Raw genomic sequence first — 60,948 nt, forward strand, 5'->3', positions numbered from 1 at the left:
AGCGTTGTTTGTATGGATTCTTGTGAAGCTTAGGAATCCAATACATAGACACGGTAGATCACAATCATCGTGGATCGAAACAGAGCATAAGCGATTTTTTTAAACTGAAATCTAACAGAGTATTTCAAAATTCCGCTGAAAAATTATGTGTCCGCTACCCTTCCGTTCCAAAAGTAACAAGCTCTGCCTACTCTCTATTACGATTCAAAATGTCAACAAAAAAGATCTCTCGTGGAAAATGATCAAAACTTTAATAAAAACGTAATGTTTGCAGCAAATATGGTATTTGCATACAGAAAAATGATTCCGAAATCGAACTAGGTAGGTGTGACATGCACAATTTCAACTTGAAAGTAGTTGCAAGTGGTTGAAGGGCCGTACTCCGTGGTACCGCTGAATCTTCTACTTTTTGTACGGTACATCGTTCTGACCCCTACCCGACATATCAATATCCAAATAAATAAAAAGATTAAGGTTGCAGGGTCAGAGGAAATTCGGACTACTTTGTTGACAAACAGTAGTGGAAACAATCATCGTCTTTTTTACATTGACCTTTGATTAAAACTGGAAACCAAAATTAGAATTAGCCACCAGTCAGTATAATGATGAGGTAGGTCCAGGAACATGAGTTTCAAAACTTGTTTTGTAAAGGGAGTGTAGTAAAATGAGAGGTTTATATCAGAGTTTAGTTCGAATGTGATGAAAAGGTTTATGTATGAAAGGAAGAAGACCATCTATGTGGACATCATGCATCTAAGGTGATGTCAAGTGGCGATAGCCATGACTCCTTATCCGTTTTGGAATTATTGTCAGACAAATTCATCACATTTATGTTGTTGTTATATTGGATTGAAAGGTTTCCCAAATTTTTGATATTGTGATTGCACTCGTAAGGTATTGCAGTACCTAGTCTACATATCCAGTATTTCTCTCATTCCCTTCAATAGCTTTTACTTAGGACAGAAAAGTTTTTTTTGGATGGTATATGTTTTTTTAAGAATATAAAGAATAGCAAGGTTTGATTAATCTTGTTGATTAAAATGTTCATATACTGTCTAGAATCCGTCTAAAAACGGAAGGAAAATAAAATTTAAGTGCATGCTTACGTGAATTTGCAGGTTGCAACATCGACAAAGTTAAGATAAAAAAATATTCGATATGTCACTTCATGGTGTTTGACTAATAGAAATCTAAAAATATACAGATACATAAGTTAGCCGTGTTTTTGACATATGTAAAAGTAGATTCGAAACGTTATCACAACAGAATGATTCAAATACGCCAGTAAAATTGCATCATATGTTTACATGTGTTTTAAAACATGGAAACATATGTTTAATAACAGTATGGTACAAACAAGTATTTTTGCTTTTAAAAATACATTACTAACCATCACATATCGTGATCAGTGTATCAATGTAACTGCGTCATCACGTTTTCTAGAAGACCATTCATTAATTCCAACTACCCTTTAAGACGCAAGATTTAAAACTTCCTTTCAGAATAATCTGAATTATGAAATTCTAAAAAATTAATGTGAACTGTTGTCAGCATTCCTATCATGCAGTGAACAGCGAAACATACAATGGCAGATGCCATGCACTTCAAGAGAGCCTGATAATGCTGCTACATCAGCGTCTGTCAAACAGACTGAGACTAAAACAGTTAAACCTTTGAGAATCCTAATCAGGATCAGAGGTGTTGCTGTTATCACTGACTATATACACATAGAATTTCTGACGCACATCCTGCAGCAGCGCTAACATTAAAAAACTTAGAAATAAGATCATCAGCGTCAACAATTGTATCAGAGACAATATCAATGCCATTGAACAACGAATTTCTCATTCTCATCAACCACAAAGGCAAACTACAGTCATTGCAAAAAGTTTGGTGTTTGAGTATATAACTCAGATATATAAATGTTCAATAAATGATATCAGCAAATTGAAAGACTTCTGTTCCCAGCATAAGCATTTTAGTAGAAAAAAACACTTAGAAATTTTTTTGCAAGACGAATCGCTCCATCAAGTTGTGGCAGGAATGTTTTCCAATTATTTTGATTTCTCATAAGAAAACACCTAAGAGCGTGTATTAAAGTATAGTTGTAACATTCAATTTGTCCTTTCGACAAAGGATGGTAGGGGTTGGTTCTGCTTTTAGTAATTTCTAACAACTCACATATCTTGTGCACGACAACTCTATCCATGTTTTCTCTTGGTTAAGTTAGTATGAAATTATACCTGACAGCCTAATTTTGAGAAAAAGTCATTGACAAACACTTTTAGCGACAATTTCAGCCGTCTGAATTAGAATAGGATAACACTCAAGCTACTAAGTAAATTGATCGATTACCATCATTACATACTTTTTACCAGTAGATGAAATGGGTAGCGGGCCAAAGATGTCCATGCAAACCCTTTACATTGGATAACCTGCATGGTAAAGTTCCAAAGTTTGGATCTCGATGTTTTTGGTGATATTTTAGTTTTAATGTAGGCGGATCAGGATTTAGTAAACACTTTGACGGATGGTTAGGAGTACACACTAATATACAACTTGCTCAAATATGTTCCATTTTTGTAACTTTTGGTTGTCTCTTGTGCAAAACTTACATCCTATATTGGTAATTCTTCAAAGGGCATGTCCGATTTGTACAAAGACAAAACTCGATGAAATCTGGAATTCTGGACAGACCATCTGCTTGAAATGTTTTTTTTACCTGGTCAATATTGAATAACTATAATATTGAGCTAAATCCTCAATCTGGTGTGGCAGCTTCCCTTCAATATTCTTGAAATTAAGGAGCCATTTCAAGTTGTAATGGTATGTTCTTAAAATAAATTGTCTTTCTAAAAGATAGTGTCGAATTTGCCTTGTAAAACGTACTTTAGCCAGCAATTCTTTGTGGGTTGTACAGTATTTTCCTTGAGCTGGAGTAACTGTACAATTTACAAAACAAATAGTTATGTTACTTTAGTCTTGAACTTGGCTCTACTCTGAACCTATGCATATATGTTTTTTTGGGAAGCATCTGTATCTGGTACAAAAGTACCATCTGTAGAGGGATTATTTAGCATTACAGCATTGATAAGAGCTTCTTTCAGGTCTGAAAATGCATGATCCTATTCTTACTGCCACAAAAAGTCTGCCTACTGACTAGTTAAACGACAAAGTGGTTCAGCTAGCTCAGAAAAATCCTTGATATGGTCCCTATGGTAAATGATATATCAAATATATGACTCTAATTCTTTAAGGTTGGAACTGACCATTTTTTAAGCGCTTCTATACTTTCTTGATTGATGGATATCCCGTTGTCATTTACTATATTCCCTAAGAATTTGACTCCGGTCTGCATTAGCAAATATTGATTTGGTGTAAGCTCTAAGATGCATTCTTTAAATCTGGCAAAGACTTTGGTAAGATTGGAAATAAAACGATTAACAGAAGAACCTTAAATCACAATATCATCAAGGCATACGGGTCAATCTATGAAAAAATACTTAATTAACTATACAATATGAAGCAAGAATATTGCATAAACGAAATCGCATTTGAGTTGAAAATACCATGCTTAGTAACGAAAGCTGTTTTATGTGTGTCCTTTTTATTTAGTTCAACCTGCTAATATCCGGAAGCCATATCTAGAACTGAAATGAATACACTGCTTCTTAAGGTATCTATGCAGCTCTTAGTGTTGGCTATGGGATAGACATCTTTGACTATTAAGTCATTTAGTTTACGATAGTCAATACAATATCTCAGTTTACCATCTGGAAGAGGAAGGAATGTACATTCATAAGATGGTTCAATAAAGCCATGGCACAATTGTTGATGAAGATGTTTTTTGTCTTTCGCTTCAAGACTTATCGATGTTCTTTTCATTCTTTGAACATTATGATAGGCGTCATTTGTGTCAATCTTTTGCATTATGCTACCATTGAATAAACCTATGTCAAAATCATCTTTGGAGAAAATGTCTTGATATTCTGACAATAATCGAGCTAAATGTTGGCCTGTACAGACATTAACTTATTTAAAAATCTTGAAAACAAATTCTTTTTAAACGTGGGGTTAAAGCTACTTGAAGTTTTCGGTATCTTTTGGCTTTGTGTCACTTCCTTCTATCTTTCTTATGTATAGATCGTCATTAGAATCAGCAATGTCGGCTTCCATAACTTTAAATTTGTTGTAGGGTTTCTTATTCATAAGGAAACCTGTTTCTTGTCTCCACATAAGGTGATAGGTAGTAGAAGCATGCTCGTGTTATTAGTTGGTTGAACTTTTACACATACAAAAGGTGGACTATCAAACACCAGATTGAATATTTGATTGGAAATAGGTGACACCACAACTCGGTAAGCACCTGTTACTCAATATCTTTGGCCATTTTATCATGATGACCAGTTGAAAGAAGTACAGGGGCTTTTTATCACCTTTCAAGTTGATCGAATAAACAGAGAGGTCATAATCAATAATCGTTTGCAGGCGTTGGAGAATGTCTATGCTGACGTCAGGCTTGGAGTTTCCCCCTGATCACACTTGGCAAATTTTTCCTTCCAAATCTTTTCCCCATTTGTTTACATCTTGCAGCATAGTTTTTCCCTACGACATTGTTTGAGATTGTCTTACCTTTAATTGTCGGTCCACTGATATTTATTGGATATATGTTGGAACTGTGCAAAGCCGGGAGTCTCTAAAAGTTGCACGTGTTATACTTCTGCTGTTGGAATATCTTTTCTGGTCAGTTTGCGTTGGTTTAGGAGGTACCCGTGACCTTGTTTTACATCATATTTTAGTTCGCATATTTTCTCTATTCTTTTAAGTTATAATATTTTTGCATAATGGTTTGATTAAACTCTTTTTCTCTAATTTAGATACTTTATAGTTTTTTCTATAGCTTCCTTGTATTTTCTAGTTGTCGAATTTGTTCATTATGTTAATGCAGAACAAAAAAAAATAAAACCAAATGACAAAAACAAAAGTGTACTCTTGACGGGTGCAAAGTGAAACTGTATATTCCTTTTCTCTTCATAACAAAAATCAGGAGAGATGGATATATGGGTAATTAACGAATCAGACCCATTTGTATGAGATGAAAAAGGGGTTCGCAAGTTGTGAAACAAATGTCGTTTATGACATTTATATATGGAAATGGGTTTAGATATGACAGTAATAAAAAGAAAATAATCCGAAAATAAATAAATCAACATGCCATAAATACTCACGGACAAAAGAAAACTATTTTTCTCCCGCGCAATACTGTCCAAAAGAATGACCGGGCAGTGGAAACAGTGGATATCGTGCGTATTCTTCCACCACTGTAAAGACATAAGTATATTGTACTAAGTTAAATCTAGTCAGTGGTGAGTTCCTGGCTTGGTTTCCACTGCAGATCGTCGAGGACACATCAGAGCATGGGAAAGTCTTGACAGCTTGGTTGTTGTACTAGAACTGCCTGATATATCAGTGATAGTCGTCACTTACGGTATTCTAAGATAGATGCGTTCAATGTTTATTCGTTAATATTCACATACATCCTGACCTATACTTAGAAATCGATGCTAAAGGAAAACTTTTGATCAAACTTTATGACAAACGTGATGACTTTTCATTCAAAATTGTCAAATTTCCTTTCATCTGTAGCAACATCCCTTCAGCACCTGCGTATGGAGTGTTCATATCACAACTCATATGTTATGCCAGAGCTTGCCGAGACTACGCAGACTTTTTGTATTGTGCTAGAATTCTTACAAATAGGCTTCTGGAGCAGAGTTATGTTGCTACGAGATTGAAGTCATCACTACAAAAGTTTTATGGCCGTCATCATGAACTCGTGGATCGTTAAGGTGTATCCATCTGCCATGCTCCCAGTTTTAGTGGAGTCCGAGTTGCTCATTTTCTTTTGTTACTTTGTATGTATGATTTTAGTTACTTTATGTTCTTTGTTGTGTATGTCTGTTTTCCATGTTTGGTCTTTGTCCCTGGCTTACATTCTTTTGATTACCACTATAACTTTAGTTTCCTTGATTACTCATTCACTACATTTTTAAATCAATTTTAAAGGTTTTAAATAACTTTACTACTGTTTTAATAAGAATTATTTTATTTACCGTAATGTTCTTATAGTGCTTACTTTAATTGAAGAATCTTTAAAGAGTCATGTCTTCTTTCTTTGATTATTTTGGACTTGTTTGCCGTAAAGAGTAAAGACATAAGTAAAACGAATTTCGCGTATTGGTATAAAAAATCATCTTCAAATATATTTCGCCCAGTTTTACCTAAAAGTTATTGATATATATTTTAATATATTAATTTTAGTTTAATTTTAAGATGAATTATTCAGTTTTTATCAAATTAAGGATAGTTTTCTCTATTAATGTCATCGTCTTCATAGAGGAGGATTCAATTGGATTTCTTCAAAAGCAAAATCAGGATTAATCATAAAAACTTTATGATTTTCTCCTCATCTTTTGTGTAGGTGTCGACTCTATACTAATTTATTTTCATAACGATAAAATTTCGTGTTTTACTATTAAGCTAACATACTACATGTAATACATGTAGATGCGTCTATGCATCAAACTTTTGTGAGTATAATTTTGGGTGCATTGATTACTACCGACAGCTGAAAATTCGTTAGTCTTCTTATTTAAAAAAGGAAACTTAATAACCTTTTATATTTGAACTTGAAAATATAAAGAAAACTAGTATGTCAATTTAAAGGTCTTTCTCTCGAAAACTTTCTTTTTGTAATATACACGTTAAGACATTTGGCTTGATAAATAACATGCTAACCTTCTATCACAGTTTGTTTTTTGCACCTTTTCAAATGCGATTGTCAAGATTTTCATAGTGAGGTTTGTAATAAACTTGATGACCTTTCATTTGATATACAACAACCCTAATTCAAAGGTCTCATGTCTGTACAACTTCTTGTTCTCAAAATATGAATTTTCAAAACTTTAGTATGATAATTCAATGGATGTAACAAAATACATAATTATGTTTATTATTCTGCTTATGTACATGATGCTGTTTTCAGATTGAGCATATCTATTACGTTTTATTAAGATATGAGCGTTTGAAAGAAATTGTTTTAAATGGACATTACTTTTCAAGATAATAATGAAATCCTTGGTAGGGTCATTTCCTAATAGAACATGATAAAATCTACATGTTTACCTAGTATGATCACAATATCCTAAACAAATTATTGGGGGAACATGTTGAAAAACACCAATAAAGGGAAGATAACTTCAAAAACGGATGATGAAATTCACAACAGGATCATCCTACAAATCTTTCAAATGAGGTCAATCGATTGTCCAATTTTGGTAATGATATCTTAAAAAATTATGAAACAGGGTCATGTCAAAGTAAATGTTAGAATGCTGGTATGTTAAGGAATTTTCAAGTACATCTGGTTGACGTCTGATCACGCATACAATATGTGACGTTTTAAGTTTGGAGATTTTTTTCGGGAAGTAACCAAAATCTTGGTAAATAACACATCAGAATATTTTAAGGGTTAAATGAAGTCCTCAGTTCTTTTAATATATGAAATTAACGAATGAATAAACCCACATCTTAATAAAGAAACACAACATAACAAAACTGGTAGCATTTTTTGTATCGATTTTGACGTCACAGGGAAGCTTGAAACAACAGAGCACCTGTAGTAAACAAATGAGACGTCATGCTTGAATTTTCCGAGACATTACACTTCAATCATCGATTTATTCCGAAGTTATACATGTTAGCAGTAAAACAATTCTCCAAGTCTGGCTAAGTTGTACTTTAAATTCTCTTTGGTTTGGTAAAAGACGGTTGTAACTCTTTGCGGGTTCATTCATCACTGATCTACTAACATACATCGAGCAACTGTCATGAGTTTCAAAAATCTTCATCTGCCGAAATGTGTATGAAAAGATAAATATATTACAACCCGATCGCAAATTTGTAAATTGATACTATAAATGTCTGTTTATATAATCTTCTTTAAATAGTTTTAATCAACTTGTAAAGTACTTCTTTTATACAGGCTATCTAACCAGGGATGCAAATATTGTTTCCCTTTCAATATTTTCAATGACGTGTGAAATTGATTATTTAATTCATTTTAATCCGTGTGGCCGTACGTTGACTGACCAGTAATTTAATTGCATGACAGATATGCTAGTTTGAATTTTACTGTCTTTACATAGATATTTCCCAACTCCAAGCTTCAAACCCATACCAGACAGCAGGACAACTTTATATAATATATCATTTTGGTGACAGTATGGAATCTCAAGTTAGAATATTAGCCAACTTAAACGGTTTTCAACTGAGAGTGACAAGAAATTTGAATTTTTTATTTGTGAATAAATATACATTCCCTGGAACTTAGATGCATGATTCAATTTTGATTTCAAGAACTGTATGGAAAGTCCATTGAAATTGGATGTAATAGTGAAAGTAGTTATATGTGTTCAATGGAAAGTGCATTTGAAAAAAGTTTTGTGTCAAATTCTGTTTTAACTGCATTCCAATGGCTGGATGGAGGTGTAAATGGAATCATATCCTAAGGACAGGTACAGTGATCAATGTGATTAACATAACTTTCTATAATTCAATTATTAATTGTGCTACATGAAACACTTCATATTGTTGTGTATACATAATTATTTTGAAAATAAAATGTTAAAAAGAACATAATTCATATCATAAATATTTTGCAGGGAATTTTGTTTACAGTACATGTTCAAAATGTGTTCAGTCATAAAATCAGATCATACCTTTCCTTTTGCAATCTTAATCTGAACAAAAGTTGAAAACTGAAAATTTGAAGAAGCATGATCCTGTAAATCATACATGTGTTAACTATGAACATTAAAACAGACCTTGAAGTATGTTCATAGCCATATTATATAAGAGAAAATCATTGAACTATTGCATGAATATACATGTACATGTATAAACACTCAGCCTTAGCAACTCTTTGAAATAAGTAATTGTGTAGTTGTGTACAGACATATATAAAGCTAAATAAAGCTAGTTATGTACCCCCTTTAAATAACTGTTATAAACATGTATTCATTGAATGATGATACTGCATTTGGTACTATGGTGAAGTGTATTTATGTCTCTGTCTGTGTGTGTAAGGGGGTATGCCAAAATCAGAATCAAATTACACTTTCAATTAGTATAACTATTTTATTAATGTATGGAGCAAAAGCACCACAATGTTGTTACTTCTTAGTTGACAAATTGTTCTTCAACTTCAAATATCTATGATGATACCTCTTGTTCCTTATAAAACAAATACTTAAGAGAGTTCAAATTGTACATGTACACCCATGCAATGTCTTAAACACATCACATTGACAACAAATGCCAAGCCGCTACATACTTTCGTTATTTTAAAAAAAAACTTCTGTATTCACTTATGCAGATTTTGGAGAATGTCAAGTCATAACAAATTTTGAATGAAAGGAAATATTGCCAAGAAATTGTTGGATATGGAATATTTTCTAAGATAACGTAAAAAAGGGGGTAACCAGCAGAAAAAGGAGACATCTTAAACACAGATTATCGACTTTTTCGGCAAATTATATTATAAATAACTACAATAGTCATTGAAAAATGTTTTTATTTGTCAAAATATAAGAAACTCAAAGTGTAGTCCGCTATCGCAACTAAATCGGTTCTTCACACGTATCCGTCACATGTCAACGTGTCTGATGTCGCCGTTGCGCTTGTTTCAATGTCGCCGCTATGTAAAAAATTATATGGTTTACAAAAGCAAACGTGCAGTGGCATGCGCTATGTCGATTTACTTGATTTATAAGTCATTTTAAAGAACATATATTATTTTACATGAACACTGCTGCGGGAGGTTATCTATCGGTAGCGTTTTGTTTTAATATTCGTTGAAATACAAGAAAACGCTAAAAAATATCTCATCACAAACCAGTTACAAGCCATTTTTCAACATTCATGTAGATTTGTCACATTTCCCGCAGCACTTTTTGAAAAATATACATATTCATTGACCTACTATTAAAATTTTGATGTACAATTTTGTCATCTTCCCGCTGCACTTTTGACATTTATGTGGTCCGAACAAGGCATGATTAACCGAATATGTGACTCGTTTTGATTGCACATTTTGACATTTTATTGATCTTTTTGTGTTAGGGAAGTTTTATTTTATGAACTTGTATACTAAAATATGAACATAGACGAAATTTCACATATTAAGATAAGTTTAAAAGTAGCTCGTTTTCGTAGATGAAAATATGACAATTTATGATATTTCTCCTTAACACACCCGCGAAGAAAAAAAAACAAAAAAATACGAGAAACATAAGATTTTTCTCATGTAGGAAAAAAAACCTGATTAATATAAGAAAACAGCTATCAAAATCGTGGTACATGTGTAGAGCGTGCGTCAAACTAGGATTAAATATTGTGCAAGTATGTTAGCAATGTGGAACATCTAAACAAAGATAAACGATTTAGTTTGAAAAAAAAACAAAAGAGGGTTAAATAACCTAGTTTCAATCACATACAAATGATTAACATGACCTAATAGTAGTATATTTATGCAGATATTATGATAGGTCTAGAATCAAATGCATTTACTGGACCTTGGTAGCAATAGTCATGCAATGCAATATGTGAAGGGTTTAATGTCCATGCCTTATTTTGCCTTGACATGAAAGATCTTTTTTTTAAGAACTTTCGTAAAGAATTGGGGATTTATATGAGGATAAGAAAAAATATCGTATTCGACAGGTTGCTTTCTGTATTTCATTTACATTCTAAACTGCTAGTGCAGGCTGAATTTTGGTAAAAAAAAATTATATAAGAACAACCTAAACAATTATTTCTTCAAAAACAGAACAGCTGATTAACTGAAATAGTCAAGAGTACATGCTGATCATTATATTACGCATACAGTCTTATGATAAAAATTATATTGACTAACTTCAAATCATGCACCAAGAAGTTGACGTCAAATTTGTACCTGAACACAGAAATTGTAGTATGAGGATGGTGCATTACAAAACAGTGTATGGTGATCTGCAAGTCCTTTGACTGTACATTGTAATTTCACCTACCAAATATGATAGATTCATGAAATAAAAAAAATATTGCTAGGACAGTTCTTGCTCTAAAATTAAAATTATGTTGAGATTCACGTTGTTAAAATGACTCGTTTCGCAGACATTAAAAGTGACCACTGATATGGCTGACCAGGTAAAATCTTTTGAAATTTAACATTAAAGTAGTGCATTTGTATAAATTGGCTAACAAATGGTTTCGGACCAAAATGAATAGACAAAAAAATAGTAATATAATCTTTACTTAAAATCCCACGACGTTAATCCCTGGTATATCTATATTTTAATGTTACTTAGCCTGTTAAATAAGAAAAAAATATTTTTGACAAACTCCCCATATCCATTCTTCTCTTTACACGTAAATTTGCTTATAGACATTTTTGTTTCTGTTGAAATATACCTGAATATTTCTACTAAATTGTACTTTTCCTGTATAATTTCTTTTGATATCCGCAAATAAAATGTATTAGATACATGAAATAGGTCTCGATAACATATTCTCTTGCAAGACAAAAAGTCGACCTAGATAAAATTCGTATGCATATAACATCTGGTGACCTTAGATCTGCACATGTGCTGTAAGGGTCAATTTTTAAAACAATCTGACTGCACAGAGAAAGTGGTTAATTCAAGGCAAGGAAGACCCGTTTCTTTAACGAACTCAGACCGTAAAAGAAAAATGTTCGAATATAACGCAAGGGTCCTTTTGTAAATAAGTATAATGATAAAATATGGCACAAATGTGGTCAGTGATTGTCATTATTTATCTGAAAACTAATGTAGAAATAGATTAAATAAAATGAAAACAAGTGCTTACTTATGTATCCGTTCTTGCTATTTTTAATCAAGGTGAAAGTATTTCAACCCAGGTAAATGTCCTATCGGCAATTTTCAGAATTAAAGCCGCAAAATAATTAGAGCAATCGATCTTTGATTTAAAAAAAAATGTCGTTTTCACAATATTGTGTCGGTATTATCGACATATCTTGCTTCAATAGCATTACAACAAACTTATTTCATTGAATCAGCAAAATTCAGCTCAATCAAAACTGAGGAAATTTTGGCAGCTAAAGCAGCTTTAATGTAAAGAAAAAGCAGTAGAGAGAAAATTATTGTATATATATATGTGTGTGTGTGTGTGTGTGTGTGTGTGTGTGTGTTGCATATAGTTAAAAATCATTTTGTAGTACTACCTATCCTATTGTGTTTAATGTGTTCAAGCTGACGAAGCGTCATTTTCACAGTATCTTAAGGTTTTACTTACAAGAATAATCTTTCTCACTGATGCATGGTTCTTCCGTTTTTGTTCGATCTTCAAAAAGGAAAGCAAAAGATGAGTTGTGTCTGGCAAATATAGATACTATTTGTATTCAATGTTCAATTGGAAAAATAATTCAATTATTTGGTTAATTTTAATTTTATCACAATTTTAAATCAAAATCGCATTCTATTCGTATTGTTTGTACTTGATTCTTGCAAATTTAGTTCATAAATATTGCCATACCTGTGGTGCCTTTGGTTTGGATACATCCATGTTTCTGCAAAAAAAAAAATCTTTCAACGCTGCATTTGCTATTTCTCAAAAGCTTAATAAAGATAAATGTTTTTTTTTTCCAGAAACATCAAACAAAGAATTAATAAGTTAATTGACTTCTATAGTAGGTTTGCTAAACTATTTGAATGTTAATGGGATTTTATGCATTTAAGGCTCTGTTTAACCGATTCTTAGCGTTGTGAAAAACATGCTATTACTTTGAAACTTGTTTACTTTTTACTTTTATTTGTGCAAAGTGACATGTTGCATGAACGTCGAAAAAGTGCGACTTATATGTACAACCTTGGTAAATTGGGTTAGTAAAAAGGGCATTATTTTATAATCGGGATTAAGATTACTTGCATTCTAAAGTTAAGCGAGTACACTCACAATATAAACATTTTACAATTTAATCTCTCTCAAATAAATCTGTAAAAATGTGATTATGATACTTTCTTGAGGATCCATAAATGCATTACATTTTGTCAGCACGCCCTGTTTAATAAAGGCGTCACATCTGCAAAATAAATTTGACGAGGCCAGTGTTAAAAATGGTTTACATTAACATAAAATGCTATATAAAAAACTTTTAACTTTTGAACTTAATAAGACACGCTGCTTAATAAATCCATGCACTAGGGAACACATGATTAAATTATATATCGTTGTAAATTTTGCTTGTATGCTTATAAAATACTGTTTCAGGATAGGATGCGACGTCATAAGATACTTGTTTACTTTGAAGATTAAGTTCTCCTCTGCAATTTAAAAATCGATTTTTACTGCATTTTGGTTAGTTTTTCGTTTGTTTATGGTTATTTTTCTTGTGGAGGAGGTGATTGCTATTTGCAATATTTGCTACTTAAATATTTACTCCGGTTATAATTAATGGACATAAATGGTAAACGCGTTTTTTAGTAGTTGTGCAAAAATTGGAAGCCCTTTCCTTATTTGATTCAAAAAAAGGAACTCAATCAAATGTATACGGAAGTTTACATTAATAGATTTGGAACACTTTAGGGCTACAAACTATACAGCGTGTTTTTAGTTTTATGCAAATATTTGACCCATTTTTCTGAATATAATCACATAATTTAAATCGTAAGGGGCTTACATTAAATAATAAAAACAATATCCTTAAGTTTCTAATTAAAGTGGTGAAAGCTGCAGGGTCGAGATGATTTTTGCCAGGGGAGGTTATTCCTTCGATACGTTCAAAACATTCTTAAGTCTTAAGATTAAAAAAAATGATATAACAATAACCATTACTAAAACCCAATGGAAGTAGTGACATTTACAAATAAATTTTATTTAAGTAGTAGTCTTTGGAAGAATTATGCATCACTTTCTGTTTAATTTGAACATTTCACAGTGGTGAAAGCACTTGCGACATACTGTGCAAATATGGAATATAAGCCCACTTTTCTAAAGTTGAAGGTTTTGTGTCTGCTAGAGGATCGAGATGATTTTTGCCAGGGGAGGTTATTCCTTCGATACGTTCAAAACATTCTTAAGTCTTAAGATAAAAAAATGATATAACAATAACCATTACTAATATCTATTTATGTCCATTCAAAAATATCGAATTGACTTCCTGGTTATAACATAAAAAGTAGTTTCAAATAAATTTTAACGACAGCTTTATTTTTTTAATATGATTTCAGCTCCACATTTGACATGAATGTAAACAAAATTCAATTATAATTTTGAATTCAGATGATATTTTTATTTTCAAAATGCAACTAAACGACATTTGTTTAACCTCTAAAATTAGTCACAACACCTTCTTTGTAAAATACCGAATTTCTTACCAAGATTTATCGGGAATATTTTGATTATCAGTGGTCAAGTTGGTATGAATATGAGCTTGCATTTAGGGAATGTTATATTCACTTTCCCTTTTCATTACACCTAGAAATAATTCCTTTTTCTTAAAAATAATACACACTCTACATATCTTCTAAAATTGGAATGGTTTTTTTTCATGTTTTTTTTTTCATTGATTTTTACATATTATGTAAAAATAAAAAAAAATATTCATGGTTGCTTCATGGGACTTTAAATTCTACAGTATATTTTAAATAATTTATATCTCCCACGATTAAGGGATATATGAAAAGTCACATGTCAATATATGTTTAATTTAAACATTTGGAACAAAATACAAATAAATGTGGCTTTCCAACCATGTATCTCATTTTCCATTATTCTTATCTGGGAGTACTATAGTCGGCGTCACATAAATAACATACTGTTAAAATTTGAATAAAAATATTTTCTACGACTTTATTGACACCTACCGTCGTTTAAATTGTCTTAAATGACTTGCTCATTCGTTTAGCCAAACGGCTTCTCCCTAAACATTGAATCGTTAAATTCCGGTCAGATTTTAATTCTAGGTGGCAATATTTACATTGTAAAAAGTCGGCCATGTTTACAGTGATCGGGTTGCTAGGAGATGTTGTTTACGTTAAAATGGTTTGTCCAAAAACCGAAGAACCCAGAATGCAATTCGGCGTTATTTCGGATATCTCGGATTTATTTTACGCGAACAACGTATAATACCGAGAAGTTGATCAAGCAGACGATTGTCACCGGAGTTCGACGGGAACTTACGCACTTCGTTTGTAAACAAATCGTCCCGTAAAAACCAACATGGCGGATATTAGTATGGGATTTTCCCGTAAGGATTTGTTACGCATGATTTAAGCTAATAAGCGACTTGTTTTTGAGAAGCTGTTTGGCTAAACGAATGAGCAAGTCATTTAAGACAATTTAAACGACGGTTGGTGTCAATAAAGTCGTAGAAAATATTTTTATTCAAATTTTAACAGTATGTTATTTATGTGACGCCGACTATAGTACTCCCAGATAAGAATAATGGAAAATGAGATACATGGTTGGAAAGCCACATTTATGTGACGCCGAGTATAGTAAATCTTACTTCAAATTCAACACATCGTCTAAAATCAGAATGATTTTTTCTTTGTTTTTGTTTAACTGCTTCATAAATATTATGTAAAAAACTAAAACTCAATGGAAGTAGTGATATTTACAAATAAATTTTATTTAAGTAGCAGTCTTTGGAAAAATTATGCATATTCTATAATAATGTAATACACAACCAAAAACCATACACATTTTTATTTTTTATTTATAGTTGCTTTATAGGAATTGGATTTCTACAATACGTTTTCAATAATTTATATCTCCATTGACAAAGAGTTATATGAAAAGTCACATGTCACTTTATGTTTAATTTAAATATTTGGAACAAAATACAAATATATGCGGCTTTTAAAAGTATGTGTCTCATTTCGCATGATTCTCATTTCAAATTTTCTTCCACTTTTGATAGTAACTAGTCTGCAAATAGTATTGATAACAATAAGGTAAAAGCCAAATGTCGTCTTAAAAGATATTATGCATTTTATTTTATTTTGTATACTGATTACCTCTAAGGCGTTACATTGGAGAATTTATCAGGGGCTTAAAGAGCTTTATTCCCCCACCCACCCTGCCTGTGCATCGTTCTTTGTTCGTTTATTTCCACACATTTTACCAAAAAAAACACTATTCATCTCACTCTGCTGGGCAATACTAGTAAGTAATGTTTAGAGCCCTAACATTAATTCTTCTCTCGGGTCCCGTTAAAGAATAAACACGATCATATAACAGAAATCTAAATGTTGGTACCCAAACTGACCAGGTTCATTCATTATGCATTTTGAACTTTAATATTTAAAAACAGTAGAGATATACAATTTTATATGTACTAATCATGAAATAAGAAATTAAATTCTGCCGAACTAGACACTATAATTTTGATATAAACTGTAACTTAATTGGTAATAATTATAGAATTAAAAGATAAAATGAACATATTCTAAAAATTAGTATACAACTTTACATGGAGTTAACTGAAATTACGATTTACATGGTATTGCTTAAAATGTGATGAAACACAATTCTTTTTAAGGTAAACTATCCCTCTGACTGTGATTCAGTTGCATTTGATTGATTGCTGCAGAGGTGACACCTGCCTACTGATACAAATAATGACGGGGGTTCCGATGGTTTGCAATCATCCTCCAACATACGGCCGGTTGGGTTGAAAATTATGCCAAAGGGGACAGTTCCCAGCCTGTTGGTTGTCACCCTGAACCGTCCCCAAAATGAATTGCCACGATCCATATCATTTAATACAAAGAAAAGCAAAATGACATTAACAAGATTATGTAATCTAATGTCATGCATACATCAGTGATAGCATTCATATGGAAGAAATACTTAACACAAGTTCATTAGGTTCAATGTCTGATAGTACACTTTTTCTATACTTTCCACAGTTCATATATCACCATACCAGTTTACAGCTCTTGGTACACATGTGCTGAATAATAGGCATAAAGGAAACAGCAGCATTTCATCATTATCAACAAATCTTGTCTGTTTAAGCGGAGGGATGACGGGTTTTAAATTAATGGTAGAAACTCGTAATCATAATGTTATAACTTCAATATGAATTTCTTAATCTATTTACCAAAACAAATTGTGATAAACTTGAAGCGTTAAGTGAGAAAGTTCGAGTTCGCTTTGTGGATGTAGCCCAAAAAATGTAATCAAACCTCTTAAACTGGACGAAACATCGAGTACGTGTACCAGCAGCCGAGTTAAATCCAATCATCCAATAGGTGATAACTGCTACTTCTGGCGTTATTGAGATATACAAATATGTATCAAATATTTTTTTATATTTCAGTATTTTAGAAATGTGAATTATGTAATACATCATGTTCCATAATTTATTGGAATGAAAATTGGTCGCAGTGAAAACAGTTTTTGTCAGTTGCACGGAGACAAGAAACGATGGACAGATGTGGTTTATCGGCTATTCTGTGATACCACACGTGTCCAGAATCATCCTTGGTTAGTTATGATTACTTGAAAGGTAAAATCAGACGTGGGAATCTCCTCTGTTAGCACAATGGTTTAAAGATAAACCATTCCTCTGACTGAGATTCAGTTGGATTTAATTGATTGTTGCTAAGGTGATACTTCCCTACAGATACCAGTAATGATTGATTGCAAATATAAACCCAATAGATACGACGTACCATCCACCCTACGGCCAATAGGATTGGAAATTGGGTCAAAAGGGACAGTTCATAGCCTGTTGAATGTCTCACTGAACCGCCACATGAATACATTTTCTTTCGCATGAAAGGAAAATGGATTTACACCCAAAATTTTTTCTCAGCGAACTTAGCATTCTGACAGGGAAAAACTGTCAATACCAAAAAGGAAAGCTTCAAGTGCCTGAATATTGTTAAGTGTTAATCTAGGTCTGTAGGTGACTAATGCGTACCCTCGTGTCTGAAAACAACTAATTGTGATGCTTTTAATGAGTAACGAATGTGAAATTGTTGCTCCTTAATCATAAATGACCTCATCGCCCAATTAAGTCTCTTTCTTGACTTATCTGTTACTATTGGAGTCAGGGTTACATGCCAATGGCAACTTCTCTGACCAAATTATGTTTAGGTCTGATACAAAAATGTTCGCTCTTAAAATGAACATTTGATGTTTGCAATTAATTCTTTAGTAGTGGACACAACTAAATAGTTAAACCCCAGGTGGACTAAGAGGTAGTTTGTTTTTCCCTGTCACTTAACTCCGTCTCGAAGATATAGTTAAAATTCAGACCACCTCTTGCTACTTTTAGCTTCCAGTGAAACTTTACATTTTTCCTTTTAAGGTTCCGGTTTTTCCCGCCAGTTCGTTTTTCCGGCGTCGCTTCTCAATGCAAGCCCTGTGAGGAATTGAGGACTCTATCATCCAAGCCGCAATTTGTCCTACAACCAAAATTTGAATTTACTAAATCATTTATATCATGATTCGAACGTAAGATCAATATGAACTTGATGTCGATCCATACCATTTTTTTAATCTTATCGCTGCTAATATCGCGATTACTAGCTTCCCGGGCGGTACCTTTTCCAGCTGAATGTGATAAAAATAAATGAGCTCCTCTAATTTAAAAACAATATTTAATGAAGCACAGTTGACACTTGGTACTGGGTTAATGGAGAACCGTTGAGGTGAATGAAGAGATGTTGCCAACCCTGCGACTGGAGCTATCAACCGGAATTGGGACCATTGGCAACGAAATTGCATCAGTAATAGAATTATTTTGGCCTTGAATATGTTGAGCTATTATGCAGATACCAAACTTAATCGTTTCAAATGCCACCGTTCGTACAAATGACATCACCCCAGGTGATTTTGATGTATTCTTATTCACCATATACACGAGTGCCTCGTTATCAGTGTTAAAAATAATTTTATTCTCATTCTTGAAGTAAGACCCCCCCCCCCCACCAAACAATGGACACATATATAGGGAATATTAAAAAAAGTTATATTTTGGGTAATTTTTTTGTCTGATCAGTCTTTGGGTCATAAACTGAAGAACCATTTTTCCTTAAAGTAAACTTCAAAACCTAAGCCATCTGAACCATCTATAATAACTATTTCCTCGTTTGTCGGCCATGTTTTTTTCTGGCATTAGTGTTATCTATTACACGCTTTTAGAAACAGAAACACGACCCTTATGTCAGTTTTCAATGACTCTTATTCTATGATGTTTTTTTACGTCGATTGCAGAATCAATGGGCCTTTACAGAAAGCTCTATATACCTGGTGTAATAACTGCAAGCAAAATTTAATTATCCTAACAAAGATTGCATTTCTCGCGAATGATTGTGAATTCAATCTTCTGTAAAAAAAAAAAACTCATTGAGCTTATCTATTGGTATTGTTAGCGTCGTTTCTAATGTTTCAATTTCAATGCATAAAAAAGGTTATTTTTGTTATAGGTAGCACAGTTTTTCCTTCTACCACTGGTATGTCTAGACCTGTGCAAATACGTAGCAAACTTTTCAAACAAGTCGCAACTGATTGAAGCAACGTATGGCAAGAATTTGTCAAAGAAAAACATATTGTTTACCTTAGCTAATAGTTCAAAATATACGGGTGATATAGGAAAAAGTCGAAAAGCTGATCTCACATCAGAAATTTATTCTCATAGGATACGAAGACAAGAATAAAGCAAAGAGAAACCGGTTTTAAAACCCGATAGTAATATTTGGACATCCGGATAAGCAATTAAATAAGATTCAAATATTAATGGGTAAATAACCAAGTAAATATGTTGTAAATGAGTTTAAGTCTTTAGTTACGGTGGCAAAAGTAGATCGAGTGCTGTCCACCGCATCTGGAACAACGCTTTCCCTTACGAGATACAAGATTTTATGTATGCACGATTAATTCTCACACAAAAAGGCTGCCACTTGTTTGGATTTCTGTACAGATGAATGCACGCTACGGTTATTATTATCTCTCATAGAATTTGAAATTTAGAAATTACATAAATCTTGATTAATAATATCGCATGATGACGCTGTTTGCATAGGTTTTCTGAGACGAAATTGGTCATCATATGTGGCCAAACACGTTTTTGTTACTTGCCGTGAATCGAATGTCACTGAAGTATTTCGGTAATTCTTGGGGCATATATGGTCTATTCTCTAGCATTATTCTCATGTATTTTATGAATGTGTTTGTCCAGGAATAAATATGAGTTAGAGGACGAGAGGAAGAGGAGTTGACTTGCATGTGTCCTTCCAAACAACAACATTTTGCCGGGGGAAATTGGCTAACTCTCTTGGTGATTTAATATTGTCTTAAGACATTGACAAATGATGCGCCACATTTAGTGTAATATCATGCACAAATTTTAAAAAAAATTGAATTACGGAAAAATTGTGGGAGTACCCCAGGTCTTCTACCTTAAGTAAATTGTCTTTGTTGAAGATTTTGAAAGAGTAATAAACGGAACCCAGTTTCAAGCAGAAATAAAAAGAAAATAATCCAGGGACAAAGACCAAACATGGAAAACAAAACATAAATATGAAATAAATCTTGACAATATACTTTTTATAACAATCTATTTTTTACAGAATGGTTAATAATACAAGCTAATGTGCAAGAAAGCACAAGATAAACATTTATAAAGCGTTAGGAGTAAATAGATACCAAGTATTTGTGACTTAAGTTTGCGCTTGTTTGAAGTGTTATGTTTAAATATCGGGCGACCCATCAGACATATCAATATCCAAATGGAAAAGAGAGGATGATTGCAGGTTCAAAGTAATTCTGACTATTGGACATTAAGTTCAGCCAGACAGTTCAATCAGTTGTACTGCAAGTACTCATAGTTTAACAATCTTTTTTCTTTGGTTCCATTCTTTAGGATCATTTCGCCTTCACTGACATTTTGTTAATGTTAGTACGTCTGAACTTTCTGAGAGTTATTAATGGAAGAAAGATTCTAAAGAAAAATCAAAAGAATGAAATCACAGAAACACACAACAAAAAACTGAAAATAACCAAATTTAATTTCTCTGTATTAGTTTCGTTTGGGGATATTCATTACTTCTCCGTTGTTGGTGTGTGAGAAAAGAAGGGTCTAACAAAAAGTACATGTATAAGTTGACATTAGAGTGTAACAAACATTGAATTAAACCATGGAGTTTTCTCGCATGTGCCTAAACATCGACATACTAATATTTTTTTTTATAAATTAATCATCCCTGTCTTGCTTCTCACAATCCAACATTATTTTTTAAGATTTTGAATTTTCAAAGCATCTATTTAAAGATACTAATATTCTTCCCAAATATTATTACCTATTGATATTGTTTTTTAATTCGTATTTATTTAAGAAGCAAGGTGAGACATTTTTTGTTTTTTGAAACATGTTTTATTCGTTTCACTATTGCAGTCATATTTAGGTTAAAATCATTCTATTCTATAACTATTTTAAAACTGATAATGTAATGTTCTCAATTACAATTTTGATATTTTTCCCTTGTCCCAATAGGTATTGTTTAGTTATATTTTCATTGGTTATATCTAACATTTGATATATTTAGATGTTCTAATAATTAACCTATTCCTATGTCCTATTTCATGACCCTAAGGCACGCTTGATTTCTATTTTGGATATTGTACTTTTACTTTCATTTTTGAGTCATTTCCTGTTTCCGGGTTTGAGATTACATGTGAACCACATAAGTCAGAGCATTGAACCAATGCGTTTTCCATCGAGATTTTTTGAGTCAATCTTTTCATGACAGACCACTATGTAAGTCTTATTATTATCTTTAATGCTTATATTTTATAGTTGCATACATATTTTTGATGGGAAAAGAGAAATTAATGATATTTTTTACACAATTGGCACACATGTTGTTTTCTTACATTTTGCCTAGATAAGCCATGCCTTTATAGTTTATGATAGGTATTTTGAGTTGTTTTCATTCCACTTGCAGTATTAATGATATTGTGACGTAAAATATGATATATCATAATTATTTATGCATCCCACATTCCCTTCACCAGTTTTGAGATATTTTGAGATACTTTGAGGGGGAGACTTTGCTTTTTGAAAAATTGATCTTACCCATGCATCATAAAGGGAGATAATTCAAGTTTATTTCATAATACTTTTCTTTAAAATATTGTGTGATGTATTATTTGTTATCTGTATTTTGATTCTGATAAATATCTTTGATATTTTGAATGTATGATAATTTTGATTGGACAATTATTTAGGAAAATCCTTTTTTGTATATTTTCAGCTTTTTACCACACACACTATGTGCATTCATCAAATAAAAGTGAACTTCAAATGTTTTTTTGATTGAGGCCCATAGATGGTTATCTATCTGTCAGTACCTGTCTGGCTACGAGGCGGAATAGTAAAAAGATACCGGATTTATGTCAGAGAAGAGACTACGCAGAAAAACTGCCAAAGGTAAAGCCATGTTCGAAGAACAGAGAGAAGACTTTGAAGGTAAATGTGACAGTTTATGGAACGAAATCGAAAATTTGATTCTGAAAGTGCCATCATTAGATGCAATAGACAATATAAGACAATTTCAAAAAGACCTTGAAACATTGTACAAAAACCTTTGTAGAAGATCAGAGGAATATAAAGGTTTCCTTCAAAGAACAAACACTAGTGAATCTCAGCAATATTTGGTTGATCATAATGACAATTTTCAAAGATGTAATGAAACTTTTCGAAAAGTAATTTTAGAAATCAAGAATAAGAAGTTAGATATGGTAGAGAGAATGTCAGAAATTAGTGGATCATCCTCGGGTACTACAGCAAGTCATAAAAGAGCAAGGGCTGAATCCGAAAAGGTACGCTTAGAATACATTAAAAAAGAAAGCGAACTCTTGAAGCAAAAAGCAGCCTTAGAGGCAGATATCATTGTAATAAAACAGGAAAGTAAAGTAGCAGCAGCCGAAACAGAAGCACGCATTCTAGAATAAGGTGATGAGGCTTAAAAAGATGTATTCTCCAATCTAGGTGATACAAAACAAAAAGACACTTATGGATGTGTGCAAAATCTCAAGTTACCAAAAACAAACACTGTAGAAATGGATTCTCAACAGAAACAGTTGCCATTCTTGAATAGCGTACAAAACAATCAAATACCACAAAGTCAGACTACAAATAATGCCATGTCCGATATTTCGAAACTCATTTTCAGAAAAGACTTTCTGCTGTCCAGATTTGTGAAATTTGACGATAAACCTGAGTCATATGAATCTTGGCGAGCTTCATTTCAAAGTATTACCCGAGAATTAGGCGTTTCTCCATTTGAAGAAATACTTTGAAGAAGTGCCCTAAAACGAAAGCTTAACTCGTTTCCGTCAATCACTGTTAAAGAACATGTAAAACTCTATGATTTGTTAGACATTCTTACGGAGATAGAATCAGCGATGTTAAATCCACAATATGCTACTTTGCTCAGTTATTACAACTCATCATCTGGTGTTATTCCTATTATTTCTAAACTGCCACACTTTTTGCAAGAGAAATGGACAACTGTTGCTTCAGCTTACAAAAAATCACATTCTGTTATATTCCCTCCGTTCAGTGTTTTTGTCAGCTTCATTAGAGATACCTGTAATATTCGAAATGATCCAGCTTTTGCATACACCAGCACTAATCAAGTAGGCACTAACAAACCTCGTACTTCTGTTGTTTCTAGAAGATTAGACGTTACCTCAAGTAGTTTAGTACGCTGTCCGTTACATAAAGCGGGTCATTCTTTAAATAATTGTCGCATCTTTAGAAAGCTTACCTTTCAAGACCGTAAGAAATTTCTTCGTGAAAAGAACATTTGCTTCAAATGCTGCCAATCGAGTGAACATGTAGCTGTAAACTGTACGGTTTCTGTTAAATATCAGATTTGTGGAAATACACGTCACCCCACTGCACTGCATATAGATAAGTCATTGAATTCACACAATGAAACTTCAAACAATCATGGCGGGGAGTCAGTCAAAGACATTGTTTCTACAAAATGTACTACATTATGCGGAAATCTTCTTGGTGGACGTTCATGTGGAAAAATGGTTCTCGTAGATGTTTATTGCGTTACCGCACCCGAAAACTCTGTTAGAGTATACGCTGTCATAGATGACCAGAGCAATAAATCTCTAGCGTCGCCAAATCTATTAGATAAACTTGGTGATGTAGGTACATCAGAAACATTTAATATGTCTTCATGTTCCGGTAAATCCACCTAAACTGGTAGGCTTGTCAACGGGTTAGTTGTCAAATCAGTAAGCAACAAATGCTCTTTTGATCTACCTGACGTAATTGAATGTGAATGTATTCCTAATGACTTACCTCAAATAGCAACAGCTGACGTTGCCTCAGCACACTCACATCTCAGTAGAATAGCTCAATACTTTCCTGAACTAGATACTAATGTCAAAGTTGAACTTCTGATAGGGCGTGACATTCCTGAGATCCACCATGTTCAAGATCAAATCCTTGGAGGTAAAGGTCAACCTTTTGCACAGAAACTCCCACTTGGTTGGGTTGTCATTGGAGAAGTCTGTCTTGGTAAGGTACATGCACCATCTTCTATTAATGTTCGTAAGACAAATGTTCTCAGCAATGGTAGGCATACAACATTTCCACTATGTGAGTACTTTGAAATCAGTCAACATAAACTTGATATTCAGGATGAAATATTTGCAAAAACTCCATATGACAACAAAATTGATCTTTCTGTAGAAGATAAGCAATTTGTTTCTCTGATGAAAAGTAGTCTTGTTAAGGATGAAACAGGTTTCTGGACAGCACCACTACCGTTCAAACAACCTAAACCACCTGTACCTAACAATCGCCAACAAGCCCACAAAAGAGCACTGATACTTGATAGAAACTTGCATAAAAATCCTTTGAAGCGTGATCAGTTCATGACCTTTATGGATAAAGTATTAAAGAGCGGTGCAGCAGAAACAGCACCAACTACCTTTGCTGGAGAATGTTGGTATCTTCCTTTATTTGGGGTGTACCACCCAAAGAAACCGAATGAAATCCGAGGTGTATTTGATTCATCAGCTGTTTATGAGGGTGTATCACTAAACAGTCAAGTTACTCCCCCTGGCACTGATTGGGATGAACCTCTAAGTCCTGATCATGAGGAAAAATGGAACGTGTGGCTTGCATCACTTAAATCGTTAGATAGCTTTAAAATCCCACGCATGATCGTTCCTATTTCAATATCGCCTGTACACAATCCTGAAATCCACATCTTTTGTGACGCGAGTGAACAAGCAATATCTGCAGTTGCCTATCTGAAAGCAATTGACAATGATAGTACTGCTTTTTTAGGCTTCATTATGGGAAAGTCAAAACTTGCACCAGTAAAGGGTCACACAATACCCAGATTGGAACTATGTAGTGCTGTACTTGCTACTGAGCTAGGAGAAGCTATTTGTGTTCATATGAATCTATCTCATGATGTATTTCACTACTACACAGACAGTCAAATAACTTTAGGTTATATTTGCAATACAACTCGAAGATTCTTCACTTATGTTTCAAATCGTGTTGAAAAAATACATAAAGTCTCAAAACCGTCACAATGGTCCTATGTTGCATCAGAAAAGAACACCGCTGATATCGGTACAAGATTTTTAAACACAGCCTATATGACTCTCGTTGAAAGATGGACTAAAGGTCCTACATGGTTACTCTCTGAAAACTGTAGTGATTCACAAACAGAAACCTATCCCTTAATTGAAACAAATCAGGATAAAGATATCCGTCCGGAAGTAGTTGCGTTGAAAGTCAGTATACAAAACTTAGCAATTGGAAGTCATCGTTTTTGCAAGTTTTCTTCATGGAAATCGCTTGTATGCGCAATATCACATCTGAGACAGTTCATACAATTATGGAAATCAAAACGGAATGGTCAAAAAGTGGTTGTAAGTAAAAACGATCCAAATTTTAGGAAACGAACAGAAATGTTCATCCTCAAACAAGTTCAAAATGAATTTTATGAAAAGGAAATTGAGAATTTGAAGCTTAACAGACCTGTTCACAAATCTAGTTCGATACTTAAGCTTGACCCATTCTTCAATGATCATGGAATTCTTTGTGTAGGTGGTAGACTCAAGTATTCAACTCTCTTCGTTATAGAGAAACACCCTATCCTTGTTCCGGGTTCACATTATATAGCCAAACTTATTGCTCCACATTGTCATGAACTCATTTGACATCACGGTCGACATTTAACTGAAGGTAAAATCAGAAGTGAAGGATTTTGGATTATTGGAGCAAAACGAATAGTATATTCAGAAATTTCAAAATGTGTTTTGTGCAAAAGATTTCGAGGCAAAGTTAAAATTCAAAAGATGTCAGATCTACCAGAAGCAAGATTGGCAATTTGTCCACCTTTTCCTTATGTTGGAATAGACTGTTTTGGACCTTGGGAGGTAGTTACGCGCCGTACAAGAGGTGGCAGTTCAAATTCAAAACGATGGGCTGTTTTGTTTTGTTGTCTCTCTAGTAGAGCAGTTCATATAGAAGTCATTGAGGATATGAGCACCTCATGCTTTATCAACGCATTGAGACGTTTCATTTCAATTAGAGGCAAAGTGAAAGAAATCTTTTCAGATAGAGGGGCAAATTTTGTTGGAGGCGCAAAAGAACTTGGTATCCCTACAATATGTGTAGAAGACAAATAAGTTAAGACCTTTCTCAACAATCAAGGTACTGTTTGGAGGTTGAACACACCATATTCGTCTCACATGGGTGGCTCCTGGGAAAGACTCATTGGAATAGCACGTCGCATCATTGATTCAATCTTGTATGAAAATAAACACAAGAAGCTAACACATGAGGTTCTAAGTACACATATGGCAGAGATAACAGCCATAATGAACTCTCGTCCGTTGATTCCTATTTCAACTGATGGAGGATTTCCTGATGTTTTGTCACCTAATTCTCTATTAACTACTTAAACAGATGCATGTGTTGAAAACTTTAGCAATCTAAACATCCGAGATGTGTATACTTCACAGTGGAAACTAGTTCAAATTATGGCAGACCAATTTTGGACTTTGTGGCAACGACAATATTTGCAAACATTACAACTTAGAAGGAAGTGGCAACAGACTCAAATCGATATAAAAGAAGGTGACATTGTGATTCTAAAAGACAATAAACAACATAGAAACTTTTGGCCTCTTGCTATTGTCGAGCACGCGCTTCCAAGTAAAGACAGTCACGTTCGAAAAGATTTGTTAAGGACAATAAAAGATGGTCAACCTCGTGTGTTTGTGAGACCTATCACATAAACTATTCTATTAAGCCATAATGAGGTGTGAACTTTGTGAGAACTGTGAATCATGGACTTTATTTTTTACATTTGTTGTATTATGGTTCTTGGTTTTTTTTTATGATTAACTATAGTTAGGTAAACTATATGTTTGGGATTTTTCTTTGTGTCTTTGCATTCAATTTTAAGTAATCATATTTTCATATCAGACGGGGAGTGTAATGTTCTCAATTACAATTTTGATATTTTTCCCTTGTCCCAATAGGTATTGTTTAGTTATATTTTCATTGGTTATATCTAACATTTGATATATTTAGATGTTCTAATAATTAACCTATTCCTATGTCCTATTTCATGACCCTAGGGTACGCTTGATTTCTATTTTGGATATTGTACTTTTACTTTCATTTTTGAGTCATTTCCTGTTTCCGGGTTTGAGATTACATGTGAACCACATAAGTCAGAGCATTGAACCAATGCGTTTTCCATCGAGATTTTTTGAGTCAATCTTTTCATGACAGACCACTATGTAAATCATATTATTATCTTTAATGCTTATATTTTATAGTTGCATACATATTTTTGATTGGAAAAGAGAAATTAATGATATTTTTTACACAATTGGCACACATGTTGTTTTCTTACATTTTGCCTAGATAAGCCATGCCTTTATAGTTTATGATAGGTATTTTGAGTTGTTTTCATTCCACTTGCAGTATCAATGATATTGTGACGTAAAATATGATATATCATAATTATTTATGCATCCCACATTCCCTTCACCAGTTTTGAGATATTTTGAGATACTTTGAGGGGGAGATTTTCCTTTTTGAAAAATTGATCTTACCCATGCATCATAAAGGGAGATAATTCAAGTTTATTTCATAACACTTTTCTTTAAAATATTGTGTGATGTATTATTTGTTATCTGTATTTTGATTCTGATAAATATCTTTGATATTTTGAATGTATGATAATTTTGATTGGACAATTATTTAGGAAAATCCTTTTTTGTATATTTTCAGCTTTTTACCACACACACTATGTGCATTCATCAAATAAAAGTGAACTTCAAATGTTTTTGATTGAGGCCCATAGATGGTTATCTATCTGTCTGTACCTGTCTGGCTACGAGGCGGAATAGATAATATGACTCAAAAATAAACTATCTATTGTATTGTGTGCGTCATTAATTTTCTGATGACGCGCACTGTATTACATTCTTTTGATTTCTGCTTGATTATTCTTTGATTGAAATATTTTTTATGTTAATACCAAGGGGTTTTAAACATTTAAGGTTCATATCGTTCCTCCTGTTGTTTTAAAGACTACTGACAGTTGTTTTTATCACAATGTTTATTATGGTATTAGAATCTTCGATACTCTCAACCCTTCAACATAACATACTCTCCATTCACAATATTGAGCGTTTAAAACTATTTCATGAAATAAGCAAAGTGAACATTAACTATACTTTAAAGTAATTACATGAAAAATTATTTATTTCTATAAAAAATATAAGATTTCAACCAAACTACCGCTCATAACCATAAATGGCGAAAAAATGTAGTTATTGTCAGATTAACAAGATTCATATTTATACGTTGTAATTAGTAATATGGGTAATTTTGGGGTCAATTGTTAGGAAAAGGAAATTTCAATTTTTTATGCTCTTTGAAACTGATTTTGCTTCATTCATTCGTATCATGACATACCTAAATGTGCGAAATGCTGCCTATGTTATTTCTACATCTATATCTTACAATAAAAGTAACGACTCGAGGTAGGTTTAACTTTGCCCTTTTATATTAGTCTATTTTTTCATTTCAAACCTTATTAAATGTTTGCAAATTTACAGGTTTCGTGTCAACATAGAAAGTTTATAACCATTAAACAACTGTTTCTTTTGTAAGTTTATATAGAAAGACATACGGTTTAAAAGAGTAACCAAGGGAACCAAGGTTATAGCGGTAATCAAAAGAATGAAATCCAGGGACAAAGACCAGACATGGAAAACAGACATACACAACAAAGAACATCAAGTAACTAAAATCAAGCATACAAAGTAACAAATGATAAACTCGGACTCCACTAAAAACTGGGAGCATGGACCAGATGCACCAGTAGGGTAAGCGTCCTCTGCTTTTCTAGAAACACCCGCCGAGTTGTTCATAAAAGTCAAGTCCGGGGAAGACAAACGAGGAAAGGAAAACTATGACACGTTGACTAAATCCGTTTTCATGGTGCAGATGGATACACCGTAACGATCCACGAGTTCATGATGACGACCATTAAACTTCTGTAGTGACGACTTCAATCTTGTAGCAACATAACCCTGTTCCAGAAGCCTATTTGTTAGAGTTCTAGCGCGATACAAAAAATCTGCGTAGTTTCGGCAAGCTCTGGCATAACGTATGAGTTGTGATATGAACACTCCATACGCAGGTGTTGAAGGGATGTCGCCACAGATGAAAGCAAAGTTGACAATTTTGAATGAAAGGTCATCACGTTTGTCGTAAAGTTTGGTAAATAGTTTTCTTTTACCATCAATTTCTAAGTGCAGGTCAAGATATGAGTCTGGCTTCACAGTGTCTGTATAAATGAATATTATAGATATTACACAGTAACTTAGACTAAATGTTGCATATGATTTTTCTTTGATGACATATTTTCTAGGTAAACGAAATATGGATCACCAATAAATCAGTTATGCTATTTCATATGTATATGTTTCAGTTGCATCTCAGATCTTTGTATGACAAGGTGACGATGTTAACTAAAATGTCCATACCGGTCAAAAACAGCTTTCGTATGGAGAGGACCTGATAATTTCACAACTTACAGTATCAGTGGTGACATTAACAGTCATGTTCAGTCAAGTAACAGAATCAAAATAGTAGAGGACTTGGAGAATATGACTTGTCTATTCAGAACATATCAAAAAAGGACCAGGGCACATACAGATGTCTTACAGCAAGCAGTGGAAACACGTTACATCAAGACTTTTATCTTAGTAAGGATAGTAAACATTGATTAAATTCCTTTACTTTCTTACAACTTTCTTGATGTTTGTTTAGCAAAAAATTTAATCACCAGCTTCTTAAATTGCCTTTCTCTCTACAAAAGAGTGAAAATGGAAGCATCTCTTAAAAATAACATGTCATTTCAATCTAAACCATGGTGACGTAATGGACAAAATTCGCATATTCACTGAAGTTGTTTCTTCACTATTAACTCTATCAAAGATAGTCGTGAAGAAAAACAACAATAATTTAAATGCCAAATAGATTTTCCACTTGCATTAATATTTAAATGGTAATGAAAAAAAAATTTCCTGAGTGTGTGCTTATAGTGAGATAATTATAAAGTAATAGATGAAGTAATTTTAATCAAATTATATTTCAAAATAAAAGTCACCTGATTTAGTTTGGTAAAAGATAAAAATATGTTGTGTCTTATCAGATTAAATAATAATTGCATCAGTTTTTAGGTAGGAAATATTTTAGGCAAGGAAACATTTTTCTTTAATATGGTCAAAACCATGTGTTGTTGAAGAAAGTAAAATAAGATTTTAAACACACAATTTGTTTTAATAGATTATCTAGTAATTATCGTAAATCCAAAATATTTAACATTGAAGCCTGATGTTGGTAGTGTTGCCAATGTGTCATTTAAAGTCTTGCGTTTTTCGGTCCGGGGTGTTGCTTAGAAGAACATGAGAGGAAGCAAACATGGAATATGGGAAGTACACAAATTGAAAAATGACATTTATCATCTATCTTTGACAATATTACCATATAAAGATAGTGACTACCGAAAATAAGGGGTACCAATCAGGAATTCGATGGGGAGCACTGATGACGCTTAAAGGTAAAGGTACATGAGAATGTCTAACAATGTAGCAAAATTAAAATTTTAAAAATAAGGAAAATTATGTTAAATGATTTGCTTTCATTTGTTTATTTACCCCCAACACTATTTATTCATGCATTGTATTATACGTGGCACATACTAACAAGTCATTCAGTTGATTAATCGGTGATGGAATAATTTCCTATTTCGATATTTTTGGTTTCGAGTACTTCTTGTATATGACTTTATTGTGGATTTTAAACTCCATTTGTATGTGCTACTTATGCTTCAAATGAGATGGTGTTCATTGAAAGATGTGTATAGCATATTCATATAATTGGTATTTTTGTATTAACTAGTGATCTCATTTCTGATTTCGCCCAATCAAACAACATGCAGCACGTCAGCAAGCATTCATATACATTGTACTACAACGGACAAATATGCTTAGGCTGTATCGAGATCATGGACACGTATTAGAAATGGTATAATCATTAGACCTAATGTAGAACATGACAATATTGGTAACGTACCTGTGATGACTTTACGTTACTTTGACTACCGAGATGCAGGTCTTTATGTTTTATTAGTCAAAACATCAAGAAACATCTTATAGCGCATCATCACAGAGAAACACAACAATGAACATAAAATAACCAAGTCCCAGTTTTAAGTGAGTATTAGTTTATAGAATCTTTATACATATATTGACAAAGCTACTAAGAGAAAAATATATTTATAGGACTAACAATTGAAAGAAGGTAAATAAGATTTGTTAATGAGTGCATTAGCTCTTTAAAAAATAATGAACTATTTGGTGTGTGTGTGTGTGTGTGTGTGTGCGTGTGTGCGAAATCCTCTCCCGTTATCGGCGGTGGTTACCATATTTTTTATATCTTTTTATAATGTATATTACACAAACTCTGTTTAGCTATCTTAAACAATCATATGCAGGAAAAAACTTAAGTGAGCCCTCCGTAACACCAAATACAATTTAAATTACGATGCGAAAATATAGCGTGACGAAGTCAGACAGTAAAATTTAGGATAAGTATCGAAACACTTTATGGCATGTTGATGAACTGCGATGAAATTTTAACAAGGCCAGGGGAGAAGATATAAAGTCCTTTAAAACAACTTAAAACAAATTTTATCCACTGTATTTGACAAAATGTTAAACCATTGAAAGTAAGAGAAAACAATTTCGTAACAAACCACTTTGAGTTTTCATATCACAACACTTACGTCATGCCTGAGCTTGCCGTAACAACGCAGAACTTTTGTTCCGCGTTAGACTTCTAACAATTAGGCTTCTAGAACTGGGTTTTGCTTGTACAAGTTTGAAGTCATCACTACAGAAGTGTTATGATCGTCATTATGAATTCGTGGTTCGTTTCGGTGTATCCATCTTCACCATGAGAACCGATTTGTTCAACGTGACATAGTTTTCCTTTCCTCTTTCCTCTACACCAGACTTGGGTTTTTATGAGCAGCTCAGCAGGTGTTTTTAAACAAGCAGAATACGTTTATCATACCGGTGCACTTGTTCCATTCACACAGTTTAAGTGGAGTTCGAGTTGCACATTTACTTTTGTTACTGTGTTCGTATTATTTTGGTTATTTTAATGTTCTCTGCTGTGTTTGTCTGTATACATGTCTGGTCTTGTCCCTGGATTACATTCTGATGATTTCCGCTATAATCTTCGTTCTCTTAATTACTCTTGCATTGCAAAATGGAACTTACTTTTTGCTTAAATTAATAATTTTCCAAATGTCAATTAGAGTAAATTACTGCCAACTTTAATCATGTAAACAAACACACGCAACATTCCGATGGGTCAGCTGTTCTCATTCATTTCAGTAGCGTGAATAAACATTAAATATATATTTAATTAAGATATTAAACGTTATGTTTTAAAAATGTTGTATTTTATTCCGTAAAAATTACTGACATACTCGACTATTGCCATATCTAACATCGGTCTACTTATTCGCCCTTTTCCTTCATTATAAAAACAACAAAGCAGAGTTTCACTATAGCGACATAGCTAGCGTAAAGTGTACAACTAAATATGGACAAATATGGCGGGTCTAAGGTTGCCGTAGTAGGTCACGATAATTTAAAAATAAAGTACCGCTATTGTCCTATTAGAATCGAAATAAATCACGGAAACTCCTTTCTATCATTGTTTTACCACGGACTGACCATTTATGCCGATATTTTTAAATGATGCGGCATAAATGGTCAGCCCGTAGTAAAACAATGATAAAATGGAGTTTCTGTGATTTATTTCCTTATCATGCTTTGCTGGCGTAGAATTATTCATTTACGTTGGATTTTTTTAATGTTGGGTTCATAAAAGACCTTTGTTTATTGTATAGTTGTGATTTATCCGTTCAAATTTCCTACTCAAGCCAATTTATACATAAATGTTTCCATTACCTTATTGTAGACTATGGTTACGAAAATGAAACTCGAAGATATCAATTTGTATGACATGGAATTTATTCGCTAGAATACATTTTCCCCTTTGATTGCTTTTCTAAATTGTTGTGTAGTATTGTAATTGATAATGTATGTCAATATTTGTCATGAAATCGTTAAAACTAAACATTTTTATTTCATTGTGTATTGTTAAAAAAAACCCTTACTATTCACAGTACAAAACAGGTGTAGTTTGGTTTGCATTCATATTGGGAACACAAATTTTTGCTTTTTTTTTTAAATATTTTACAATAAAAAGTTAAACGACTTATGAGACATAATGACTTACTTGACTTAATCCTATCAATTTATGGGAAGATCATAAGCCACCAACTATCGATAAACATCATGTCCAGTGCAGCCTGCCTCCATTATTTCTTATGCTGTGCACCTCCTCCAGGAGTTTTTTGGTCTATCACGCGGTGGTTTACCTACAGATTCAACTAAACAGACTGTCTCGTTGTTGTTCCTTGACTTTTTCAGAGTTTTCCCTACAAAGTCAACTGAACTGACTGTCTTGTTGTTGTTCCTTAACTTTTTCAGAGGACAAGACAGTCTGTTCAGTTGAATCTGTAGGGAAAACCACCGAATGGTAAACCAAAAAATTCCTGGAGGAGGTGCACAGCAGAAGAGATAATGGAGGCAGGCTGCACTGGGCTTAATGTTGATCCAGGTACTCTTTCGATTACGCATGGGAGTTAGAATTTGTTCGTATTCTGACAGAGGTAATAGTTAGAGGTGCGGTTAGGCCAGACAATTTGTTGTTTTCTTTGCAGGAAACTGTAGATAAATATTAATTTTGTCTTTTTGTCAGAGGAAACGATTGTTTTCATGCTTCAATCCCGTAAAATAGGACTGCTTTTTCCTAGGAGTTGAATGCCCTGATTTTGGTAGATATGTAATCTCTCAAGCTTTCCATATTTTATTTAACATGTTGAAGGCTATTTTGGATTTCCTTACCTTCACTTTGATATCCCTTGATAGACAATTTAAATTCTCCACATGACAGAGTAAATATAAAACATAATTACTCACCTCTTTGTGAAGTAAAATGCTTAAATGTCAATAGGGATATTTTTTTTTTCGTTTTTTTAAGACAAGGGTAAACCTTGGTTGATATTTTTATGTCCATATCATAAGCTCACTTACGGCAAAAATACGATATTTAATTAAATTGAAATAAAATGTTTCTCATTGAAAGTTAAATTGTATGTGTGGTGGTGTATATAATTCCTTTTTTTTAATTCTAAGGACTAAATGTTTTATCTTTGCAAAGATGTTTAATTATATTAAGTACGAGTCTTGTAAAAATCCTATACGAACGTCTGAAGTGGTCAGAAAAACAAACATCGCAGTTTTACAACAAATTTCCCTTTACTCTGTAACCCGAAAATTTACGATTGTTTGGATGTATGGGGATCAAATCATATTAGATACAACTGATAATGAAGCTACATTGATAGAGTCAAAGTTAAAAATGACAATTTATGACAAAGTTACCACTGAGAATGGTCCTATTTCTACACTTCGTGTTACAAATTTCGTAATGAACTTCGAATTGAAGATTTCAGTTGTCAGATATATAATGACTTCGGGAACATGGAGTCATCTTTTGACGAAAGTGATGTTTTTTTCACACGATTATGTATCAAAGTACAAAAAAAGGGTAAGCTAAAAACTTTAAAACACCAACAAAAAATGTTTTGTTTTGAATAACAAAAATAGTATTTGAAGAGCTACAACTGCATGTATGATCAATATTAAATATTTATTGTATGGTAATATAGATGAACAATTGAAGAATTGTTAATGTTCCACACACGAAGGCCATTGTCAGTCTTGTAAAATTACATAATTGCTTCCGGGCTTCAGATTGGGATCATGCTGCCCGTCTCTCGTGCATTTTTTGTATTCTGTCTTTCTTTCTTGTTTGTTTGTTCTTGTCTTTTAAAATCTTCTCAAACGTGTGAATTTACCTTTTTTATTGACACTTCGATATTTTTAATTTACTTTTCATATAAAAACTTAAGATTAGAAAAGCAGCGAGACAACGAACATAAAAAACTTAAGCACCAACTCCGAAGCGCCATCGGGTGCTTCCGAAGAGTAAGCATATCGTGTTCCGAAAGCGGAATCCGCCAAATCAAAAGTGAAGGCTTTAGTTACGAACATTAACAATCAGTCTTGTTAAGTTATTTTCAAAGTGGTTTTAGTATAAGTGTTTGCATTAAAAAAAAGTATTGTCTTTTCTAACATACGATATCATGGAAGGAGATATTCAGAAGACGGAGTTAGGATACTATACAGGTGTCCATATATCAATTGGAATCAACATGAAAACTGATTTATTCAACGGGTCATAGTTTTCCTTTCCTCGTTTGTCTACCCCGGACATGACTTTTTATGAGGAACTCGGCGAGTGTTTCTAGAAAAGCAGAGGACGCTTACCCTACCGATGCACCTGGTCCATGCTCCCAGTTTTTAGTGGAGTCCGAGTTGCTCATTTACTTTTGTTACTTTGTATGTATGATTTTAGTTACTTTATGTTCTTCGTTGTGTGTGTCTGTTTTCCATGTCTGGTCTTTTTCCCTGGATTACATTCTTTTGATTACCGCTATAACCTTGGTTCCCTTAATTACTCTATCGTATTTATAGTTATGACATTAATAAGTACTTAAAAACACAAGAAAATGTCAAGTAGCAGTAAGTGCCTCTTTCAATCATGAGTATCCTAGTGATACATTGTATATTTAACTTACTGTGGACCTTTTATAAATATAGCAGAAATGTTATAGCCGATTTATTAAGTAACTAGTAACTATTGACAATATCATTATTTTTTAAAATTTTTATTTAGACTAAGTGGTCTCCAATTGCAAATGTCCGTTACAATTCAAAGGTAAAATATTATTGATACTCATATATTTTTCGAATAGTTGAATTACCAATATCAATTTAGGGGAACATATTAAATTCTATTGACTGAGATTGAGAATATGATGGGGAAAGTTGGTAGAAAAGTTTAAAAAGTAATTTTTAAAATACATGAGATTGTATTTAATCGTATTAAAACCGTGGAATTGATAGTTTTCTTTGCAAAATGGGTATTGGTACTAGAAAGAATTGGAAATGATGGGATATTATATGGTTAAAAGGAGAACTTCAAACCATTTAAGAGCTAAGAACATCAAGGATGAAGTATTTTACTTTTTCACTTGTGACGTTGTATGCATGACACGATTAAAAATTTACTATCAAGCGCACGGTATTGTTCAATGTGAATGATAAGTTTATTAATGATAATATCCGTAATAATGGATATAATTAATTCAAGACTTGTGACAACCATTCCAATAGAGACAGATTGATACATTAATTTGCTCTTCTCAATGAATCTTTTTTTGCTCATTCATATTTTTTCTACTACTTATATGATATCTGTTTCGTATTTTCTTCAGAAATAATCATGATATTCAAAGACGCGGAAGTTATAGAACTGCTCCATATGTTCAACACGCTTATGGGGATTTTTTGATGTTACAATTGGAAAAAAACTTATGAAACTGCATTAAGTTTAACTAGTAACACTGATTTAACTCTCGTCAAGATACTATCAATGAAATAGAGGTCTACAGTCGAATGCTAGGACAGTGCTAACATCTGATCGGATATTAATTACGAGTTAACCAAATGGCTCATACGAGCATTGAACATTTATAAGATATTGCTCCCGTCTTGTATAGACAGTTACGGTTGTACTCTTCTGTTCTCTTCTTGTCTTATTATAGCATTGCAAATTATTGACGTAATGGTCTCAGTCTTGTATTCTTTGCCCCATAGGCTTCTATAGTATACCTTAAATTTTCATGATTTAAAAAAAAACAAGGAGTTTCAATCTAACTTTTGACCATGTTTTTCCATGAAGGAAATGTCAAAAATAATTTTAGGTCCATTTTAGAAAAAAAGGCATGAAATTTGTACACCAGGGACAGGTCGAACTAAAAATAGACTTTTTCTACTTTCACTTTTATTTTGAGTTCATAAAATAGACCCCTTTTATGAAGCATTATTTTTCATGAAAATACTTGTTTCCATCAAACACAAGTTTTTTTGTGTCATAGCTTGATACTTACACTGTACTTTTGATGAAACATGATAGTCATTTGCCAAGAAACAAAAACAGGAAAAGGCAAAAAGAAAGCGCACTATATTTTTTAGCCCCCATGTTTTGACAAGTGACAAGAATGAGGTTTATAATGGGAAGAATGGAGATATTGTTTTTTCATAATAATTTATTCTACCATTTTATTTAATGTCATTAGGAACCTAATCAAATCTTATTTTTGATTTGGTAATCTCTGAGATTAAAGTTAATATCCGTAGGCATAGCAGTTTTTTAATTGTCATATTATCGAGGAATATTGAAAACACGATGAAGGAGTTAATCTGTAAGGCTTATTACCCAGGACTTTTTTTTATTTTTATGCATCAATGTGGCAAAAATTCGTTCTTCCATATTTTGCCAAGCGCACTGGTGATCAGTTTCTAGTATCGGATCTCCTTATGGAATAACTATGATATATGACATAGTAGCATATCCGGCGTATTTCTTCAATATGTTGAAATAAATGTTCACTTTTTTAAATACATAATTTTTAATACAAACTCATTAAAACACGAAGGCAGAAATGGGTAATAATGAAGGTATTACTGAAATCAAAGTACTCATGTACTGAATCAATATGTCGCTTGTTTGAAAATTTACTTTAGAATAAAAAAAAGGATAAGATATACATAAGAAACCGGGATCAACGCATCAAAACACAAATTTGTTGTATTAATTTATTAACATTAAACCCACTTATTAAATTGCACCATGATGCTCAGCATAAGTGACACTAATTTAGTCTTTAAACTAGTACCCAAAAGTTCAAGTGGCATCGAAGCAGTGCACAAGTTTGCGTTTTATTCAATTTCGAGAGTGTTTACATGGTACACTTAAAATCAATGAACACAATATTCCCCGAAGTTTTTTTTCAATTTTAAGTCCCTTTACACTCGTGTACAGCTCTATTATCGCATATAATCCAAGTTACATCTAGTTTTGAAATAACATAACGTTTCTTAAAATGTGGCCAAAAAACGAAATAGAACAATGCTTCTGAAAATCTTTCCTGTACTTGTTTAATATCTAGTAAATCTTTCTTTTGCCCAATTGTAAGACACACATTCTTTTTTTTTTTGTAAGTACATGCAGTGAATTAAACATAAATATACTGTTGTCTACAAGCAAGTGCAAGTGTCTTCTTTAAAATTGCCTCTTTAAGCTTCATTCCTCCTCATACTTTGTTCTATTATCAAAACATGAAAATTTCACTTCCTGTTCATCAACAAACAACACTTTCAAAAATATCTAGCATCTTCTGTTACATTCCTAATACCATGTTATTCCATGTGGCCAAAACAGCTCTCCAGAGTCAATATAAGCAAGTTATTATTTTATTGACCTATCCAACATCAAGGCATAACATAATAAATGGTTGTAGGTATCAGCTTGAACTCAACAATTTACTTTGGTGCATCCTGAAATATATAAATATACACAATATAGTTATACACATATACCATACTCTAATATACAGCTTATTACAAGACACCTAATATCAGGGTTTTCTGTAGGTCATTACAACCTTTATATAAAGATATTAACTATTTTCACTTCATAAAACCATGTCCACCATAATAAGAAAATGACAAAAATATTAAACACATCATGTTATAACTATTGACCAAATATGTAACAATAAGTCAAGCTATGAAAATTGCAAGCAACACTATTGGTAGACAGACAAGATGACTGTGATTGTGCTTGTATATTTGTAAGAAGGGTACATGCCTTATAAATGTGGTAGCCAGTACATCACACTATTTACAAATTTGCTAAAATTAAAAATGAAACAATTAAAGGCACAGCTAACAATTTAAAAAAAAATCCATTGTATATTTCTTCATCGGGTATTAATATGTTCATTGTATATGTCAGTTGTAGTCTCATTTACTACTGGTACTTAGATACAAGTATTAACAAGATGTAATCATTGAAATATTAATAGACAGTGCTACAATTCATCATCACCCATATGCAACTGTGTTTGTCAGTGTGCATTTAAAATGCACTTTGAAGTACGAAATATATTAAATCACCTGGTTGTACTGGCAAATGTCTTTCATATTTGGTCATCTTCTACATCACTTGGATAATACATACATACATACATTTATGCGTATGTATACAATCCTTGTTCAAACTGTTCAGGTAGTAAGAAGAGAGGGTCCTAAAATTATAAATGCAATTGAGTCCCATGTGTTCCTTTAAAATTTATATTTGTGAACTGATTATACAATTTGCTGATAAATAACAAACATGTATGAAATGGGTTGTCATAGTATTATCTTGTGTTTACAACAGCTATATTTTGGTGAAAATCATGCAAACATATTGCTCTTTCAAAATTTTTAATGCCTTTGTAATTATAAGAAATCAGTTAAAAAGAAAATACACTCCTGATGCTGAAAAATTGTTATGAAATCTCAAAGTGCATTTATTCCTGAATTCATACACATACATGTACTGCTAAATTCCCCATTTAATCTAAACTGCTGTTCAATGCAGAATGAAATTATGTTCACTTTAAATGCAAAATATTGTAAAAAAAATTATCTCCCCTTGTAGAATGTTTTAGTTCTACATGTAGAATGTTATATGATATATCGGACCAGAAACCTAAGTAATCGTTAAACCTGTTTATGATAGAAACTTTATATCAATTTAAGTATCAGTCTTTGTTAGAATCATGCAAATTCTGTTAAATGTGATACACATAAAAAGGCTACATATGTTTTTATTATTATTATTATCAAGTTGCTTTATAGGTCTATATGTTGAAACGTTTAATTATTCATTCCAATCTGTCTACTCTTAAGTGTTAATCCACATGAAAAATCCAAAAGTTTTTGTTTTTTTTTTAATTTTTGTATTTTAGTGTCATTTACAGGGTTATCTCCCTAAATTTGATTTCTGCAGTATATTCTATGTAACTAATCTACTATGAACAAGGTCTAAATGAAAAGTCACATGTTTTTACTTTCTGTTAACTATGACATTTAAAAAAAAAATCAAAATAAAATTGTGTAGGCTTTCCAACCATGAATCACATTTAGCATGATTCTTACCTGCAGTGCTACTTTATTATTTTATTTAAATGTAAACAATGCAATAACATATGTGGTATATAATTAATAATAAGAGGTTGATTATTTCAACAGAAGACAAACATGAATAGATTAAGTAACCTACATTTCAAACATATTCAATATCGCCTAGGTTTTATTATTTTTGAAAGCGTTATAGCTTCATAGTAATTTCGCCTCTTGTCCATCAAAATCCAAGTTTGTGTAAGTGTCGGGCAGTGGGTGAAACGTTGTCATAAGTAACCCACCACTATGACATTGCAATTGGCTGTTTGTGCCACTGGAATCAATCAATGAATAGAGATTTTCAATATGATTTGTCAAAATGAGTTATAAATTCACTGAAATGCACTGCAAATGAACATTTCCACGAATTACATTCTTTTGATGACCACTATAACCTTGGTTAACTTGATTATTCTTTCACACCACTGGGCCTATACCGCTGCTGGAGGATTTTGTCCCCGACGGTATAATCAACCACGTAATACAATTTTTAGATTTAAAGGAATGAAAGAAAAACTGGCTCGGACGTCACCCAGTATAAAAAGGTATGAACCTGACAGCAGATCGGAAACTCTGTTGTCTTGTAAGAATGTGGTGTCCCCAGATGGGAATCTTAGCACACTTACATCTGGTATGGAAAGTGATCAGACCATTCCAACAAAAAGTGCTTCCGAGTTGCTGTAAACTTGGTTCCCTTGATTATTCTTTAAATAAAAGATAACGCAGTCGTAAACTTCAGTTGTTGGAAATTCTTTCGAAAAAACTTCAATTATTTATAGTTATGCAAATGGCTTTCTTTTGGTGAACATTTCAAGAGCAGATAACTCTATTTTAGTAAAAATATTCCTACGGATATGTCAATTGTTTTACCTACTGTTCATTCAGAGATTATTGCGTTCAATACTTATTTCATTATTTTGTTTTCATTTGACCCTTAACATCCACAACAGGTTCATGTTTGTTAAAATTTCCGAATTCAATAATGCTATTTAAGTAGCTTGCATTTTTTCCGAATTTACTGTAAATTTGTAATAATTACGCCACAGTTTTCTATTATTCTAGATAAAAAAAAAATCCTTTGTTTAAATGGGACAATTATAATAATGGGACATGATAATCACGCTGTGTGACTTTGGGACCAAAGCTGCGTTACTTTCACCAAAATACCAAAATACTCAGAGATTACCAAATGGTCTTCAACAGAGGTAAAGACACCTTAAAGTAAACTCAGAAATGTCAAAGCAACAAAAGTGATAAATCCAGTGAAAAAAATTTAAGGTCTTGTATTCAACCACATTAATTAGCAGTTTTCTTGTCAACAATATGTTTACATTCATTGACTGAATAGACTTATTTAAATAAATAATCTTATCTTATTAGATATATGTTCGTGTATATGTAGTGTTAGTATTCTATAGTTTGATTCCATAGTATCTCCTTTGCATTACGTATAGAAGGCAAACCCAATACCGGTGGTCAAAATACTAAGCAGTCGATAAAAATTCAAAACAACAATTGCAGGACATGTTTTGTGTTATACAAGTAATCTGTATATTCTTCTATCAAATGTCGAAATATCATTATGATGGTGAATGTTGATCTGTTACAGGCATGAATGAATGACAAGGGTTATTGGCCGCCATTTTTGTTTTTGTTCAACCTCATTGCAAGTTCTTTGTCGTTAAAACATTTGATTATCATCTCATTATTGTGAGGAATGTCGCCTATAAAACAGACCATAATTCAGTTCTACTTATTTTATTATATTGTTGAAAATCAACGTTAAAATATGAATTTAATTTTGAATGCATACACGGATTTTTAGGGTGTATAGTAACCCAATGGCGAATTGATAAAAGAATAACTAACCATATATGTAATGTTGATCCGATTATGTTAGTTAACACATCTTGACCTGACCTTGATGACCTAAGATCCACACATTCAGGCTCCTGTTCGTCGTTACAAAAATCCAAATTTGTGATTGCACCGGTTGAGGGTTAACCATTGAAGATATATATATCCACCTTCAGTTCATAGATAGCTTTCTTTTATCTGACTTGAATTATCTCATAGATTATGGATTATATAGATAGATAGTTGCAATATCACTCGATTTTCACCGAAAAGGCGCCGAGCTAATTGCTTCATAATTACAGGTGTGTTCACTTTGTTTTTTAAAAGTACTTGAAAATATAACATAATTGTGTTATGTTTATTATTTTTTCGGTCAGATCGATTACATTTAATTTGTCTTTATGAATGATTTGTTTTGCTTTTTGCCAGTTTTTAAGTCAGTCTTTGATAGCATATTGTGTCATGAAGTATTTTAATCTTCATCACGGTTAAGCATGCCAATTACAATAAAAGGGTTTAAGGAAGAGTACCATCATGTTGTTCACAGGAAATTCATTAACAAATCATATTTCAAAAACTTGTATTTTATTATACTTTAGAACAATGCTTAAACAAGGAAACATTCTCAAAATGTGGAACTAAAAATACATATAAATGCAAAATTGCGGATATCCACTTAATTGAAACTCATCAACGAAAGGGTATTGAAAAATGGCAATGTTGTTTATTCTTTTGTTGATAACAAAATGGCTACATAGTTTTGGTAGGTACTATACTAGCAATGTTATTCTTTCGTTTTGCTGATCACGATGTGGCAACAAAGTTTTGGTATGTACAAACCTACCAATATTAGTAATTAATAAATACGTTCAATTATTTTGTAAGATGCAAGTATTTAACTATATTAAGAAATGTTTAAGAAGGGACGGTTTAGTTTGTTTTCTTGATTTGTAATATTTATTTATCATAGCCATCTTTTTCCCTTCCATTTTCAATCAGCATCAACAGGAAATGTTGCAAATGTGTATACACGCAGTGGTGGTGATGCTTTCTTCATCTGTCCCTTCCATGCAATGGCAGAACCACTTGTTTGGAGAGGACCTATCAACTTTACAATTTACAGCATTAACGATACCATTAACAGGATGGTCCGGTCTAGAAATAGGATTAATATTAAAGGGAACAACTCAGTTGGTGAATATAATTTGTTTATTTGGAACGTTACTGAAAATGATCTTGGTATCTACAGGTGTGAAACAGCGATCAACGGACACAGGATGCACCAGGAATTTTCTCTCTATACAGCAGGTAACTGAAAACAGCGCAGTTAGTTGCAGTGTAATATTTTGATCTTGAATTAATATATGTACAGTACTTGTATGAGGGTAAACTTTCGGTTTTAAGTTATATGGGGATTGAGAATGGAAAGATAGGACATGTGGTCTGAAAGGGGACAGGCGCGTAGCTGAGGCCAAATTGAAGTGTAAGCAAAATTACGGCAGGGGGTCTGGGGCGGCCGCTTAAGGCCCCCAGTAGGTCCAGGGGGCGAAGCCCCCTCCCCGAAGCTCCGCGGAGATAGCATTTTAGAGCATCATTTATGCCTCTCCTGGATGTATTTAAAAAAAAATGGCAAAATTAAGTGAAGGCGCCTGGGCTTCCATATAGGTTGTCCATGCATACACCAGTCAGTTGACAAATTTTGTTTTCAAAACATGTTCATATCACAAGTGCATCCTTTCCCAACTTTGAATGTTGGTTTTTGACTTCAGCACCATAGTATGGATTTATTAAGTTACCAACCGCACGTTATGCATGTACAGTACTTGTTTGGGGGTAAAATTTTAGTTTTAAGGTATATGGGGGATTGAGAATGGAGAGATAGGAAATGGGATCTGAAAGGGGGATTCCGTATAGGCGGAAGGGCAAATCATTTTAAAATAGGTGATTGTAAAACATGTATTAAATTAAGAATAAAATAATAATTGAAACCGTGAAAATTTTATCAAATTGATTATCTAATAATATGAAAACGAAAAATGCATTGTAAATTAACATGTTTCAGTATGTGAAAGTTGAATGTTGCAAGTTATTGCAAGTTATCTAATTTCGGCATCATAACAAAATCAGTTAATATCTTGCAATAAGTTCCAATTCCACGAACTATAGCACTTTTTACTTATTGGAATGGTCGACCGCTTGATCTACGTCATCTGTCATGGCGGAAATTCCAGCGACCATCACTTTATCACGTCACAAGTTACAGGAGAACAACATAAGAAACGCCACATCTCTTTTGGTCAATTAGACAATGTGACATAATCTCAAAACAACCAATCACAAGGACGATTTATTGTTTATCTTTTCTTTATCTTTTTTAGTCCATGGTGTAAAATCGAGACATCCAAGCAGTAGATAAAACGACAGTCAAAGAGAATCTATGAATAAATGGGAAAAGGGGAATTTTTCTAGGGGAATGCAGAATGAGAGATTGTATATGATTTGAATTGAAATTTCATATCACAGTGGAGCTATATTAAGTCTATAATACAAATAATGTATGACGCCACAATGATATTACTGATTTAAAAGTATTAAATCAAAATTTATGCAAGACATATCAATTTTTTGTCCCTATGGAATGAAGGTCACAGACAAATTAATCTAATCTCATCCTTTGTTTCTTGTTACTATATGAAAGAGTATTCAAGGGAATCAAGATTCTAGCGGAAATCAAATTTAAATACATTACCGGCGCACCTGGTCCATGCTCCCAGTTTTTAGGGGAGTCCGAGTTGCTCATTTTCTTTTGTTACTTTGTATGTATGATTTTAGTTACTTTATGTTCTTTGTTGTGTATATCTGTTTTCCATGTCTGGTCTTAGTCCCTGGATTACATTCTTTCGATTACCGCTTTAACCTTGGTTCCCTTGATTACTCTTTTCAGAGATCAGTTGAAAGGGAAACACCAAACTATTCGACAAATGCGATGAACTCTTGTTCGGTAAATTTGCCTTTACTCACTGGAACCATTTCTTCAGCACTATGGTATGGATTTATGAAATTACAACAAACACGTTATATTTGTTGTACCATGCTAGTTTTCTTACTATAATCCTCCTTAAACATGATTATGATGAAACAGAAAATTTTTGTGCTCCTAATCATGAATTCATGGGTGATTTCGGTATTTCTGTCTGCTCTTGAGAACCAAATTCTTCATCGTTTCAAAGTTGTCCTTTTCTTTTTCGTCCATCGCGGACGTGACATATTATGTGCAACCCGGAAAGTATTTCTAGAAATGCAAAAGACGCTTAACCTATCAGCTGGTCTTGGCCATGTTCCAAGTGGTAAGTTTTTTTTCGGGTATCTCGTTTAATTTTGTTTGTTCGTACGTTTAATTTTGGTTTATACCACCAACTTGAACTACTTATATTTTATATTTAGAAAAACCTACTATTATTGAACAGCCAAACCATGTTGAATACGAAGCAGGATTAGGTAGCATCGTTAACATATCATTCAAAGTGTTGAGTTATGAAACCCCAAGTGTTGCTTGGAAAGACACCGAAGCGGGCAAACTTGGAATATGGGAAATCCGTAAAATTGGGGAGGAAAAATATCTACTTACATCAACTTTAATGCCCTATGCTAAAAGTGATTACCGACAATATGGAGTCAGAGTAAGAAACTCAATGGGAAGTGTTGATTTAACTTTAAAACTTACAAGTAAGTAGGAGGGTAATACTCTACTTTATTCATAAGCTGCGGCCAAAAATGACCAGTGACAAAGCTTCAATAGTAATACGTTGCTAGGTTTCTTCCTACAATTGCCACAATTACTTTTTACTTTTCTTTATGAAATGAAAGATGCATCTTTCATCAATAATCACTGTAAGTTTTTTTTATTTTTCGATAGGTTAATAAAATGTAAATTGATGCCTTATGAATGTAGGAGGTAGCATTAGTTTTTGTTTTACAGATTTTCTTGTTATGGTAACTCCAAAATATACGTCATGTAACACGTCAGCAGATGTTCAAATACTTTGTTCTTCAACAACCAACTCTTCAGCGTTATCAACTACTTGGAAACATATCAGAAATGGTGTCATCATTCGCGAGTACGTTGACCGTATCATTCAAAAGAACTTATCTATCTTACGATTGCGTTATTGCGATTTTAAAGACACTGGTCAGTACGTATGTGAATGGGAGCACTCCGGAACGATTTACAATGCATCGACATACGTAAGGGTTCTAGGTGAGTCTTAATTTGCTCTGCGATTTAAATTTGCAAACTGCGGTAAACCATGTAATTTCTTATAACCTGTTCAAAACTTCCTTGAAAGTTTGTATTGCGTATATCAGCTAAGATTGAAGAAATGGCCTTTTTTGTTTCCTTTCAATAATTCCATAATTTTATTCAATGACAAAATATTTGCCAAATCCTTGTATTGAATATTTCAGTAGTACAGGATTTTCATTAAAATTGTAGAAACAAATACCAAAGACACAAAATCCAAAAACCACACATTTTGACATTTATTCATAGATTTATTGTAACACAGTAATAATATAAATAGGTAATCTATACAATTTGTAATGTGTTTGGTTATTATAATCGTGTTCCTTTCGTGTCAAATGGTGATTTTGAATAATCTGCAGGTCATCCGATATTGACATCAAAAGAAATAAGGAAAAGCCACCAGATGACTACGTTAAAAGTATTTTTCTATTCTGAAACCCGAAATGTATCGGTTACTTGGATGTACATGGACATGCCAATACTTAAAGATTGGCAAAACAAAGTATCATTAATTGAATCAGAAGTTGAAATGGACACATATAGCAAGACAGTTGTTGTGAGCGGTTTCATGGCATCTTTATGGATACCGTCGTACAACAAGAATTTGAGAGTAAAACAATTTAGTTGTCAGATATATAATGAGTATGGATACATTGATACTTCTTTTGAAAACAGCGATATTCTCGCTGAAATATCTGAGATATCTACTGTTGCCTTTAATGAAGGTATGAAAGGGATATATAAGCATCAAATTGATTTGAGTAACTGCTTAAGAAGACTTTTAATCTTAAACATCTATTTATTTTTTATTTATTTATAAGTTTGACCGTTTATATGTTTTAGTTTAGAAAGTTATTTTTCTTCTTAATCCAATAGCGAATTTGTTTCGAATCTGTCGGTATTTCTGATATTTGTTTATCAACTACGAAGCAAATGCAGCGATAAGATGTACTGGTTTATTTATTAATTGTTGCACTATCTGTGTTCTAAGATGGATATCTCAATCCCAAAAACAAAGTTATCAAAATAATCATGCAAAACAGGATGATTTAATTTTACCATCTGTATCCATTCCTATATTTACCTGCTTTCCTCAGTTATTGCTTAAAAATCGATTTTCGTTTATAATTCTTAATTCGCATTATTTGTTGAACCCTGCTTTTATGGTTATTTGTATTTGTTAGATTTCTATACTTGATAACCGATCATTTAATTGATATTAAGGTCATGGCTACAAAAATGTAGTGATTGTCTGTTTTAGATACTACAGTTAAAACTGATGGTCAAACGCAACGAAATATTTCATATTTAGTTATGTATGTAACTGTTGGAGCTGTTGTTTTTGTGCTAGTAGTGGCAAGTGTTATATATGTACATACCAAACGTCATTGTTGTAGTAAGTAACAATACATATATCAAACGATATGCTCACGCAAGTTTTAAATTGTGTTTCGTATGTATGTAGTAGCTTTCCTATGCATTATTTAAACACAATTCATTCTGAACCTAAAACGTCAGTTTATTGCAAATTTATATCTGGAAAGCTACGCATCAATATGTTCAAAAGATTCCTTTTGAAAAACGTGGTTTAACGTCAGACGATTGCTAAAATGTTGCTTTGCAACTTCCTTGAAGAGTGTGTTTTCTTCAAATAGAACTGAATTTTCAAAGACTAGCAACTCATTATAGTAATCAATATGTCTTGGGTTATCGTTCGTGCGATGTCAAATGGCACATTTCTGAGGTACCCATCGTAAAACGACTAGGTATTACCTTATCACAGATTTTTTTCTGGAGTCAAGAGTAACGTTAACACGTTGACTCAAAATCACATTTGTACATTAGCATATATATTAGAGGCATACATAATAAAGGACTATGTTTCATTATTATTTTAGAGACAAGAGGAGTAATCTCAATCGAAGCACCAAGGTATTTATAACAACTTTTTGACAAATTCGTAAAATCAGATTTTTATCTTATTGTATTGTTTAATATTCATGTTCAAGTTTTAATTATTTAAATAAGATAAGCGTACATTATTAAATCTAAGTACCATGCATTCCTTATTCTAAAACAAAATGGAACAGAGGGCAGATTTAGCTTTGATGTTATGGTTCTAGGATTATAAGTTTTTTGTTATTGGTATTTATTTTATTGTTTTAGTTTTGCCTATTGGCACACTAGAAATATCGTAATGAATATTGATAATTAACCATTATTTTAATTTTAAGCATTAGACTAAGCAAGCTTTTGTGTCCTTTTTTTGTCCAGTGGAGAATCAAACCTGCAACACGACGTTAACAACGAACTAATTAACGAACGTCAGCATTTATATGAGGAAGTTGAGAGTATCCATAGTCAAGTTTCTGTGATTAGTAACTACGAGTCCCTGAAAAGTTCAACAAGCTCCTCTAACATGACATCTGTTAAGGAGCCTACAAACGTATTTGTACGTCCTACATTATATGGCGAGCTTCAGAGAGATGAAAGAAATGATGATGGATATGAAATGTTCCAGGATACCAGAAATCCAACTGTCGTTGAAATGAATGACCTCGAAACGCCTTCTGCTTACTTTGATGTTTTACCGGATTGATCTAAACAATAAACGATGAAAGTCCAATTAGTGCATTGAGCTTTGGCTTTGTTTTGTTTATATTTAACTTTTTGACAACGCTAAACTCTTGGATCACAGTACAAAGGACAAGTCTAATAAGTTCATGCATAATGCAATGATTTACTGAATTATTCAAAGTCTAATGTACTTGGTGCATATGCATGATTAAAAAATATGCCATTCATATCTGATTTGTTCGTAGTGACCTTTTTAATACAACAATTGAAAGGACCTTTAAATGTTTGGTTCTAACATCTTGTTTTTTTACAGCAAATGATGACATATTCAAAGCTGTCAAAGAGGGTCTGAAGTCCTACAAAAACACTTGTTACACTCGTAGTGGTATTAATTCAATATGGATCCTGAAAAAGTCGAAAGATCTTTTGGAGACAATCAGTTCAAGACTATTATTAGAATTTAATAGCATTAAACCTATGATTTTTCAAAACTGTATTTTTCTATTCCCCATACTCAGCTGCAATCCCGACTTTATACATGGTTGTTTTTTCCAAAAAAAGATGGTACACATAGATACAAATATATAGTTCTTAGTAGAGATTCCTCATACTTTGTAAGAAATAATTCCAAATCTTCTTCCAAATATACAGAAGAAGATGTTTACAAAATGCTTGAATTTCTAAACGACAACATATTTGTCCAGTGTGGTGGACGCGTTTTTCAACAAACGGTCGGAATTCCAATGGGAACAAATTGTGCTCCTCTACTTCATGCCCTATTATGAGGCTGACTTTATAACTGATCTGATCGGAAAGAAAGAATATGGTTCAGCTAGATCCTTTAATCTCAGTTTCTGCTACATAGATGACGTATTATCTTTAAACAATTCTAATTGTGCGGATTTGATACATCTACCCCAAAGAACTTGGGTTGAAGGATACTACAGACACTGTGAAGTCAGCCTCAAATCTTGACCTACACTTAGCAATCGATGGTAAAGGAAAATTATAGACCAAACTTTACCACAAACGTGATGACTTTTCATTCAAAATTGTCAACTTTCCTTCCATCTGTGGCAATGTCCCTACAGCACTTGCGGATGGAGTGTTCATATCACAACTCATACGTTATGCCAGAGCTTGCCGGAACTACACAGACTTTTGTATCGCGCTAGAATTCTAATAATTAGGGTTGTGGAACAGGGTTATGTTGCTACAATATTGAAGTCATCACTACAGAATTTCTGGTCGTCATTATGAACTTGTGGAACAATACGGTTTATCCATCTGCGCCATGAAAACTGATCAGTTCAATGTGTCATAGTTTTCCTTTCCTCTAAGCAGAGGACGCTTACCCTACCGGTGCACCTGGTCCATGCTCCCAGCTTTTATCGAAGTCCGAGTTGCTTATTTAATTTTGTCACTGTCTTTGTATTATCTTGGTTTTGGTCTTTGTCCCCGGATTACATTTTGATTTTCGCTATAACCTTGGTTCCCTTGATTACTCTTTCATATACTAGTATTTTGTGAGCATGTGCGATCACATCCCCATACCTCTTTATTTATTCCGATTTAAAGGCGACGTATTCTTTCCGATTAAAATAAACTTAAAAAATAAATAGGGTTACTTGACCCAAGTACGAATATATATATATAGATATTAAATACAAAATCCCATAAAATGGCAAACTTGCAAACTTCATCATTAAAAAAATAGAAACAATTCATTGAAAAAAACTCGATTGAACCCCATACATGCTTCCACTATCCCACACCAATATATTCATCAGTTTTATTCCTTTTTTGTCGTTAAAGTACATGCCCTTCGGTTTACATAATTTATGTCAATAGCTCAAGTTCTTTTTACCTGAGAATTATATACATAACGATTACACATAAAAGATTTTGCCAAAGCATGATTACGATATTTAAATAGAATAACCTATGTCCTATTCGTGTATTTTAAATCGGAATGTTGTGTAATATCACGTGATAATTGCGTGCGTTTTTACTTTGCTATATATTGTACACACGTAAAAGGTAAGAAGTATTTACATTTTAACTGAACTGAATTTTTTTTTAAAATTAGCTAAAATCGTCCATGAAATGCAAAATGTGTTTCTTAAAGATTCTAGATCAATTAATCAAACTCAAGGTCAGCCTTTGGTTCACTGTGTACTAAATAATCATATATGTGTTAATAGCTAACCTTGAAAGAAATTATAGTAAACCATACTGATGAATTTCGTCGTAGATATACAAAAACAATTGATAATATATACATTCAAAATAAAGCAAAAGTAAAAAAAAAAATGTATGAATGTTCGTCTTATTTTTACTTGAATCGATGATGAATAGGGATAAGTAGGTAGACATTTTTGTTGGATTTGGTTCGTTTACACTCATAAATATAATTCCATAATTTGTTTGTGTTGCCTTTTCAAACCCCTTAAAATCTAATTAAATATTTTTATTCCTTTATAGTGTGTGCCACGGTCTTTGTTTTATTAGTGTCCACTAACGTATTGTTCATTATGTTAATAAAATTGCCCTTATGGGAAATATCCTGGTTAACGTAATCTAACAATCGTAGATCGATATAGCCATTTCTCTTCTTCCTTCTCATGTTTTTGTCTGTATTTGCCTTATGCTTGGATGCTAGTTTTAAGATTATTTGCATAGTTTTCTTATACCATATTTTAATTTTAACCCAAGGAATATTATATCTCGGCATAAAACACTTGTCAGCTGAAAATGTTAAAGTAACAATGATGCGGTAAGAAGGCTAACAGTAGTACAGTGACTACCGGACTTAAAAAAAATCTTTAAATTGACGGGAAATCCCATTATTTTCATAAATGAATAAAAAGATAAATAGATAAATTACTACGAAGTTATCATGAGAAAAAAAAAACTTGAAAATCAGGAAGAGAAGTATAGTAACTGAAGGATATCCCTTTCAGACGCAGCTTGATCTTGAAAAGGTATTTTGTAAAGATAAAGAGGATGTAATTGCTGTGTAAATTGATGCAGCAAAGATCTCAATTGCTTGTTGGTTGACTTTGTCGGTAATTCTACGCTTTTATTTTTTATCATTATAATCATTTGTTTAAAAGCTTAGATCGTACATTTTAGAAATGAAGGATATAATTTAAGATGTTGTGTGATTTGAAACAGCTTACGTGCATCTGAAGGCTTCGATTGAAAGTCGAGAATAACTATTCAAAAGGTCAAATATCACAAGATTGAGAACGCACAATTATTTTTTAAAGCAGCTCTTGATCTGCCGCAAAATAGGTTGAACAAATTTTTTTTTCATTCATACAAGAGAGAAGTAATCAAGGAAACGATCCTTCTAACAGAAATCAAAAGAATACAATCCAGGGATAAAGACTAGACAAGAAATACAGAAACACACACAACAAAGAACCTGATATAACCAAAATACGTATAAATAAACAAACATACATGTGCAACTCGGCCTCCACTTAAGTATAAGTAAACACCTGGTACAACCGTAGGATACGCGTCCCTGCTTTTCTAGCAACAACTGTTGAATTGTTCGTAAAAAAGTTAGGTCCTGGTGGGCAAAAGAGGAAAGGAAAACTATGATACTGTGAACAAATCGAAAAGAAAGTTGACAAATAAGAAATAAACAATAATGCGTTGCTTACGGTTTGATCAATATGTTTGCTTTCCATCTATCTCTAAGTGTATGTCAAGGTATGAAGCTGACTTCACAGTGTCTGCAGTATCCTTTATCTGTATATAGCAAAAACTGAGATCAAAAAAGCTTGCAAAATTTGAATTCAAAAATTGCAGATGCTAGTAATGAATGTTTGACATAATTCATTACCGCTGCTTTGGGAAACAGCAGTAACCGTTTTAAATCTTTGTTATGGCTACAATATCGAAAGTTTAATAATGCGGACTTGTTTATGCATCACTTAGTCATGTATTACTTTCATACAGTATACAGTCAGTGATGCCATATTGATAGTGTATCCGATTTTGTCAATTTATAAGCTAAATATAACCCAACATGATCGAGACCTCTATAATAGCTTTCTACGATCACTCTCACCAACAAATAATAAGCAGATTCTGAAATATTGATTTAAAAATTATTTGCGTACAAAATCACTGTAAAGAGATACTGATATAAAGAGGATTAATACTTTGCGTTTCGATTTGGAAAATACTATAAACTGAAGTTTCTTAATCATGTTGTATAGTTAAGGCAGAAAATGAAACACCACGCAGTTTTCGGCACATTTCAAACTTTGGTTTTTTTTTTTTAATTCATCAATTCCATATCACAAATGCATCCTTTCTCAAGGTTTTTTTTTTCCAACGCAGTTGTTATAGTTTCGCTTTTTACCCTCTGACCTGAAAGACGCTCTTCCATGGAAACGTAAGTCACCTGATCGCAAAACTTAGTGACGTTCGAAAAATCTGTATCCTAAATTGAAATTGCGTGCCATGTGCTATTTCCTGAATGGTATGTAGGAAATTGTAACTAAAACGAACAAAATTTACTGCATTGGCTATCTTTTTTTAATATAATACTTGTTTTGGTTAACTGCAACGATCAAAGAGAAATACATTACAGAAAGCATTGAAATTAAAAGGAGGAGATAGCTCTTTATTTGAGCAAAATTTGGTTGCCTTGTAAGGATATTTAAAAATCATTTTCTGAGCCATCCATTACTGATTTTAAAAAAATGATATATTACTGTTAACCGTATGATTTTTCATTACATTTGGAGCAGAAAAAGTAGTGGGAAAATTATGTAGTGTCACCCATAAAATCGTATTTGCCCCTTTTTACACGGGCAGCCTCTGAAACCGGTTATAAATGAGGTCAGTTTCCATTATAACATACATCACTCTACGCCACAAAACCGACAACGACAGGGAAAAGGGAAATCATTATATTACACAAAACACATACACTCCATGATATTTAAGAAAAATGTATGTCAAACAAACTTGATATATACAATGTAAACTAGAACAAAATATACTTTGTTGAATCAAAGGTTAATAGGGTTATATCATTGGTATAAATTCTACAAAGTTATAAAGTGGCTGTGTTACATTTATTACAGAATCAGAGCTTTGTTAAAGGAATGTTTTGTTACAATTCATTGAAAAATAATGAAAGTCAAGAGGACTTTTTAAAATGTTTGTAAGCGTTTTTTTCTTATAATTCCTTCACAGCAAAGATATGGAAATTCATTAACCGGCCTAGTACCTTTCTGCCATGTAAATTGTGCATTTGTATCATCTGGTGTGATGCAAGAAGTTTGTCTTAATCTTGTTTACATCGATCACAAAAGTCGTTTATTTAAAATTTAAAACATCCACTGTAACAATGTAATGGTAGTGGGCAATTACAGGAATTTAAATCTTGCATATCACATTAAAATTATATATAATGAATATGCGTACCAAAATATTTTTACTAGTTAACCAAAAAAAAAAAAAAAAAATAATAGGCAGATATACAAAAATAGTTTATGATTCTGAGAGTGAGTTATATGACAATATATGGACAAGTTTGTGGCGCAGCTTAGTTCCATTTAATTTTCAGGGGTGTAATCGAACGGTCCATACACGTAGCAATTTGACCCGAAGTATCATGTGCTATTTTCTTTATCATACTTTTAAAATGTAGTTTACTCGGAATCGTCCGTGCGAAAGAAACGATAAAAACATACACAACGTTGTAAATTGTGGCGCCACGTTCTTAATTTGAAACAGAGGTGGTCCATATTTTTTTAAACCAGTCTATATAATTTTTTAGAAATAAAACAATAAAAATAAATAAAAATTTATAATATAATGTATGAGAGTTTGCTACTACATACCTTTCAGTATTTTTTTGTTGTTTAAAGTTTAACGCGTCCTTTAATATCTTATATGTGCATGTTGAACACAGGTATGGGAAGATTGTATAGTGATTATCTGATTTATTGAATTTGAATCCTTTAAAGGCCTTTGTGAATATTTTTATTTGACAGGGGCAACTCTGGTATCAACATAAATAATGGAGGAAAAAGAAAGGGAAAATTACATAAGAATCGTAATGCTACTTGTACGTAGGGGCAAAGATGCTCTTGTGTCGTTGTTTTCAATGCATCTAGCGGAATTAAACTGCACTTTCGAAGATTTTCTGGAGAAATGGCAACATGACATATATCATATGTATAATAATACAACCAATTGTTGCCAATGCCATGTGGAGTATGAACTTCCTCAATATAACGAGTTAACGTCGGCGCAGCTGCAATCCATCTTTGATCAATCTGCTAGACTACCGACGCATGTAAGTGACACTCCATATAAAACATGTTGTAGGCCTGTCCTTCAAAAAGTATTGCTGGAAAATCTCGATGTCATGTTTATCAAAACACTTTTAATTCGATTCTGTGACAAACTTTTCTGGAAATGCACCCTTCATGAAGACCATCCTCTGGAGAATTTTTTAAATGAGAACAAGCATACTATACACCATTTATGGAGAGGTTCATTAGTCTGTTGCTCCTGTGAACCGGGGTACAAAATCCCCTGTACAGAAACCTTAATTAATGAATATCAATGGAGATTTCTCTTCAGTGAGCCCGGACAACCTTGTAGTCTTCATGAAGGAAAAGATGTAGATTTTCAAACTTTCTGTACAACGAAGGCAAACAATCATATTATTGTTGATGAATTGGATGAAAATTTGAGCAAAATACTGCTTTCGTATTGTTGCATCATTCATAAATCTGTCGACAAAATTGAGACGTTTCTTAAGAACATCACATTCAAAAATAAAGGTATGCTTAGTGAAGCCGATTTTCAAAGATATTGCAAAGAAATTGAAGAATGCTTAGATACCATTTATGGCTATCTTAGCATACCACAGGAGCAAAATATGCGAACATTTACTGATCTGCATGGCAAAGAACTTTTGCCGGAGGAAAAAGGAGAATACAAATATAATGATGAAATTATACAAATAGAGACTATACTGAATTCCATTCGTTCAACGGAGAAGGTAAGTTAACATATTGTTAATTTAGGTATTTATTTAAGCATCCATGCTACAATAATTTAGTTAAACGTTCCAGATATTTAAGTTTCGAAAAACCGAAATATCATGCTCATTTTTGTAATAATTTGAATGGTGTCGCTTTTTATATAATTTTATTTATTTATTTATTTGTTTTTGCTTGTTTGTAGGATTACACAGTTGTTAGCTCTGATAAAGAACGATTCGCCTTAAGCAGACAACAACGATCACTAACTAAACAAAAAATAGGTATTATTGAAATTCATTAAAAATCAAATATTTAGACTTACTACAAGTGTCTCATCAGTAAAATATTTTTTAAAACACTTCATAGCATTCCCTTTAAATATTTGTTCACTATCCATATGCAATCAAATATGTAACGGTGTTAATTGGTACATTGTATAAATACAATAGCCAAATTCTCTTTAAAAAATATAACCGGATATTGTGATTAAATTATAGGTTTTTATGAATTCCGGATTTTTATAAATGGATATGGTAAAAAATGAGATCAGTACGATTAAGAAGAAAATGCACATTTCAGGCTTATGAATAAATATTTTTGTAAAAAAAATGCATTTTGATACTGATTGAATCATTTCTGTCTTTTCAGTGGACACAGAGATTCTGGAGAAAATCATGTGTGAAGTGTGCGAGAAAGAAAGTACGGTATATTTCTGTAGTGATTGCAGAAAATCACTCTGCGAGACATGCAAAAACTTTCATGATTCATTAGTTTCACCCGAAACACACAAACTTTCAAGATTTCAAAAACATAGCTTGCCCATTATTAAACAGACATGTGCTCATCATTGTAAAGAATATAACATGTATTGTAGGACTCATAATGTTCCGTTTTGCGACCAATGCCCACATAAAGGTTGCACAATTACATCCTTGAAGAAATGTATTGTCGGGGTAAAAGATTCGCCAAGATTCTTCCACATAAGTTCCCTTAATGATGATCTTATACAAATTTTTGAATCCACAATTAAAGAAGTTCAGTCCGAAATGGAATCGATTCAAATGAAGAAGGAATCAATTGTAAGAGAAATAGACGATAGCGTTGAGCAGATAAAAACTGTAATGAGCGAAGTAAAAAGGGAGTGTTTGACAGATATAGACATACACAGCAATAAAATTACTTCTTCGTGTCAAGCATTAGTAACATGTAAAAAAGAAGTCGAACAATGCAAAACGGACTTATCTTTGCTTAAAACGGAAGTGTCTGATTTAAATGTGTTTCTGGGACTATTTCCAATTGAAGAATCGTTAAAAACATGTCAAAGCAGATTGATTGGACACATTGACGAAAATAAGCTATCAGCTGTTGAACCATCATGGAAAGTTACGGTTGGCAAAATGAAATCAGCGTTTTTTAATATTGGCATGAAGAGTATAACAATGCCATCAAAAGTTAACAAGTTGTTGCGTCCATCTGAAACAATAGAAATTGATGAGATTTATCTAGAAAAACGGTTTGAGCTTCCTGTTCCCAAAAAAGCGAAAAAAGCAACCATAGAGGGGTGCGCAATTCTACCGAATAACGAAGTCTGGTTGACAGATTCAAGGAACAATAGAGTTTCGATATGGAAAATCCCCGAGAAAGATGGGAAGGAAAAAAAACTTCTATACCAACCGTACGATATTTCACCAATCGGTGAAAACCAAGTAGCAATATCAGCCCCTAACAAAAATTCCATATTTTTATACAACGCTGAAACTCGTCAAGAAAATGACAAATTCACTTTCGACAACCCAGAGGGAAAATTCGGTGCCATATCTTACAGTAAGGAGAGAATTATTGTAAGACTGGAAGACTTCGGCTTCTATGTTATAAGCTCTGAGGGAAAAGTATTACAAAGACTTCCTAAAACAGGGTCACACTTTCCATTTGTGACCAGTTTCAAGGATAAGTTTTATTTTACTCAGTGGGTCAATAAAAAGGTGTATTGTTGTGAAATAACCGGTCAAACCATTTGGGATTTTGATGCAAAAAATATCTTAGATCCTCCTAACGGGTTGTCCGCCGATGAAAACGGAAATATATTTATCACTGGAACGCATTCTGGTAATGTTATAATTGTCTCCCCTTCTGGTGACGGGCACCGTGAAATACTTAGCAAAAAAGACAATCCAATTTCAAACCCTAGAGCTATTGCATATAATGCCTTTACTAAACGTCTATTGATTACAGACGAATCAGGCCATTTTGTCGTTTATGCCGTTAAAAGAAGAGAGGTATATAAAAGAAAATAGTATTCAATGACAATGACCGGGGGAAATATGGGTGCCTTTTATGTAAAAAGTAACTGGTTCAACATATCGTAGGGTTTTATTACTACTTTATAAACTGTATTAATCTGCCCTCTAGCCTTTTTATTTTAATGACTTAATTTATGAAATCATTTTAGATGGCAGGAATTTGTGAATAAATACAATTGAGCAAGAGTATAATTCCAATAAATCAACTGTTGTCTTTAAACAGTCATAAGTTCGGGTATTTCATGCATCTCAACTACCCTAAAAAGAACACTACACACACTATCAAGTCAGGCTAAAATATTTACCTACTCTAAGAGATCGATCAAAAAGGAAAACACATGACAAACTATACCACAAACGCGATGACTTCTCGTTTCGTATTGTCAAAGAGTAATCAAGGAAACCAAGATTTGAGTAATAATCAAATGAATGTAATCCAGGGACAAAGACCAGACTTGGAAAGCAGAAAAATACAACGAAGAACATAAAACAACCAAAATAATACATAAAAAGTAACAAAAGTAATAACTTTCCCTTTATCTATGGCAACATTGCTTCAGGACCTTTGTATGGTATGGAGTTTCCTTATCAGTACTGCGCTATACTTCTTACTTTAGGTTTCAGAAACCGCGATATGTTGCTTCAAGATTCACTACAAACTTTTTATGGTTGTAATCGAGCTTGTTGATTGTTATGAGGTATTCATCTGCTCCATAAGAACAAATTTGTGAAGCGTGTCCTCTGGCGTTTACCACGGAGCTGACATTTTGAGGGTAATTCGGCAGGTGTTTCTATCTCTATTATCTTAAATTTATTATATGCAATATATAAGTCAAACATCTATGACAACTATGGCAACACCGACTGTACAAAGTCCAGCGCCCTAGACCACACGGCCAGCTAGGCTATGAAAATAGCGTTCGCTGGCCGGGCCATTCGTCTTCGTAGGATTTATCTAGGGTCGTTACTTTGACAGTTCATCTAGGTGATAGGATAGAGGATCAAATTAATGATGCATGTCACAACAAATCAATATCATACAAACGTCGCAGAATTTGACGACTCTATCCCCTACACTGCTCCATCGGATCAAATGGATACAGGGAAGATAATGTAAACGTATAGAAAGATCTGAAAAATTCCCAACGATGTTAGAACTGTCAAATTTGCTATGCAAATTTTTGATCTTTCCCTACGCGGGACTCAAACTCGTACCGCTGTGACATCTATGGCAACACCGCCTGCACACAATCCAGCGCCCTAGATCACTCGGCCAGCTAGGCTATATTAAAATATATAGTAGAATTGACTTATTCTACTTCATCTCATTAGGACATAGGGCAGCTACAGTTTCTTTCTATACTTTCATGTCCATTGCTGTTCGTTTTGTTTCTTTCCAGGTCTGATCAATTTTATTATTATTTTCGCCCTCTACGCCATTTTTTGTCCCGCTTTTTTAAGTACTTAATATAGGTGGTTCGGTTAGGGCAAAATTTGGCCTCAAATACGAAGTCTAAATGATGAAAATTTTATATTGTATCTCCAGCTCTTTAATGTGTGTATAGTGGAATTGTTTGGTTGATTGTTATAATTTGAACCTATACTGACATATATGCCCTTCAAACTTGGCTGAGATTAGATTCTGTTAAAAAGGCCGGAAAACACTATTTTATGCAGTTTTTCACTTTTTTAAAAATTGCCACATGGGTATTGGCTCTCGTGCTTCATATATTTTGTGTATAATTGTCAGTTAAAACTCGTGTAAAAATATCTTGACTCAACAGTTTTAATCAAATTTGCAAAAATGCGAAAATTATTAAGCCAAAAGGGTTCCTTACCGAACTTTCTCCTTTATTGATTTTGTTTCAATAAAATATTATTTGTTGATGACTTTTGTTTAAAAATCATTTCCCAGACGATTAGT

General features: G+C 32.9%; 4 protein-coding genes and 1 long non-coding RNA gene across 5 annotated transcripts; 4 read left to right on the forward strand and 1 right to left on the reverse strand.

Moving 5' to 3' along the window:
• The first annotated feature begins 21,698 nt into the window (after window positions 1-21,698).
• On the forward strand, window positions 21,699-23,397 carry LOC148605648 (uncharacterized). The gene is given in 2 exon segments (XM_088547605.1): window positions 21,699-21,853; window positions 22,350-23,397. A coding segment is annotated over 1 exon segment (909 nt). The 5' UTR covers window positions 21,699-21,853; window positions 22,350-22,488.
• Window positions 23,398-23,502: 105 nt separating this feature from the next.
• Window positions 23,503-26,301, forward strand: LOC148605649 (uncharacterized). Its single transcript, XM_088547606.1, has 2 exons — window positions 23,503-24,265; window positions 24,428-26,301. Exons 1-2 carry the CDS (start codon window positions 23,503-23,505, stop codon window positions 26,299-26,301), a joined length of 2,637 nt encoding a protein of 878 aa, XP_088403732.1.
• Window positions 26,302-38,541: 12,240 nt separating this feature from the next.
• Window positions 38,542-42,988, reverse strand: LOC148605650 (uncharacterized). The gene is made up of 3 exons (XR_015915855.1): window positions 42,829-42,988; window positions 39,907-40,037; window positions 38,542-39,285 (listed from the first exon to the last, which is right to left on the reverse strand). It is a non-coding gene; the product is annotated as an uncharacterized LOC148605650 (long non-coding RNA).
• A 536-nt stretch (window positions 42,989-43,524) lies between these two features.
• On the forward strand, window positions 43,525-50,138 carry LOC148605651 (uncharacterized). The gene is made up of 8 exons (XM_088548359.1): window positions 43,525-43,579; window positions 43,816-44,124; window positions 46,261-46,542; window positions 46,796-47,074; window positions 47,479-47,844; window positions 48,381-48,515; window positions 49,018-49,051; window positions 49,394-50,138. Exons 1-8 carry the CDS (start codon window positions 43,528-43,530, stop codon window positions 49,716-49,718), a joined length of 1,782 nt encoding a protein of 593 aa, XP_088404485.1. The 5' UTR covers window positions 43,525-43,527; the 3' UTR covers window positions 49,719-50,138.
• A 1,526-nt stretch (window positions 50,139-51,664) lies between these two features.
• On the forward strand, window positions 51,665-59,244 carry LOC148605652 (uncharacterized). Its single transcript, XM_088548351.1, has 4 exons — window positions 51,665-51,736; window positions 55,723-56,741; window positions 56,927-57,005; window positions 57,373-59,244. Exons 2-4 carry the CDS (start codon window positions 55,749-55,751, stop codon window positions 59,016-59,018), a joined length of 2,718 nt encoding a protein of 905 aa, XP_088404477.1. The 5' UTR covers window positions 51,665-51,736; window positions 55,723-55,748; the 3' UTR covers window positions 59,019-59,244.
• Window positions 59,245-60,948: the final 1,704 nt, after the last annotated feature.

Source organism: Perna viridis, chromosome 10 (genome assembly GCF_037379345.1).
Source record: "Perna viridis isolate PV_CMFRI_1.1 ecotype Kerala chromosome 10, ASM3737934v1, whole genome shotgun sequence".
Lineage (NCBI taxonomy): Eukaryota > Metazoa > Mollusca > Bivalvia > Mytilida > Mytilidae > Perna > Perna viridis.

What these genes read in the sequence shown, in the direction of transcription:
- LOC148605649 (XM_088547606.1), top strand. Translation starts at nt 23,503, where the DNA reads ATGTTAAATCCACAATATGCTACTTTGCTCAGTTATTACAACTCATCA. An exon ending in AGATAAACTTGGTGATGTAG is followed by an intron (nt 24,266 to 24,427) that starts GTACATCAGAAA and finishes TACCTCAAATAG; the next exon opens with CAACAGCTGACGTTGCCTCA.
- LOC148605651 (XM_088548359.1), top strand. Translation starts at nt 43,528, where the DNA reads ATGGCAATGTTGTTTATTCTTTTGTTGATAACAAAATGGCTACATAGT. An exon ending in AAAATGGCTACATAGTTTTG is followed by an intron (nt 43,580 to 43,815) that starts GTAGGTACTATA and finishes ATTTTCAATCAG; the next exon opens with CATCAACAGGAAATGTTGCA. An exon ending in TTTAACTTTAAAACTTACAA is followed by an intron (nt 46,543 to 46,795) that starts GTAAGTAGGAGG and finishes TTTGTTTTACAG; the next exon opens with ATTTTCTTGTTATGGTAACT.
- LOC148605652 (XM_088548351.1), top strand. Translation starts at nt 55,749, where the DNA reads ATGGAGGAAAAAGAAAGGGAAAATTACATAAGAATCGTAATGCTACTT. An exon ending in CCATTCGTTCAACGGAGAAG is followed by an intron (nt 56,742 to 56,926) that starts GTAAGTTAACAT and finishes GCTTGTTTGTAG; the next exon opens with GATTACACAGTTGTTAGCTC. An exon ending in ACTAACTAAACAAAAAATAG is followed by an intron (nt 57,006 to 57,372) that starts GTATTATTGAAA and finishes CTGTCTTTTCAG; the next exon opens with TGGACACAGAGATTCTGGAG.